General features: G+C 33.2%; 1 pseudogene; it reads left to right on the top strand.

Moving 5' to 3' along the window:
* The first annotated feature begins 24,268 nt into the window (after positions 1-24,268).
* On the top strand, positions 24,269-58,221 carry LOC149535437 (CBL-interacting protein kinase 33 pseudogene; annotated as a pseudogene).
* The last annotated feature ends 13,868 nt before the right edge of the window (positions 58,222-72,089 follow it).

The raw sequence follows: 72,089 nt of genomic DNA, 5'->3' as shown, positions 1-72,089 counted from the left end.
TCTTGATAGTTATCTTTTGTAGGTTTTTCTTTTCTATCTCTTTTTGGATTAGGATTTTTCCCACGTGGTTTTCCCTATTTTTCCATTTCATAATGATTTGGTTGTGATTGGGTAACTCATCAAGCCTTGTTGCTAGGACCCAAGTTTTCTTTCTGCATTATAGTTTCTTTTCTTTCTTCTACATTGTTTCTCATCAAAAAGGGAGGGGGGTGTTAGAGTAAAACATTAATTTAATTTAATTTATTAAATAATCTTTACTCTCTTCTTAGGATTTTCCATTATGCACTTGAATTTTAATTTAATAGCTAATTAGTAATTATTAAATAATTTTTTCCTCTTAGGGCTTCCCTTTTAGGTTTTTTGATCTCCTTCTATAAGGATTGATATTTTGTAAACATCTCTCATTCTTTCAGTGTGATAATATAATTTTTATATTCTTAGGAAAAAACCCTTTCCACTTCTTTTCTTTTTCTTCTTTATGATAGGTTCTTGCATGTAGGTATTCTCTGGGTATTGTGGATTTGTATTGCTCAAATCCTTCATGTATTGCATCATATATTATCTCTTGCATTTTCATCTTAGTTTACTCTCATTTATATTTCTCTTCACTTGAAAACTGTTGAATATTAACATCTCATTTCTCTTACTCCATTGCATATTCTACCTTATAGTGCACCTTGCAAGAGTCACTTACATCTTTGTTTATTTGAGAGCCACAAATATAATTTCTTATTTATTTCCCTTGTATGTTATAAGTAGGAAGCTATAAGATGTTTCTTGAGACTCCCTACTTCATTGGTCTCTATGTATAATGATTAATAAAAATGTAACTCATTTTTGGTATACAAGCTTGTTAGAAAGTAAATTCCACCAAGATAATTGATGGCTGAGGGGGGAGGGGTGAACTAGTTATCCAACTATTAAAATATTTATCAACCTTATTCATCCTTAATAGTGTTAATAATATAATAAAAAACCATAAGAAGATACACGTAAAAAACAAAACCAAATATGTTAACTAGGAAAACCCTTGATCATAGGGAAGAGAACGATGGGGATGGTACCCACAAAATGATGTAATAATATAGAAGTTCATTGTAAGAGGATGGACTCTATTAGGATTGAATGAAATACAATTAGTACATATTAGTCCCTGCTAAGAGACTTTAAATGCCTATTAGGAGATTATAAACCCTATTATGAGTTGTGGCAACTATGTTAGGAGTTGTGGAAGGTAGACTAACCCACCATTGAAACAACTTCAAGGGCAAGACCACTAAGCTCATAGTCCAATTGATCTATGTATTATTCCTTATAGAATGAATGAAATGAAACTGTTGGAAATATAAGAGTAACTAAGAGGGGAGGTGTGAATTAGTTACTAGTAAAATAAATTCTAGATCCCTTAGATGTTAGTAGATAACATAACCTTCACTAAAAATACTGATGCTCAGTAAAAACATAGACACTTGGTTTACACTAGTAAATGTTGTAACTTGACAAACACTGAAATAGAAATAATAACTTGGAAAATGAAAATCTTAAGATATTTTATGTGATTACCCTTATTTAAATTAGTTGCATACACATAAAAGAAATAGCATGAACACAAGTGACACCAAGATTTATCATGGAAACTTAATTTGGGAAAAACCACCAATTGTAACTAGTTACTGATTTTCACTCTTCTGAAGATAGCCATGTTAGGAGCCAACCTTGTTAAAGGTAACAAAACAAACTGCTAGGTGTGACCCTATTAGAGGATTTAATCACCTTGTTAGGATTGGTCTTGTGAGAGGTTTTTAGACACTTTAAACTAGAAATTCCATGTTGTTAGAAGATTTACAAGTAGCTATTAAGCCAACTCTGTTAAGAGATTTAGATAACTGTTACAATGGTTAGAGAGTAACAATGACACAACCTATTTTTTGATGCAACTAAATTTTTTATTATAGATCTCAATTCTAGCTTGTATACTTGATCCTTTATAATCAAATGTATATTTTCAGCTTAAAAAGGATATTTTGCTTATCATTCTAATTCTCTTCCTCTACACATCTTTAAATATTCTATTACTTGAAAAAATTCAATCCACAATTTGACCTTATATTTATATCTTACACATTGTCAACTTAGCTTGAATACAACTTAGAATACTTAATATTCATCTCCTTAGTCTGCTAGAACCAACAAAAAAATCAATTGAACTCATTATTCCAAAATAAGAAAATCCTTTGTTAGCTGACCTTGCTCGGTAGACACTAACTCATAAATGACTTTCCTATGTTAACCAAGTGAACTCGGTTAACACTACATATTTAAAAAAGTCCTTTGGTAACCGAGTGAGCTCAGTTAACACTAGTTCCATCCAACTTTTCCTTCATTGACCAAGTGAGCTTGGTTAACACTCAACTTTTGCAACCTTCTCTTTGTCACCCAAGTGAGCTTGGTAGACACTATCTTCAGAACTCAAAAAACTCTAGAATGGTCACTAGACATAGGAAACTATCTTAATCACCTGAATGAGCTTGACATACACTAACTAGCAATGATATGACATTTTGTCTAACTTCAAATACAATAGAAAATTAACTAATTGTTTTCAACAATCTCCCTCTTTGGCATTCATGGAAACACATGTCATAATATAATGAAATTTTAAAGAAAGAATAAAGTAAGGAATATATCATTTGTTTCATTTTTATTCTCATCCATGAGAACTCCCTCTATTAGTGTGATCTCCCTCTGCCTTCAATTTCACCCTCTATCAGCAAAACTCTTTCTTGAACAACTTGTTTTGATAGGAAACTCTCCCTTTATGATATCAGACCAAGTTCATTTTCTCTCTCTAACATCTTTGAACAAAAATAATAAATTTTTGAAATGTATACTCTACCTCTTTAGAAAATTTCTAAGATATGACAATAAACTATACCCCTTTGACATGTCATGCCAAATACAATATTCATAGAATATCAGTGTACCTTATGTACTGATTCATATGCAATTTGCTTTGCATCAACTAACTTACCTTCAACATGCTTTGGTTGATGCATCACTAAACTTAATTTAGTGAGATTTAGATAGGGGAACAATCCCTAACTTACCTCTTAATTACAAAAATGCAACTTAGTGAATATGTCTACAACTTGTTCTTTACTATTCACATATTCCAATCTTACCCCTTTATCTTGTACCAATTCTCTCAAAAAATGATATTTTATAGCAACGTTCTTGGTTTTGGTATGCATCATAGGATTCTTTGATATATTAGTTGCACTAATGTCATCATAGAATATAACCACTAGATCCTTTCTCTCTATCTTCATAACTACCAATAGTTACATCAACCAAAAAACATGGGAACAATTAACTACTCCTGCCACATATTTTGCTTCTATTGTAGATTGGGAAATACAATTTTTCTTCTTACTTGCCCAAGACACTAGTCTTTTACCAAGAAAGAATTCTTCACCACTAATGCTTTCTATCATCAACACTGCCTGCCCAATCAAGATCTATGAAAGCTATCAAATTTAGATTGCCTCCTTTCTTGTACCATAATCCATAGTCTTTAGTGCACTTCAAACACCTCATGAATCTCTTGATTTCAATCATTTTATTTTCTTTGAAATTAGCTGAGAATCTTTCCACCATACCAAATACTAATGTAATATCAGGCCTTCTATGCACTACATATTACAATTTTACAATCATTGATCTATATATGGTTTGATCTACTTCTTTTTAGTCATCATTTTGGAAAGCTCATGTCTAGTAGACATAGGTGTTACAATTGGTCTTTAATCTTCCATTCCAAACTTCTTTAGTATCTCCTTGATATATTTCGATTGACTAATATAGATACCATCTTTCTTCTGTTGGATCTATATCCAACAAAGAGTTTTATCTCTCCAAACATGGACATCTCAAATTCTTTACTTATCTCTTCTAAAAATGCCTTGCATAAATCATCATTTCCTATTAATAAAGTGTAATCCACAAAGATTTCAGCCAATACAATTTTCTTTTCTGTTCTTTCTTTGATGTACACAATGTTGTTATCATTTGTTCTTTGAAAACCAATCTTTATCAAGTAGTTATAAAGTCTTTGATATTAAGCTATGGGATCTTGCCTGAGACCATACAAATCTTTTTATAATTGACAAACCATGTTCTTTTTACTAGGATCCAAAAAACCTTTAGATTGTTCTATGGAAACTTCCCCTTCAAGAATTCCATTGAAGAATGTGGATTTTGCATCCATTTGATAAACATTAAATTTTTTATGTGAAAAATAAGAAAATAAAGTTCTAAAACCTTGTAATCTATCAATAGGAGCCAAAGTTTCACCATAATCAAAAAATTCTTCTTTAGATTAACCTTTGCATATGAACCTTGCTCTATTTCTAGAAACTTCTCCATCTTCATTCAACTTATTGCTGAAAACCCACTTTGTTCCAATTACATTTTTATCCTTGGGTCTAGGAAAGAGAGTCCAACTCTTATTCCTCTCTATTTTTTCTATTTCTTAATTCAGAGCTTCAATCCAACTTTTATTATCCAAAGCATCTTTCACTGATCTAGGTTCAAACTTGGCAAGAAAACATGTACCCTTCAATTTCTTTCTTATCATTGTCTCATTTGACTTGTCTCCAATAATCTGATCAGGTGTATGGTTCCTTTGGACATCTCTTTCTAACTTAAGTACCTTGGATTTTTAATTTGTTCCACTAACCTCACCATGATCTTCTATATTAAGCTCAGGTCCCACTATCTATGACTCGGGTCCATTAGACTTGGTTTACTCTAGGAAGCTCTTGGTAACTTCTCACTATGACTTGGGTCCTTCATACTATGACTTGGGTTGCACTAGTTGCAACTCAGTAGCTTTTGGAGATTTTGGGGACTTGGGAGGTTAATTTTATTGGCTTCCAACTTGATTTGGAAATGTATCAAGTTCATAGTAGAAAAAATTTCTATAATCTTTAGGCTCTTTATTACTATCTTTCTCACTCTTTTTTGCAAACTCATCAATTCTTACATGCCCACTTTGTATGATCTTATGAGTTGATAAATTCAAATATTTGTATGCTTCACTTCTGTAGGAGTATCCTAGGAATATGCCTTAATCATCTTTGACATCAAATTTCCATTTCCTAGATTCCTTCAAGATATAACATTTTCTACCAAATACTTTTAAGTAACTTGTATTAGGTTTGTATCCATACCATAGTTCATAAGGACTTTGATTTGGGTCTTTCTTTAGTTGTACTTTGTTCAAGGTATGCACTGCAGTACTAATTACTTCCTTCTAGTATTTGATTGTAACACTTTTTTCATTCATTAAAGTTCTTGCACAATCTATGATGGATCTATTCCTTCTTTCATCTATACCATTTTGCTATGGTGTACCAGGGGTTGATACTTGTCTCTTAATTCCTCTTTCAATGCAAAAGTCATTGAAATCATTGGAAACGAGTTCACTAGCTTTTTCTGAGATCTCAAATACCTCATCTTCTTTCTAGTTTATTTTTCTACTCTTTCTAGATACCACTTAAATTGTGAAACGCTTTAGAATTTTCTTTTAGATACATTAAAATCATTAATCTAGAATAATCATCAACAAATAGAATAAAATACTTATCTCCATTATAGTTCTCTATTTCAATAGGTCCACATAAGTCTATATGAACTAGCTCAAAGATTTCTTTAGAATGATAGTCCCTGCTTTTGAAACTTGTGTTTCCTATCTTACCAGTTTGATAGTTTTTGTATAGGCCCATATTAGGTTTCCTTAGACTAGGAATACCTCTTTCTCTATTCTTGTTTATTATCTTGATTAGATTATCAAAATTCACATGACATAACCTTTTATGCCACAACTGGCTTTCTTTTACTTGAGCAATAAAATATGAACTTTCACTAAGATCTAGGTAGAATTGGTTATCTTTCATTTATTTTCCAGACCTAACCAAATTTCCTTTTCCATCTAGTAGCTTGGTCTTCCCATTTAGGAATTATACCTTGAATCCAATGTTATTCAACTATGCTACACTCATTATATTATGCTTTAGTCCTTCAACCCAATAATAATTATTACATCTAAGTTCATTGGTTAGTGAGATACAACCTTTTTGCCTCTTTGTGGCATGGCTTATTGTTTCCAAATATCACACTTCCACCATCATAATGTTCCATATGTTCAAACTTTTTCTTATCATCAGTCACATCATGTGAGAAGCCACTATCAATAATCCATGTATCATTTTTTCTAACATGAAAGATAAGTGTCATTTTATCTCCTTCATCATGAGAATCATCTTTTACAATAATATATACCATTTCATCATCTTCATTACTATCTGAATCTTTAGCCATAAAAAAAGATTTCTTACCATTGTCCTTGTAGTCCTTGAAGTTCTTGGAATCTTTCTTGCCTTTGTACTTGGTGTGCTTCTCTTCATCTTTGTCTTCTCTCTTTGGACATCTTACAACAATGTGTACAACTTCTTCATGAGAGAAATAGATTAAAGGGATCTTACATTTATATGTTCCTTTGCCTTTGGGATATCTTCTTGCAAGAAATACTTTAATGGCTTCAAGATCACTATCAGAACTATCTTCCTCTTCACTTTTAGATTGTTTTCTTTTAGACCTTTTAGCTTTCTTCTTGAGTGATAACTTAGCCTCAAATGAAAACTCAAGATTTCTAGAACTAGGAGTATAATTATCATAGATATCTGGTTCAAATGCAATCAATCTTCCAACTAGAGCATCCAAAGTTATCTTGTTATCTAGATCACATCTCATATGTTGAATATAGGACACTCTAATTGCATAGATAGGAAGAAGGGTTCTGTGTACCTTTCTTACCACTATTACATCTTTAATTGTTCCTATAGAGGCTTGGGTAGCATTGACAATGGCTTTGATTCTCTCAATATATTTTGCAATGTTTTCATCCTCTCTCATTTTCATCTGATCAAACTGGCCTCTAAAGCTTTCTTCTTTTTCTCTTTTACATTATCATATCCTCTATAGATATCATTTCTAGTTTGGTCCACATGTCATGAGAAGTATCACATCCTTTGACCTCATCAAACTCGACATAGTTGAGAGTTGATGCAATGCTAATCATCATGATGTTATGATTTTTCTTTTCAGCAATTTTTTCTATAGTCAATGTTTCAATAGGATCCTTATAAGATTTTTCCAAGTCTTTCAAACTATAATATTTTATGGTTGTCAAATGCAACTTCATTATATTTTTGGTCATGCCTAGAAGTTACCTTTGTTTAGCTTGGAAATTTATCTCCTATAAGTAATCTTGATCTTTAGCTTAGGTCCTTGAAACCTTTCTTGCCAAGCACCAAAAATCTTTGTTACCAATTTTTGGAAATATAAGAGGAGTAACTAAGAGGGGAGGGGCAACTCAGTCACCACTAAAATAACCCTAGATCCCTTAGATGTCAATACATAATATAACCTTCACTAAAAATATTGATGCATAGTAAACACATAGGCAGTTGGTTTACACAAGTAAATGCTATAACTTGACAAAGACTAAAACATAAACAATAACTTGGAAAATGCAAACCTTGAGATAATTTCCATGATTAACCTTATTTAACTTAGTTTCATACATATAACATAAATAAAATGAACATAAGTGACACCAAGATTTAATGTGGAAACTCAATTTGGGGAAAACCACCAATTGCAACTAGTTACTAATTCTTACTCTTCTAAAGTGAGCCCTATTAGGAACCAACACTATTAATGTTATAAAGCGCACTACTAGGTTTGACCCTATTAGAGGATGTCATCACCTTGTTAGGAGTCACCTTGTTAAAGGTCATTCGATACTTTAATCTAGAAATGTCACCTTGTTAGAGGATTTACAAATAGCTATTAAGCCAACTCTATTAAGAGATTTAGATCACTACTACAATGGTTAAAGAGTAACAATTAGATGAATTGATTTTTGGGTGAACCCATAATAGTGGGTTACACTTTTTTGGAGGAAGAAATTCCACCAAAATCATGCAATGACCAATTTTTGTTTTCTTAGTTTTGATAGAAACTATTTAGTTTCTATTAAAAAAAACTATGCTTCAAGTTTCGATAGAAAATTTTGGTGCCACATAGTTTCAATAGAAACTAAATTGATAGTTTTTATCGAAACTATCTATATAGTTTCTATCAAAACTACCAAGCCCAGATAGGGTTTTTTAATCTTGGTCCCAAGCTAGCTAGTTTCAAGTGAAAGTAGATATTTAAGTTTCAAGCGGAATTATAAAAATAATTGGAAACTTCAAATATTGTCAATGCAACCCCACATGTCATTTTTGAGAGCAGTGCTACAATTTCAATCAGAAGCACATAGAGAGGCATCTGAAACTATTAGACTTAGAAAAAGGTATGATTTTTTGGTTTTTTAACCCATTTTATATGGTTTTAGTTAACTTTTATATATTTTTGTATGTATGTATATATATATGTATATGTATATGCACATGTCTATATATATATATATATATATATAATACAATTGAATTTCTAGTTATAGATCTTAATTCTAGCTTCTATACTTAATCCTTTCTATCTTTGTAGCTCAACAAGGATATTCTTCTTATCCTTCTCATTCACTTCCTCTAAGCATCTTCAAATCTTCTATTACTTGCACACATTCAATCCTAAACTTGACCTTGTATTTATATCTTACACATTGTCTAGTCAGCTTGAAAACAAATTAGAATACTTGGTATTCATCTCCTCAGTTGGCTAGAACCAACAATCAAATCAATTGAACTCAATATGCCAAAATAATAAAATCCTTTGTTAATTGACACTAATTGGTAGAAACTAACTTAGAAACAATTTTCTTGTGTTAACCAAGTGAACTTAGTTAACACTACATATTCACAAAGTTCCTTTGGTAAAGGAGTGAGTTGAGTTACCACTGGTTCCATCCAACTTTTCCTTCATTAACTAAGTGAGATCAGTTATGTTGGGCAGTCATTTCATGAGGTCCACAACAGGAACCCATTGCACATTTCCTCTCTTGATAAGCTAATCTTTTGGGATCAACTCCAAGGTTAGTAATTGTCTTGTGACGTACCAAAATCTACTCAATTGAGGATAAATGTGATTGTTCATGATGACACCTTTGTTGGTTCTAATTATAATCTTGGAATGAAATAAATCTATTTGTTGTCTCAAAATAACACACAAAAGAACAATATTTTTATATTTTTTAGTTTTTAATGAATGTAGTTCTAACAGTGCAACTAAAGTGAGTTCCTATTGTAACAAGGGGTTAGCAAAGAAAATAATGAAACTAAAAGAAAATAACATGAAATTGAAATAACTTAAAATTAAAATCCTAATGGACATAAGCTATAGAATAAAACATGCCACTAGTTAAACTTTCAAAAAAGTTTGTAGGAAATCAATGAAAATAGGAGCAGTGCTTCCTAGAATCCACTGATGCAATTTTCGATGAGAAACTTTAACAATTGTATGATATTTCACCTTTCATCAAATTGCAAGACTGTAAAAAGTGCGCTCATGCAAGACAAAAGGTTATGCAGATAGAATTTGGTGATTTCTTCTTGAGCTTGATATGTCAGTGGAATTCATAAATCTATAGCAAACACCAGAACTAAAAGATAACACAACCAGAAACAATGCAATAAACCTTTGGCTCAATCACAATTCCATGAACAAAATTTACAAAAATAATGTCACATTTAGGAAAGAATGACTACACTCCAAATGCAAGCACCAAAAGCATAATTTTATTGCATACTAATGGTGGCCCTTTTACATTTTACAATGGGGTATTTATAATAAATCATCTCCTCAATTTGTGTTGAGAGTGAGAGATATCTTTATGCAATAAAATGCTTTTAAAACATTAAAAAAAACCAAATATATACCGATTAACAATTAATCTGGTGCTTAGAGGGACTCCATGGATATTTTATTGATTAATTGGATCCATGAGCCCTTTACATGTCAAAAATAGAGAAAAAATGAGAGAGAAAATAGGAGGAAGCCTTTGGTTGAAGTAGGAGAGTTTGGAGGTGCCAAAAATAGAAGTTGGTCCTTTCCTAGGCATGTTTCAATGTTAAACTAGAGTCAGAGTGTGTTCTTGATGCATGGAAAATGCTATTTTTGGAACAAGTAGTTAACTATTCACACACCTCTAAATTGTAGAGCTATGGACTTGCATACCTATGGACCTACACACCTACAAAGTTGTGGACCTTGACAGGGTAAAAAATCTCAAAATTTTACAGAGTGTCAAAACTAAAATTTTGGCATCTAGGTTTTGTTGTTCTTCATCCCAAAGCTATGTTTAGATGTTTGTCCTTGAATTTCTCTATCACCTCAAGAATTTTAGCCACATATAGAAGATCTAAAGCCTCATACTTGTCTTTTACCTTCTATCTATAATTGTCTACCTCAATCTAGGTGTCAAAAAAATCCTTGAGTTTGGTATCCAATTCTAACAAGGCTTCTTCTGTCCTAAAAGCTTGTCGGATGTCCTCATCATTAGCAACCTCCACAAAAATTTTCTAGAAATTCTCCACTACTATCTCTATAGGTAAAAATCTCTCTCATTCCTCATCTTCAAAAATATCCAAGCATGCATCACTGTACTGTCACTCTGCTTCCAAAATTCACTCTCAGGCTTGGTCTTTAAGATAGTTGATCTCCTCGTGTAATGTCTCCATTATTTTATTGCTATCTATTATTTTCTCTATCTAATCATCGATCATATCCAATTCTTCTTTGGTATATACATCAATCAAAACCTGATATCTTTTTCCTTTTATGGCTTGTAGAGTTTACAAATCCTTACTCCAAGCACATACCTCATTAATGATACTGAAGTCCTACTTCAAAATTGTTATGATCTTATTTACGTTTTCCTACATAGCATGCAGTAACTTCAAATTTCCTATGATGATAGTAACACCTTTCTCCTCAAAATTTTCTCCCCACTCTTGAAAAGCCTTCAAAAATGGATCAAGTTGTATACGTCCCCCTTCTCTAAGTACAGTGTTTAAAGTTTGCTCAGGGTGTTTAGGATCTAGAGGACCAACTACTTCAACTAGATATCCCTTTAGGATCTCAAATTGCCTTCAAAGTGCATGGAGTTCAATCTCCTATTGTTCCATGTACTTGAGGACCTCTTTAACTCCCATAGTCATCATTTGTTGATTTGAATCCCATGTAGGTTTTCCCAACTTAACATCCTTCAATTCATAATCTTTGAGACTAAGGCCTTCCTCATCTGTACCTTCAGGAGGGAGAGCCACTTGTGAAAATAAACCTTGGTTTTGTGTGGTAGTGACAAACAACAATGGTGCTACCTCATCTGATGGATACCAAGGTCTATTGCATTGATATTGGTTGTGTGATCTTTTAGTTCTGGTGCTAATTCTTGCCTGAATGTGTCATTGATTTGTGAATTTTGTTCATGAGATTGTGATTGAGCCAAAGATTTATTGCATTTTTTTTGGTTGTGTGATCTTTTAGTTATGGGTTTTGCTACAAATTTATGAATTCCATTGACGTATCAAGCTCAAGAAGAAATCACCAAATTGTGCCTACATGATTCTTTGTCTCGCATGAGCACACTTTCCATGGCCTTGTGATTTGATGAAGAATGAAACATCATTAAGCTATTGGTTTCCTACCAAATTCTTTAAAAGTTTAACTTGCAGGGTGTTGTTTTCTATAGCTTATGTCCATTAGGTTTTCAATTTCATGTTATTTTCTTTCAATTTCATCTTTAATAGGGTCAAAAATCTCAAAATTATACTGAGTGTCAAAATTGAAATTCTGGCATCTGGGTTTTGTTCCTCTTCATCCCAAAGCTATGTTTGGATGTTTGCCTTTGAATATCTCTATCACCTTAGCAATTTTAGCCACATATAGAATATCTAAAGCCTAATAATTTTCTTTTACATTCTATTTTTAATTGTCTACATCAATCTGGGTGTCAAAAAAATCCCCAAGTTTGGTATCCAATTCTAACAAGGCTTCTTCGGTCCTAAAGGCTTGTCAGATGTGCTCATCATCAACAACCTCCACAAAAATCTTCTTAAAATTCTCCACTACTACCTCTACAAGTAAAAACCTCTCTCATTCCTCATCTTCCAAAATATCCAAGCCTGCATCATTGTAGTGTCTCTCTACTTCCAAAATTTTCTCTCGAGCTTGGTCCTTGAGCCGATGGATCTCCTCGTGTAATGTCTCCATTATTTTATTGGTATCCACTATTTTCTCTATCCAATCATTAATCATGTTGAATTCTTCCCTGGTATATGTGTCACTCAAAACCAAATATCTTTGGCCCTTTATGGCTGGTAGAGTCTACAAATCCTTACTCTAGGCATGTACCTCATCCATGATACTGAAGTCATACTTCAAAATTGCTATGATCTTATTTATGCTTTCCTGTGTAGCATTTAGTAACTTCAAATTCCCTATAATGATGGTAACACTTTTCTCCTAAAAAATTTCTTTCCACTCTTGACAAGCCTTCAAAAATGGATCGAGTTGTCTACCTCCCCTTCTCTAAGTATAGTGTTCAAAGTCTGTTCAAGGTGTTTAGGATGCAGAGGACCAACTACTTTGGCTAGATATCCCTTTAGGATCTCAACTTGCCTTTGAAGTGCTTGGAGTTCAATCTCCTCATGGTCCATGTACTTGAGGACCTCTTTGACTCCCATAGTCTTCATTTGTCAGGCTAAATCCTATGTAGGCCTTCCCAACATAACATCATTTAACTCATAATCTTTGAGGATAAGGGCTTTTGCATCCATGCCTTTAGGAGGGAGAGCCACTTGTGAAAATAAATATTGGTCTCGTATGGTGGTGAAAAACACCAATGGCACTACATCATGTGATGGAGACTCAGGTTTGTTCAAGATCTTCGCAATATCAAAAATGCCTTCCTCTAAAGCATGAAATTGAGGCTTATTACTCCTCATTATCTCCATTTGAATCCATCTAGGGATGCATCCTACTGAGGACCTAGCTTTTTTTGATGAAGTGGTGTGTTCTACTACTTCTATCTCTTTGTCACTCCTGCTAGGAGTTGTATCCTATTGGGAGGGCTCTTTTTCTATAGCCCCAGTCTTAGTAGACCCTACAGCTTGAACCTCAGTGTCTTAGGAAAGTGGTTGAGAATATTCCACCATTTTTCCTTCTAAAACTTCATCGATCACCATTTGTTCTAGTCTCTCCTCTGATAATGGTTCCTTTTGAGTATGCTCTTCCTCTAAACTATGAGGTGGAGGAGTCACTAAGCCCCATATCTCATGATGGAGATAGAGGAGTAAGATCAAGACCCTATGTATCTGGTAGCATTTGCATCCATTCTTCTTGTTGAGGTTCACTTGTAGGGGTGTCCCTAATCTTATCCTCGATCAACTCTATACCTACAAGAATGAAATCAAAATCTAACATTAAGAAAATATCATCTCTTTATTCACTCCGCTCATCCACCCACTATTGTACTTCATCTTCCAAAGAATAGAGCTCGAAAGGTTCTACATGAGTGGATGGTGGGGTACCCATGCCACTCTTTCTCCTTTGCAACTCTGAGGCTATAGCTAGTTGAGTTCTTCCCTATAGGGGCACTTGTTCCTCTTCCTCTTCTAATTCTTCTTCTTCCTGCTCTTTGTCTCCCTCCAAAATACTTTTGGGAATAGATGGATTAAGCACTAATCTTCTACTACTCCTTTTCCTTTTCTTCATCTAAATCTTAATTCTTTTCTTATGTTTCTTAGAGGTAGAAGGAGAAGCTATCTCATCTTGCATAGGAGGAATGGAGACTTGTGGAATCTCTCCCTCTTCTGGTTGGCTAGACACAATGGGAGGCAACTGTAGTTCATCCTAGACTTGGGTAACTCCAGTATCATGGGACCCTTTTGGACTCTATTCCTACTACTATGGAGGCACCTATTTTTCTTGAATCCTCTAAGGAGAGGTCCTCTTTCTTTTGTTCTTTCCCTTCCTTTTAGGAGGGTGATAATATCCAACTAGGCCATCAAGCTAGTACACTATCTCTGGACTAATAGGAGACGGGGTTGCAAAGGTAGAAATTGTGACTTTCCTTCCTTTACCTCTTTCTAGGTGAGTATGTGCATGGAATATTATAGTATTAGGAATTGGATGAAGTGGAAAAGGTTTATTGATCCAATCCTTCATCATTTTGATAACATGCCTTGCTCGATAAATAATATCATCAGCCTCCTCCCTATCAACCTTAGCATTCATAATGGGTCTTTCACCAATTTAGTCTACATTGAACAAGGGGTCTAGTAATTCCTTAGAATCCTATTGCTTTATCTCCTCTGAGATGTTCAACTAGAGAGCCTTTTCTGCTAGATACAAAGTCATCCTATAATAGTCCCTAATGCAGACATTGTAGTCATTTGTGGCATTCATCTAGTGATCTTCAATAGCATCCTCATGATGGAAGTCTCTTCCTGCTAGACTCTCCACTTTCTTGACATTATCAAAACATGGTTGGGGAGAGTTGTATTCTTTAAGAGTATAGTTCTCCCACTCCCACTCAAAGGACAAAATAGCATACTTCTCTTGACCTGATATGGTCCAATGACTAATGGCCATGCACAACAAAGTCTTTGTTGCCTCTTTATGTTCTCATAGGCTGACTCAATTTGCCAAGAAATTTTCAATAGTACCAATTTGTCACTTGGGTATCTTGGGAGTTTCTTAGGATTGATGGATGCACTAGCTACTCAAAGATGTGTGAATGTCTTGAACTGGATGAAGTAGGCTCCAAGTACTATGATCTGTGCTTTGGCTTCATCAGATAACCTATTCCCATAGTCTCCCTCAATGAATCAAATGATTGCAAAAATGAATGCATCATTCATGATTTTGTATTCCTCACTCTGTCCTAAGAGGATCTTCTTCTCTAGTTGAGGGTAGACTATGTATGGCCAAGAAAAGAGATCCTATGTACTACCTCTCCTATTCAAATTGGGATAGTTTTTTTCCCTTGCTGCAAGTAGGTATTTCATGTAAGAAGTCATGTAAAACTTCTTCTTGTCCTTCAACATCCTCAATTTCTCACACAAGTTCTGACTTAGTGTGGTGGCCTAGTCCAATGGTAGCTTGGCCTATCTTATAGTCTCAATGAAGTTGAACATGAAGGTATTGAGGTGGCTCACTGTGGGTAAGCCCATGACTCTGCTCAGAAGAATGATAGAATATCCATTGTACTCCTTCATGTATCCCTGAGTCATATCCACTTTTCCAGTTATCCTTTTGTGAGGAGGCTTCTCAATGAGGTATGAGGATTGTATTATGTCAATGGCCTCTTGTTGATGCTCCCTGTACCACCTTTCAATTGTTTCATATGAAATTCAAATGAATTGGTTTTCTTTAGGATGATGAAAGACCCTCTCAATGTTGTTGGGTCATAGATCAAACACCACTTCTCTAGTGACACTCTTGACTACTCTTTCATTAGGAACAAAATTCTATGATTAGGCCATGATTAAATCAACCGATTATACTAACACAAGGTGTGACATTGTGTTCACCAATCTAGAACAGATCAATGTGGACATCATGGCTGACCTCTTTCTTGGCTTATTAAAATCCTCAGTAATTCTCATAAGTCTGTGTGTCCCAGGTTGCTATCTTGGATTTCTACATGGTCATCATGGAATCTCAACTTTGAGGGTACACCTTGGAATTTGAATATGATAGGTTTGGGTGCTACTCTGGATGTGGACACCATTTGATTGCTTGCACATTGTGAGAGAAACGAGATCATTAGTCCAAAAAAAAAACATAAAAGCTAATGAATTAGAATAAGCATAACAAAAATGTCCCCTTTAGGCATTTTATTTTATTTTTTAAAATTTTAAATTTTTTTATTTATTTTTGAAATTTTAGATTTTTTCATTATATATCTATATATATATATATATATATATATATATATATATATATTTTAATAAATTTTCAACAAAATAAATTAAATTAAAAAATATGTGTGGGGCGCATGTCATAAAGGTTAGCCGGCAGCACAAAGGCATGCAACGTGATGGCACGTAGCATTGAGGGCACAACTAGGGTTTCAAGTGAGCGTAGCCAACTAGTGGCACATGGGAACAAAGGCATAATGTGCCATGCGCAATAGAGATGCTGTCATGAAGGGCACCACGGCCGTGGGTGCAAAATAAAAGAGTGCCACCTCGCTCATGTCGCGGGTGCAAGCGCAAAACCAAAGAGACATTGCTACAATCTTGCTACACTTGGTGTGGGTAGAATCCAAAAGATGTCATCATGTTTGGTATGAGCACAAAACAAAAGGTGCCACCGCACTTGGCATGGGTGCAAAACAAAAGGTGCCACAGTGCTTGGCGTGGGCATAATACAAAAGGTGCTATTGTGCTTATGGGTTACCCTAGTGTGAGGCACAAAAAAACACCAAACTTGTTGTCTTCAATAAAAATTATGGTGTGCAAAGTGTTTGGAGGGGGTTTTATAACCCTTCCCTATGCCAAGTCAAGTGTGCAAAATGCCTTAGCATGCACACACCGGTGCACGGTGTGCACTCTGCCCGCTCGCGTGAGGATGTGCATGATCTTTTTTTTTTAATTCTTTTTTATGTTTTTCAAATTTTCCACTTTTTTTGTGTTTTCTTTCAAATTTTCCAATGTTTTTGTGTTTTTTCAAATTTTCCAATATTTTTGTGTTTTTTCAATTTTCGACCACTCTAACACTTTTAGCTCTAACAATTCTCTCCTGACTCTCAAACTATGAGTCCAGGAGTCAAAAAAAAGTAGGGGGTCCCCATTTGTAGTGAGAAATGGGGCATGTGTTGTGAATACCACAAATAATAGCCCCAAAAAAAGGAAGAAATGACCAAGGCATTTCTTCATCAGCAAACATTTCTCCAATGTGTCAAACACTAACCAAACTTTGAACATCTCAAGTGTCTTTTGAATGACTTTACAATCAAAATCTTGAAACTTGAAACCTTCAAAATTAGTGTGTTCATTGTGTATTCATTCCTTTTGATGCCTTAGGATGCCATTTGTCAAAGTTTTTTGACAACTTAAAAAAAAATTCCATTCCTCCCAGCCCATTCATTGAGAATCTCCATGAAGGCTTTTTCATCAATCAATTGCTTGACTGAATGAGAGAATCAATTTGAGGGCTCTTGGTGGGATGCCACATTCTTCTAGCTTGTTGAATAATTTCTCCATGTCTTTCAAAATCTTACTTTTGATGAAGCAATATTTTGAATACAAGATACTTTGTTTTAAGAACATATCTTTTTCCATTTCAGATCTTTAGAATCCTTCAGTCTTAACACCGTATTTTCTTTCATTTTATTTCTTTATTTCTTTTTTATCTTCTATATCCTGACTATGCTTAGACTGTGTAGTCAAGACATTGGTGTCATTTCTTGGATTCGATCTCTTTTGAACATCCCTTGCATTCCTCTTTTAGAACTCTTTTAGAAACTCTCATGTGAATCAATGATCTTAGCAACCTTTTGAGGAGACCCCTCCTATTTGAACTAGTTGAAGTTTGGATCATCTCTTTTCATCTTTAACTTCAATTCAACAACACCCAAAATTATCAAATTTTAAAATTTTTAAAGTGTTGAGAACTTGTTGGTCTAGAGTTCTGATTTCCTGACTAAAAATCCCTTATTTCAACAAGAAATGTCCATTTCTTAGATGGTATTAAACACACAATCTTCCAAATATTTTGACAAAGAAATACTTCTTCCTAAAATTGGAACCAAAGAGTAGTTAGTAAAATCTTGAGAGAAAATCTCAAATACACCTTACCCACTAGGATTGACACAACTTTGAAAGGAAACATATGACTGAAAGAAAACACACAACATGAAAGCAAACACACTTGCAAAAATAAACACACTTGCAGGAATGAAAATCTAAGCTAAATGTAGAAATAAAATCTAACTAACATTTTTATTTATTTTTGTCTTTTAGGCTTAAAAATACTGCTTCAGAAACTACCCATTTATAGGTAAGGAAAGAAATTCCCCCTATAAGGAACTGAGCCTAAAAATGTTTTGTCCAAGAATTTTTGCAATCTAATAAGGGCCTATCCACAAGCGTTGGAACTTGGTGTGGCTGGCCAACTTTTCTTTCACCTTATCCTAGAGTAGAATAAGGTCATAAATCCTAAATGATTTAACCGTGGCTCTCTTATCAAACCACCTTTTAACAATAGCTTGATGTTTAGCCATATGCTCCAATGCAACTATCTATTTCTTGTCCATCTCTAAAAGATTCATCAATATAATTTTTACTTTGTCAGTATCTTTAGCATACCCACTCATGAATCTCAAAACAAGAATCCTAAGATTATGTGAGAACACTAGTTCTTGTTTGTAGACAAGAAAATAGAGAGAAGTTCCCAAAGTGTTTTTGACTCTTACTCAATCTATCCATAAGGCATATTTGAGTTGCGTATGCCAATCCCTAGGATTCTCTTTCAACAATCATCTTATAACTATGATCAAGTTCTTGTTTGTAGATTCTGCTACCCAATTTCCTTGCAGGTAGTAATTTGAAGAGAACTTGATAATGAATTTATTTTCAAATGCCCATTGGTTCAAGAATGTAGATGCTAAAGTAGACCCATTATCACACACAAGGTTGAATGACATTCCAAACCTGGTAACAATATGTTCTTCCAAAAAGTTTGTCACTACCTTAGCAGTGTAATTTCTAAATGTTTCTACTTCCATCCATTGTGTGCAATAATCTGTAGTTGTGACAATAAATGCATGTCGAGTTGATGATGGTTGGTTGACAAGACTAATGAAATCCAACCCCCACTTTGCAAAGGGGTGTATCTTGTACATAGGCTGTAAGGGCATTGTTAGATTCCTTTCTTTGTTGGCACTAGTTTGATAGATATGAAAAGAGTGTACATGCTTGAAAGTGTCTGTGAATATCGAGGGCCAAAAATAATCTAATATTAGAATTATGTGGGTTGTTGCTTCTACTAAACCATGTCTTATACCATACTTATCATGAAAGTGTCCCAAGACTTCCTTTTCTTCCTCATGGCCTAAACATTTCAGATAAATCCCTTCATAGTTTCTCTTGTATAACTTTTTTCATATAGCATGTAGGACTCACATTTTAATTTAATTCCTTTATGTTTTGAACTATTCATCCACTTTGGGAATTGGTCTTGTAGAAGATAATAAATAATTTCTTGATACCAAACATCTATCACCACACCCTAATTAATGTCAACTTGTGATACAACCATCTTCTTCTGATCATCCTCATTTGTTTCATCATCAAACTTAAATTCCTTTTCATTTCCATCCTAGTTATTAGCTATCATCTTTAACAACCCTTGACCTCTGACTAATCTCATAGATTGAATTCTTGAAGTATAGCCATCCACTTTTCTCTTCTTTCACTAAGTTCATTCTATATCAAAAGCATCTTTACTATTGGATTAGGTACAATTGCATACACCTTACTTCTCAGTATGTAATGAAGAAACTTCTTTACTACCTTGATTAATGCAAAGGATTATTTATCAAGGTTTGAATAATACAACTTTGCATTCTTCAAAGGAAAACTCATAAAATAAATTGTTCTTTCATCTCCCTTTTCCATTTTTTGTGTCAAGATCCCTACACAAGAGTGTTTAGAAGCAAAGAAATAGATCTTGAAAGAAAATTCATAATCAGGACTCACCAAAACTAGAGCCATTGAAATAGCAACATTGATATCTTCAAATGACATTTTTATCTCTAGAACCAACTCTATCTTAGCCTCCTTTTTGAGTAAGTCATTAAGGGGATGAACTATCTCTAAAAATCCACTTATGAATTTTTGCACGAAATTTAACTTTTCAAAGAAAGACTTCAATTCATTTTGATTGTGTGGAGGTTCTAAGTTTAGAATAGATTCAACTCTATTCGGATCAATGGAGATTCTAGCTTCAAAAATAACATGTCCCAAGAGCTCCCCTTTAGTAATGCCAAATGAACATTTCTTGGGATTGAGAGATATGTCATATTCACAACATCTATTGAATACTTGTCTTAGATCAGCAATGTCGCTACTTCAATCTTTTGAAAAGATAGTCAAGTCATCCATGTAGATGACTATACATCTATTAATCAATCCTTTGAAAGCCTCATCCATCACTTGTTGAAATGTAGCTCTCGCATTAATAAATCCAAAGGGAATTCTTCTATAGGAAAAAGTTCCCCACTTGGTTGTGAAAGTCGTCTTTAGTTGATCTTCTTCATCGACCATCACCTAATTATTTCTTGAATATCCATCTAGGAAAGACATAATTTTTGAACCATTTACAACTTGTAGAACCTCATCAAGTGAGGTAGAGGATAATTGTCTTTCTGAGATGCTAGATTCAAGTTATGAAAGTCAACACAAAGATGAATCTCTCCAATCTTTTTCTAGATTGGAACTAGAGTTTCCACCCATGTGGGATGGAGGATAGGAAATATGATCTTATCATCTAGTAGTTTCTTTACTTCTTTCATGATCAGTGGTTCAATGAGAGGATTTACTGGTCTCTATCTTTGTTGGAATGGTTTGGCGTCAGGTTTTTGTGGGATGTCATGTGTGATAATCTTAGGATCATAAGTCTTAAGCTCTTCATAGCTCTAAGCAATGACATCCTTATAATCAGTGAGTAATTTGAACATGTCATCCCTTTCTTGTGAGTTGCATGCTTTTCCTATCTGTACCATTTTTGGTTCTTCATCAGTACCCAAATTGTATGAGTCACATTCTTTGATTCCCTTTTCTTGAGTTTCCCCTCTATTGAGTGTCGTTTCATTATGATCAAAGATACATTAAAGTTCAACCATTCCCTTTGGAATAGTGTTGGTCTTTAGATTAAGAATACCATCTTCATCTTCAAGCCCATCATCTTCAGGTATTTCATCTGGTGTATCATCAATTTATTGTCCTTCAAAATGGCGACTGCACATGATAAACACAAGTATATGTTGATCATCTTGAAAGACCTGAAAGTTTGTGATATTGTCAGGAATGGATGGAACAAAAAAAAATTTCTTCTCCTCTACTAATGTTCTTCATCCCTCCTTAATTTGGGGAGTTGTGCAGGGTACTAAGAAAATGCTTGGAGAAGGGTGCTCGTGGAAAATTGGCAATGGGTCTAGGGTGAGTTTTTGGGAAGATGTCTAGCTTAAGGATCACCCCCTGATCGAAGATGTTCAAGATCTAAATCAAGTTGACTTATGCAAGAAGAGATATGGCACTCTTGTTAGTCATTATTGGCAGAATGATGCATGGGTTAACTTGAAGGACATTGGTCAAAGTTTCTATCACATCCAATTATCTCTTAATGTTGTTTCTCTTCACCCTTCTTTTGACGATGAGATTATTTGGTATGCTGATCCTAGTGGGCAATAAAAGGTTTCTTCACTCTTTGCTTCTAAGGAGAAGGAAAATCATCCCTTGTGGTCTTAGGCTTGGATTAAGGGTCTCATTCCTAAAATTAATTTCTTCTTTTGGGTCCTGCTTCAAAATAAAATTCTGACCCTTGATAACTTGCAGAAAAGAGGTATAAATTTGGTGAATAGGTGTATTTTATGTAAGAATGGTTTTGAAGATAGAGACCACCTATTTCTGAACTATTCTTATTCCCAGATGGTTTGGACTGAGATCCTAATGTATTGGAACTTGACTTGGGTTCATCATAACAATGTGGAATCTTCTTTTAAAAGCTGGAAATGCCCGTCTAACAATTCTAATGTTCAATTTCTATGGAAAATTACTTTGCCTCATCTCTGCTGGGGTATTTGGAAAGAAAGGAATAATAGAATTTTTAGAAACAGAGAGGTCCCTGGATGGGTGCTTGGTCAGAATATTATTAGAGCTTGTAAGGAGAATTTTAGATCTCTGAAAATATCTGATCAAACCTTTCCTATTGATAATCCTATGTTTCCTGGAAACCCTAAGACTCAAATTGATAACCCAAGATTGAATGTCACTTGGAGTTCCCCTTCGAATGGTTGGATTAATGGAAACTTTGATGGTGTTTCTAAGGGAAATTTGGGGAGTGCGGGTTGTGGAGGTGTATTGAGAGATCATATGGGAATAGTTAAAGATGCTATAGCTATCCCTATAGGTCAGACTAATAGTCACATTGCTGAAGCTACGGTGACCCTTTATACTATGAAAATTATAGTGGATTTGGGATGTCCAAAATTATGGTTGGAAGGTGACTCTTTAAATATTATTAATATCCTTAATAATAAAAGTGCTATCTCATGGTCGATAGAGACCACTATCAAGGAGATTAAATACCTTTTTCAAAAATTTGAAAAATTTTTCATATCTCATACCTTTTAGGAGGCCAATGGTGCTGCTGATTGTAATTGCCAACTATGTTGTCCTAACAGGTAAAATGGTGAGGTGGACCGATGAATTAAATAATCAAGTTGATCTCAAAGCAATTATTCATTATGAAGCTATTCATGCGAAGGTGGGTAAGATTTGAAAAGATTGGAAAGTCAATGATTTTGTGGAGTGATCAAATTACTGCCAAATTTTCATTCCCTATGAAGTACACTCAAATGAATGCGACGTGGTGTTCGCACATTTCTCTAAACAAAGGTGTCTATTTTGGTGGGAAGAAAAATAGTTTTCTTTCTAACCCTCTCCTTCTATGCATCTGGTTTTTCTGGTTTGAATGTGTTTATTGTTCTCTACTGATGGGGGGCGAACCATGCAAACAAGAACCAAAAAATTGTGAGGCATGGAAGGCTTGCAAGGATGTTTGGAAAATTTTTCAGAAAGGAAAAGTGACTCGTTACATGGAGCGACTCAATGGTTTTAAGCCACACATCACTACGGCCTTCTTTAAGAACTAGTCCAATGACAAAGTCACTCTCCATGGTGTGACTATGAAACTTACGGAGGAGTTTATTGCTAAGATCACGGGGCTTCCTATAGTGGGCATAAAATTCACTAAGCAAACTAGTATTTCAAATGCAGCCTACAAATTTTTTTCGAAAACAGAAGAAGAGGAGAAGCTTCTGGAAAAGAATGGTGATTTCTTTGATGCGAACTAGATAAAGGAGATCTGGAGGGATGTTCTTTGCTGCATCTGTGAGTATTTCATACTTGATGGAAGAAATAAAAGAATTCATAAATGTCTTTTTATTTTTTTAAATCATTTCAGATATAAAGATAGAATATCTTTCCCCTTCTTTTTGCAGTTTTCTTTACTTAATAGTTTAGAAGCCCATAAGAAAAAGGAATCTAGACCCATTCTTCATAAAGGTCTGATCCTTCTTATTGAGGGATATTGTAAAAATAAGCACATTGCCTCTACTCCCTCTAAGGACAAGAAGAAAGAGCCCATTAAGAGTAAGAAGGGTGACCCTATTAAAGGTAAAGAAAATGCCCTAAATTTGAAACCCTCTGCCTCTCAAGTTCTTGAAGATGAGGAGTCTGAGATTGATAATTCAGAAAGTTGTGAGAATTAGAAACCTGAGGATGAGGATGATACTAAAACTGGAGAGTTAAGTTCTAATTTGGACGGGTATCTGAAGACTAAAGATAATAATGAAAAAGGAAAAGAGGAAAACAATAGTGAAGGTAACTTTGAACATAGTAAATCTAATAATTAGGGCAACCAAGTTATTTCTAGTGGGGGTAATAAAGTGGAAGATAACACTATTGGGAATCCTGTTGAGAAGAATAAGGAGGACCATATGGCTATTACTGCTTCTCCTATTAAGGGGATAGAGGAAGAAAAAAGGAAGGACTCTGCTCATCCTGAGGACTATGCCGAGGGTCGAAAGGAGGATCAAACAGAAATGGAGCATATCAATGACAATGTCTGCTCCCCCCCTCACGAGACTACTGAAGATGATTGTGGCATTATGCAGAGGGATACCATGCTTACCTTCCTACATTCTGCTAAGGAGAAAGCCAACACTAGTCTCAAGGTTGATTCCTGGATCTACAATGAAATAATGGGTTTGAAGAAAAAGGTGGAAATTTTGCAACATAACCTGGATACTATCAATGCTAAACTTAGTCATATGGAAGGACAGATGGGAGAAATCCCTAACAAACTTAACAACTATGAGCAGAACCTCACTATGTTAATCAAGGAGAGTAGCACTAAGATGGAATAGGTCACCTCGAGTATTTGGGTAGCTGCTGCTAGCCTGGGCAAAATGGCAAATGAAGATATCATTTCGACTGAGGGTCCTAGCAAAAGAACTAGGCAGAGCTCGAGGAAGAGTGCTATGAAAGTTTCTGCTACTATGGATGATGTTTCCATTCAAGAGACTACTGCTATTGGTAAGGAAGTAGCTAAATTGATCCTAGAGCTGTAATAGTGGAACTAGGGTGGGTTCTCTGGTTTGGTGCCTATCTGGTATTGGTCGCTGGTTGGGGACTCTGGTCTTGGTTTCTAGTTTTTTTATAGTTTAGACTATTTGTGGTTCCAGGTCCCTGTAAAACTTGGGTTAGTTTGTTTTTGGACTTTTCTAGTGGTTTCAGGTCTTTGTAAAAACCTGATTTTGATACTGTTCTTCAGTTTGTTGCTAGTTTTTTCCTGGTTGGGTTGTCTTGCTTTATCTTTCTATTTTTTCTTAAAGGGTTTCGGGGTCCCTTCAAAACTTTCTTTTACCATAATCTAAAACAACAAATTCCATTGAAAATATTTTCAACTTGGTTCTTTCAACTGGTTGCAAAGCACTTGCTAAGATGGTGAGAGCATCTTCTACCATGTTCTTTCTTCTTGGAATGGATTGGATGTTTAAGGCTTCAAAGTCATCCAATATATCCCATACCCTTTTTTTGTAAGCAAGTAATCTTTTATCATTGCAAGAGTATATGGATTTTACTTGTCATATAACCAATTGAGAGTCTCCTTTGATTTTGAGAGTTGTGACTCCTTTCTCAAGTGCAAAGAGAAGTCCTCAAATTAATGCTTTGTATTTTGCAACATTGTTAGTACACCTAAACTATAATCGATATGCAGCATAGAAAGACCTACCTTTTGGGTTGACCAATTTGATACCTACACTAGTCCTCATTTTGCACCTAGAACAATCAAAGTGGAGTGTCCAAATTGCATTTTCCTTAGGTTTTCTAACTTTATGCTTATTTGTCCTTAACTTCTCTTTCACTTGAGCCTTTAATGACTATTTGTTAGGAACCCATTGTAACATAGGAAGTGTGTGTTTTTCTTGTTTATCTTGAATTTCCCCTATCAATTCTTTAATTTCCTCAACTTTAGGTCCAGGATGAATGACTATTGAAGTCCACCCTTTACCTTTTACATATCATCTTCTTCTTTGAACTTTAATCATCCCATGAGGTGGAGAAGAAAAACCTCTACCATCTAAAGAGGTATCACTATATGACACATTTAGATCTTCACTTTCCTCTTTGATCTTTTCAATAAGGTTGGATGAGTTCACTAAATTTTGGCTTTCTATGAATTTAGCTATTGAGGTGTTTTTTTCATTGATTTCCATTATGTATGTCAGTACCTTTGCTACTTCTTCTTGACATGATGAACATTTGAATTTAGAGTGACTAAATTTATGTAACCAAAAAAATTTTGGAAGGAGGAGGATGCTGGGATTAGCTTCCTCTCCTAAACATTATAAATTAGTTACCATACTATCTATGAACTATGTCATGGTTTCACTTTTGAGTACTAGCACCTTAGGTTCTTTATTTTGATCTTGAGATGTATTGGTTGGAATCATATCCAATACCATCACTTTGTATGAACCCAAATCTGATTGTAAGAATGCTATATCATTCAGAGCATTGTAATTTGTAATCATTGTTTTCAATTTAGGCTCAACATCTATCTTGATTTGATTTTTCAATCCTTTCCATGGCAACCACAACTGAGTGAAGTCTATAGAAAACCATCCTCTTAGACATTTCATCCATTCTTTGCTTAAAAGAAACCCATATGTTTCTAGGATATCCACTATATGTATGTCAATAAAATCCTAAATCTAAGGGTCAACTATTAGCTATATATGCACATCTTTCAATACACCAATGACTTTTAACTCTGTTTTATCCAACGATATCACAACTCGATTAGAGGGTTGAGGACTAACTGCTAGCATCTGAGCTATTGATAATGGCATTATGTTACATGAAGCTTCTAAATCAATAAGGCAATTGTGAAGATTCTTCCCATGTATCCTAATGCTAAGAAAATATTTGGGTACCTCAACTTTGTCTTTGAACATAGTGGGCATTGCTTCTATAGCATTCACTTGTTGAGATACTGCCTTTTCAAAAACAATATTGGTATTATGGAAAACCTTTGTATGATCCAATGTCTTCATGAGCACTTCTCTTTGTTTTGGGCAATTCTATAACATTTCAAACATGGACATATTGGCCTTAGTCTTTTCAAAATCCTCTACCACATTGTACCTTTCAGTGGACCAAGTGGGATTCCTCAGTATAGTTGGTACATTAACTAGGTTTTGATTTTGTTGTCCTCCATACATGGGTCTTATTGGTGGAAAATTGTTACTTGCTCTTGGATTAGGTGGGGTTGGTTGTAAACCTAGAGGAATCCCATTTGTTAAGGGATCCTTTTTGTTTCTAAGATTGTACATATTTTGATTGTTATTGCAAAAAGAAAACATCTCATCATGTTGAATATCAGGTTCCTAAATAAATAGGAATGCGAATTCCTCACTCGTTGGTTGTTCCACTTGTCTATTATGTACAGAATTGTAGGATTCCAATAGCATAGCATTGAATTGTATAGGAGGAGGATTGTCATTTACTTGTGAATTTTGATTCATCTCTTGATTGTCATTATAGTAAGAACCATCATTGTTAAGCACATTTTGTCTATCATCATACTGATTGATATAAACATACTGAACATTGTTGTTATTATTATCAGTAGGAATGCTTCCATTATTTGGTTAGGTGTTCCATTGTCAATTCTACCTTTGGAAGCCATTGTTGCAATCAGGAAGATTGAAGTTGTTTCCTCCACTATTGTTTCCATCATTGTTATTGTTTCTGTTGAAGTTCCTATTGTAATTCTAACCAAAATTTTTGTCGTAGGGGCTAGTGTTGTTTCTTTGGAAGTTGTTATTTTGTCCTTGTGACAATCTAAGATGTGTGAATTCATTATTTATTTGTGACATAGTCTTCTTCATGTGACCAACTTCTGAAATAAGGTTATTGTCTACTTCCATGGGAATTGTAGCCTTCTATTTAAAGAAAGCTATTTTTGGTGGCTCATACCTTGGATATGTTATCACATGATTTTTTGGAGTGGGTGCCTATTGTAATGGAACTGGATTCATAGGTATGAATTGGCTAGGCACCATGGCTACTCCCACTAGGTATGTTGGTATTGTAGTGACTGCTTGCATTGGAAGCATCATTCCTCTCCCATTAGGATTGGCTTACTTCATAAACATGATTGCCTCTGTGAAGACTTTACCCAATGCGTGAACATTTTCTGTAGGAAGTCTTCTCACAAAAATCACAGTAAGATGATCCATAGCATTTAGATAAATCTAAATAGTAGCTTCAACTGGTATAGGCTAAGGCATTTCAAACTTGTGGTAAGCCATATGAAAGCGATGGTTGAAGCAAGAAACTATCTCAGTTGGGTCCCTTTTGATTGATATGAATTGTTGATGTATCCCAATTGGGTTGTTGAATGTTTTGAATTGTTCTAAGAACAATTTTTTGAAGATGTCCCAATCTCCAACACATCTAGGTGGAAAATTGACATACCAATTGAAGGAAATTTCCCCAAAAGAGTAGGGGAATAAATTAAGAACCACATCCTCATTAGAAACCTACTTGTAGTTGAAAATTTCTTTGAATACCTTGACATGATCTTCAATAATTTGAGTCTCACCATAGATGAATTTGGGGTAAAACTTCTCAGGATTCTTAGGGAGGTCATGGAGTGCACCTCTCAAGCTTATTAGTGAGTCTACAACATTTGTGAAAAGGCCATTGGAAGGTATGGTAGACCTAATGGTGGTTCTTGAGGAGTAGCTATTGAAACATGTGGTGGTCCACCAAGTGGTTGGAGTGGAGGCAGAGTTGAAGAAGATGATGAAAGTTTGAATAGAAATGGTTGAACTCAAGATGTTCCCTTGTCACTATGTGGTTTGCAGAAGTGGGTAAGCTCAAGAAACTTGTGTGCACTTGGCATATACCTTAATGCTCACTAAAATGGGAATTTTGGATCAATATCCTCTAGCTTGCATCAATCTTCGGAAAAGTGCACCTATTCAGAAGTACACTTTCTCACCTCTCTGAATTTTGTGCACCATAGAGTTTTGCACACCTTTGCACCTGCAAAGTTATGGATCCACATACCTGCATAGTTGTGGACCTATGAACCTACATCCTATGAAGCTATGGAGCTATGGACCTAAATTTCTTGAAAAACATAGAAATTCTTTTGAGCTTATGTGAAGCGCAAATTTTTGTAGAATTGAATTTTTTTGAAACTTTGACAAATTTTCTTCCTTTTTGGGAGTCTAAAGGGGCCCTTCTTCTAGGGCCACTTCTATTGGGCAATCATTTTACATGTGGTCAATGACACAAATTCATTGTACAATTCCTCTCTTGAAAAGCTAATCTTTAGGGATCAACTCCAAGGTTTAGTATTTTTCTTGCGATGTACCAAAATCTACTTAGTTGAAGATAAATGTGATTGTTGATGAGGAGGCCTTTGTTGGTTTTCATTATAATCTTGGAATGAAATAAATCTATTTTCTATCTCAAAATAACACACAAAAGAACAATATTGTTGTATTTTCTAGTTTTTCAATGAATGTAGTTCTAACAGTGCAACTAAAATGAGTTCCTATTCTAACAAGGGGTTAGCAATGCAAATAATGGAGCTGAAATAAAATAACACAAAATTGAAAGAAAGTAATGAGAAATTGAAAACATAATAGACATAAGCCATAGAAAAAAACATGCTATGAGTTAAATTTTCAAAGAAATTGGTAGGAAAATAATAAAATCAGGAGGAACACTTCCTAGAATCCACTGATGCAGTCATTGATGGGAAATTTTCATTATTTATAAAATTGCAAGGCCATGGAAAGTGCACTCATGCAAGACAAAAAATTATGTAGGCACAATTTGGTAATTTCTTCTTGAGCTTGATACATTAGCAGAATTCTTAAATCTGTAACAAACACCAGAACTAAAAGATCACACAACCAGAAACAATGCAATAAACCTTTGGCTCAATCACAATCTCATGAACAAAATTCAAAAAACAATGACACATTCAGGAAATAATCACTACACTCCAAATGAGAGCACCAAAAGAATATTTTTATTGCATAATAATGATGACCTTTTTTATATTTTACAATGGGGTATTTATAGGAAATCATCTCCTCAATTTGTGTTGAGAGTGAGAGATATCTTTATGCAATAAAATGCTTTTAAAACATTAAAACAAACTAAATATATACAAACTAACAATTAATCTGTTGCTTAGAGGGACTCCATCAATATTTTATTGATTAATTAGATACATGAGTCCTTTACATGTCAAAAATAGATAAAACATGAGAGAGAAGGTAGGAGGAAGCCTTTAGTCAAAGTCAGAGTGTCTGGAGGTGCCAAAAATAGAAGTTAGTCCTTTAATAGGTGTGTGTCGAAGTTAAACTACCATCAAAATTTGTTTTGGATGCATGGAAAGTGCTATTTTTTGAACAAGCAGTTAATTGTCAGTGCACCTCTAAATTATAGAGCTATAGACCTATGTACCTGAGGATCTATGTACCTATGGAGCTGCGAAGCTATGGACCTTAATAGGGTCAAAAAATCTCAAAATTTTACTTGGTGTCAAAACTAAAATTCTAGCATATGAGTTTTGTTCTTCTTCATCCCAAAGCTATGTTTGGATGTTTGCCCTTGAATTTCTCTATCACATCAGCAATTTTAGTCACATCTAAAAGATCTAAAGCATCATACTTGTCTTTTACCTTCTATCTATAATTGTCTACCTCAATCTAGGTATCAACAAAATCCCTGAGTTTGGTATCCAATTCTAACAAGGCTTCTTCTATCCTAAAGGCTTGTCGGATATGCTCATCATCAGAAACCTCCACAAAAATCTTATAGAAATTCTTCACTACTACTTTTATAGGTAACAACCTCTCTCATTCCTCATCTTAAAAAATATCCAAGCATGGATAACTATAGTGTCTCTTTTCTAACAAAATTCACTCTCAAGCTTGGTCCTTGAGCCAATGGATCTCCTCGTGTAATGTTTCCATTACTTTATTATTATCTACTATTTTCTCTATCCAATCATCAATCATGTCTAATTATTTTTTGGTATATACATCAATCAAAAATCAATATCTTTGGCTCTTTATGGCTTGTAGAGTCTACAAATCCGTACTCTAGGCACATACCTCATCCATGATACTGAAGTCCTTCAAAATTGCTACAATCTTATTTATGTTTTCTTGCGTAGCATGCAGTAACTTAAATTTCCCTATGATGATGGTATCAAATTTCTCCTCAAAAATTTCTTGTGACTCTTGACAAACCTTCAAAAATGGATCAAGTTGTATACCTCCCCCTTCTCTAAGTATAGTGTTCAAGGTATGCTCAGGTTGTTTAGGATCCAGAGGACCAACTACTTCTGCTAGATATCCCTTTAGGATCTCAACCTAACTTCAAAGTTCTTGGAGTTCAATCTCCTCTTGTTCCATGTACTTGAGGACCTCTTTGACTCCCATAGTCATCATTTGTCAGGCTGAATCTTGTGTATGCCTTCCCAACATAACATCATTTAGCTCATAATCTTTGAAGCTAAGGCCTTCTGCATCTGTGCCTTCAGAAGGGAGAGCCACTTGTGCAAATAAATCCTAGTTCTATATGGCGGTGACAAACATCAATGGCACTACCTCATGTGATGAAGACTCAAGTTTGTTTAAGATCTCTGCAATATCTTAAATGTCTTCCTATAAAGTACATAATTGAGGCTTAGTACTCCTCATTATCTTCTTTTGAATCCATCTAGGGATGTTTCCTACTAAGGACCTAGCTGTTTATGATGAAGGGGTGTGTTCTACTACTTCCTTACCTTTGTCACTCTGTAGTGCACCAATATTATAGTCAAAGGAACCAGCAAATATAATTATATTTTTCTTTTTCAATGAAAGCATTTTTAAATTATTTTATTTGTTAGATTTATTTTCCTTGATCTACAATATTGATGTACATTACTACAATACATTTAACTAACTTCACTAACCACTTTAGTTCCTTCCAACCAGAACATTATTTGAAATTCTAACAAAATGTCTTTATAACCAAACGTATCAATTTCAAATGGAGACACACATTTTCTCTTAGAATCATTTTAGAAACAAAAACATAACAACTTTACTCATTTCTATATACTATAGGATAGTGCATGATATATAAATTTCTTTAATCACTGAATGTAGCAACATATCAACAAGTACAGTCCACTTATACAATTTTCCAGCTTACAAGCTGTCATAAAACACAAGATTGGGAGTTACCCAAGGGTGACTCTCCCTAATACAATAAAAATTCACTTGGAAGTATGTTTTTGCTGCACGTGAAAATAAGACAACATCCTTCTTCTCTTCAAGTCTTCAATCCATAGATCACAACATGCAATACAACACACACAAACAAGCCCATGGTACTCTCCTCCCAACATTAGGCCTTTTAAAGGCCACCCCCAAGCAGGGAGAACCTTGACTAGGTGGACATACATTACTAACAACCATTTACAACACAATGCTCACATTACAAAACTATTCACACATTTTATAGTTGACAAATAAAACCACAAAAATTCCCAACCAAGGTAGACCACTTAGGATCACATGTAGATCCATCTCAAGGGGTAAGGGTGGAAAATGAATGTTGAGGAGACTCCACCTGCAACTATGCCTTCATTAGGCTATACACTTTATACACATGCCTTCACGAGGCAACCCAACACCACATACATGCCCTCACATGGCATCTTTACAATACTTATAACTCCAGCAAGGTGGCATATGGGGCCCATAACACCCATATGGCATCCCTCTCCTACTCTAGGAGAGACTCTCACCCAACACATTCCCTATGCACCCCTTACCCTCACAAGGATCTCTTTCCCTCCCAAGAGATGAGACTCACGTTGTCACACCCAAAATAGAAAACTGCAACAAGAACATATGAATTCACAACACAAAGTAAATCACAATACACACATACACCAAAACTGAAACATGATCCCTCAACCTCACACAACACAACATTACAACACACCATATTACAACTACATTACAGAAAACTCACATGCATAACATAGTAAAAATAATCTACTTAACAACAAACTTTCATAGCAAGGGTACATAAGGTTACCAACCTGGTTTCCAAGCAAATTTGAGCTCCCTCTCTTTTTTACCAGCAATCCTCCTCCTAAGCTATCTTCTTCTCCTTGTTTATTTTTTCTTTTCCAAAATTTACCCCACTTAGATTCTTTTTCCAGATCTATCCAAAAATTCTCCCCCCAAGAACTCTCCAACCAACTCTCTCTAAAGAATGTTTTCTTTTGATGCTTAAGTTTACAAATTCGGCCAACTTGGGAATCCACAATTTTGGGGTGCTCTTTTCAATGCCTAGGGAAGCTTATAATACTTAAAAATGCCCCTACCCCCTAGGTATATCATATGGGCTTTAAAATAAGACCTCAAACTACCCCTAGGGATGGTGTAAACCTCCTAGAAATTCACAAAAGGTGTGCATTCGACCTAGCATGGAAAGAATCCCTCTTGGACCCATAAATACACCTAGGGAAAAGAAATCCTACCAAACCACTCCTTGGTTAACTCAACCACCTACCATCCCACTAAGCATGCTACAAAGGAGAACATGTGTCAAGTGACACCACAATACACACAACACACTTGGCAAGCCATCAAGAAAAACAAATTTACTTTTATAGAATCACAATAATACACACAAATTGGTTTTACAAATAAAATACAAGGGTAAAAAGGTTATACCCTCCTTAGGGTTAACCTTGGTTTTTTTTTCCAAACACCTAGCAAGGTTCTCCATAAATCCATGGGCTTCTTTCCTACACACTTATTGCAAATATCAGTAGTCCAAGAATAAGGTGATAAAATGATAATGTAAATATAAATCACATAGATTCTATCATCAATGAATAACATAACTAATATGAAATATGTATTTCCATTCATATCACATTACACACTCCACATTTGTAGCAATTCTCTAATCTAGATAGTAAAACATTATGATCATTTATTCTTACAGAAAATTATGGAATTAATCTACCTTAAGCAATGCATCAAATATAATATGAGTATACAATTCTAGTTTATTCAAATGATACATGAATTCTTAATGTTACTCTAGATATGCTAAGACATGATAATCTAGCACCATATAGAGACCACAATTCAAAAATCAAACATTCACTTGACTATAACATAAGCTTTAATCATGACATATGGATCATCAAGAAGGTAAGTAAGCATATCCGAATAACATCATAAAAACTACTTAGAATATTAGTGTCCTAGTAACATCATAAGGAATCATCATATAGCCTAATGATATAGGTATCAATGTCCCAATAACATAACATGAAATCAAATAGTCTAAGGATCAAAATATCAATGTCCATAGGGGGTAATAATGTGTCATCTAGAGTCTAACTATCAAATTCCAAAAGAAACAAAATGTCAATAGTGCTATGATGGTCGGGGCAGGACATGACACACTCCTACTGGGATTTTTATCCAATTGGGAGGGCTCTTCTTTTGTAGCCTCAGTCTTAGTAGACCCTATAGCCTGAATCTTGGTGTCTTGGGAAAGTGGTTGAGAATATTCCACCATTTGTCCTTCTGACACTTCACTAGTCACCATTTGTTCAAGTCTCTCCTCTAATAATGGTTCCTTTTGAACATGCTCTACCTCTGAAATTTGAGGTGGAGGAGTCACCAAGCCCTATTCTACCACCATAACTCATGGTGGAGATAAAGAAGTAAGATCAGGACCCTGTGTATTTGGTGGCATTTGCGTCTAGTCTTCTTATTGAGGTTCACCTATAGGGGTGTCCCTAATCTTATCCCTGATCAACTCTATACCTATGGGCATGAAATTAAAAATTGACATTGAGAAAACATCATCGCTTTCTTCACTCTAATCATCCACCCACTATTGTACTTTATCTTTCAAAGAAGAGAGCTCTCAAGGTTTTGCTTGAGTGAATGGTGGGATACCTATGGCACTCTTTCTCCTTTGCAACTCTATGGCTCTAGCTAGCCAAGTTCTTCCCTATAGGGCCACTTTTTCCTCTTCCTCTTTTGATTCTTCTTATTCCTCCTCTTCATCTCCCTCTAGAATACTTTCAAGAATAGATGGATTAGGCACTAATCTTCTACTATTCCTTTGCCTCTTCATCATCCAAATCTTAATTCTTTTCTTATGTTTCTTGGAGGTAGAAGGAGAAGCTGGCTCATCTTGCATAGGAGGAATGGAGACTTGGAGACTACTCTTTCATCAGGAACAAAATGTTATAATAGAGCCATGATTAACTTAGCTGATTGTACTAACATGGGGTGTGATGCTATGTTCACCAATCTAGAATAGAACAATGTATACATCATGGCTAACCTCTCTATTGGCTTATTGCAAATCCTTAGGAAATCTCCTAAGTCTATGTGTCCCAGGTTGGTATCTCAAATTTTTGCATGGTCATCATGGAATCTTAACTTTGAGGGTACACCTTGGAATTTGAATGCAATAGGTTTGGGTGCTACTCTCAATGTGGATGCCATTTGATTACCTGCACATTGTGAGAAAAAAGTGATCATTAGTCCAAAAAAAAAAAAACATAAAAGCTAATGAATTATAATGGGCATAAAAAAAAGTCCCCTTTGGGCATTTTATTTCTTTTCATTTTTTTATTTTATCCCCTTTTATTTTATTTTATTTTTATTTTTTATTTTTTCAAATTTTATAACTTTTTATTTATTTTTGAAACTTTACAATATATATATATATATATAATTATTTTCAACAAAATATATTAAATTAAAAAAATGTGTAGGGCATGTGATGCAAAGGTCGGCCCGTGGTGCAAAGGTGCGTAGTGCGATGGCACGCAACACTAAGGCATGGAACTAGAATTTTAATTGAGCACAACCAACTAGTGGTGCATGGTCATGAAGGTGTAATGTGTTGTGTGCAATAGAGATGTGGACGCAAATGGCACCATGGCCATAGGCACAAAACAAAAGAATGTCGTCATGCTCATGCCATAGGGGCAGGCGCAAAACCAAAGAGGCGTCATTGTGATCTTGCCATGCTTGGCACAAGCACAATTCAAAAGACCTCGTCGTGCTTGGTGCAGGCATACAATAATAGGCACCGCTACGCTTGGCATGGGTGCAATACAAAAGGCACCACTGCACTTGTGTCTTATCTTAGCACGAGAGTTGAACAAACACTAAACTTGTTGTCTTCAATAAAAGTTATGGTGCATGAAGTGTTGGGGGGGTTTGTAACCCTTCCTCACATTAGGCTGGGTGTGTAGCATGCCTCAACATACACACTGGTGTGTGGCATAGACTCCACCCGTGCACATGCGCATGCACATGATTTTTTTTTGAACTTTTTTATGTTTTTCAAATTTTCCAATGTTTTTGTGTTTTTTTCAAATTTTCCAATGTTTTTGTGTTTTTTCAAATTTTCCAATGTTTTTGTGTTTTTTCAATTTGTGATGACTCTAACAATTTTAACTCTAACAATTCTCTCCCAACTCTCAAACCATGAGTTTGAAGTCAAAAAAAAGTAAGGGGTCCCCATTCCTAGTGAGGAATGGGGCATGTATTGTGAATACCACAATAGGTTAATAGTCAACTTCTACAATCTTCTTTTTGTTGCCTAAGTGAGCTTAGTAGACACTATCTTCTAAACTTGAAAAACTCTAGAATGCTCAGAAGACATAGTAAATTGTCTTCATCACCCAAGTTATCTCAGCATACACTAACTAGCAATGATATGATATTTTGTGTAACATCAAAGACAATAACAATTCACCACTCATTTTCAATAGAAATAACTTGAACTCCTCTGTGCTCTTAACCAAACCACACTTCTTCAAATCTCAATATAGGATCTTCAAACTCACATCCCTTGGATCACTTACATGTATTCACCAACTTTGCATAACACTTTCTCACATACCTCAACTAGTTCCATTTTCCAACAACCTAGTTTTATTCTAAATTTTCTACTTCTTCTTTGTTAAGATTCAATTCTTATATTAATACTATATCTGATTCAAATAATCCTAAACTATGATTGAGTAAGTGTCTTTTTTTTATGGACATTTAGGCCCCCACCATTCAATTTTTTTAGTTCCATGGCTCCATGGGAAAGAACTTTCCCTTCCCTACATTTGTAAGAACATTAATCTCTTTCTGGTTTTTAACTAGTCATGTAGCTATAATAGAATTCACTCTTTTTATTCACACATTTTATCATAAGGAAAATATCCTTCCTTTATACCATATCCTCAAAATAATTCCTTGAGTAAGGCTTGAGCTTTTCCAATTAATTATAATAGGAACTCATTAAGATATTACAACCTATTACATGTTTTGGCAATTAGAAAATATTGTTGGCTTATAGTCTTTACAACTTCTCAAATGTGCAACCTATATGTTGATAAAAATTATTGAGTTGTATCTTGTCATTGATGTTACACTAATGTTATACTCTAACCAAGTACTACTAGTTGGAACTGAGTTCAAAAGACTCACATATCATCTGAGCATAAGCTTAGCAAAAGTAAAGTTTAGGGAGTTTAGTGTAAACTAACTTAGGTTGGATACCAAAGGATTTCAGTGTAAACCATGTTAGGTTAGTTACCATAGGAGTTTAGTGTAAGCTGAGTTAGGTTGGTTACCAAGGAAATTAGTGGTTACCGAGTGACCCAGTTTTCAATCTTAGCCAACCCACTACAAATTAGTTGTATTTATTAGTTGGTTTATACAAGCTAACTTAGTAGATGCTATTAGTTTATTTGAAAGGATATTCAAGATGACTTGATGTTGGATTTTATATATATGAAAAGTCAAGTTGTGGATTGAAATATGATAAAGTGAAGAAGAAGATAAGATTTGAATAGACAAGGATATATGATTTGGAGAAGAGTATCCAAGGAGCTGCAAAGAATATTTTGATCAAGGAGGATCTAGAGGATAATTCATAATAGTGATTTGATTCTATGATTTAGTTTACTTTTTCAATTAGGTTAATCATTTTTACTCTATAACAATTGTAGTAGTGGAGAAATATCTTAATAGATTTGACTTAATAGTCATTTTATAAATCCTCTAACTAGGTGAAATTTCTAGATTGAAGTTTCTTAAGACCTCTAAAAAGGCCACTCCTAATAGGGTGATTCAAACCCTTTAGCAAGATCATGCCTAAAAATGTGTTTTGTAACCTTTATCAAGGTTAGATCCTAACAAGGCTCATTTTAGAAGAGTGACAAGTTGTAAGTAGTTACATTGGCAATTTTCCCAAATTGGGTTTCCACATGAAAACTTGGGGTCTCATAAGCTCATATTATTTTCTTATTTGTTATCTTTTTAAAACTAAGACTAAAGGTTGATATGCATCATTATCTTAAGGTTTCTTTGTTAAAGAAGTTAATATGAATATTTAGGTCTAAGAGAGTGAGGAAGTTTGTATTCATATCTAAGGGATTTGGAATTGTTTTAGTGGTAATTAATTCACCCCTCCCCTCTCAATCACTCCTTAGATATTTCCAACAACTGGTATCAATGCTCTTGGAATGTATAGGAAAGGTTTTAAGGACCTAAGCTAAAGATCAAGGGTTCCTAAGTTGAACAAAGATAAGTTCAAAGAATAGAAGGGTCTCATGAAGTTGAATTTGGGAAACATTGGAGATACATGCCCAAAATTCCTAGAGAACCAATATGTGTCACCTCTTGACCCTTTGACTATGGATCAAATAGTAGGTAAAAAGAATCACAACACAATAAAAGTTGACATTTCTTCTACTCTCAATTATGCTAAACTCGGCGAAGTCAAAGATTATCTTATTTCTCATGAAATGTGGAACAAACTGCAAAAGATCTATGGAGGATATGAAAATGAAAGGAGAGCCAAAGAAAAAAGTTTAAGAGGTCAAACTGATCACATGAAAATGAGAGAAGATAAAAGCATTGTAAAATACATTGAGATAATTAAACCAAGTGTGAGTGCAATTAGAGCTTCAAGAGGAAAATTTGGAGATGCAGCAATAGTTGGAAAGGTATTAAAACTCTTCTTCTTATTTATGAAATTAATTCAAAAGATGGGATGTGATCCAAAAAGTGATATAACTTTGCATGCACTAGCTAGAATATTAACATCTTTTGAGTTAGATAGCTTTGATAACTATCTTCCTAAACCTTAGAACATAGAATCAACATTCAAATGTAGTCTAAAAATTGGTAGAAAGGGATGAAACTCAAATGGAAAATATTCTAACGGTAAATAAGAAGAAGAATCTAATGATAACCTTGAAGCCAATGAAGCCCTACTTGCAAGAAGGTTTTGAAAAAGCAAATGTAAATATAAAGGAAAAATTTCATTGATTTTTTTTTCTTCTAAAGAAGTTGTCACATTGTTGCAAGGTGTCCAGACAAGGAAAATAAAGATGAAAAAAATATAGCAAGTTCGAAGGCAAGAAATATTTCAAAAGCTACAAAGACTACAAAGATAAAGGTAAGAAATCTTGTTATATTGCTAAAGATTCTTATAGTGATGATGGAGATGAAATGGTGTATACTTCTATTAAATATGAATTAGATGATTAGGATAATGAAAAGATGGCATTTATTTCTCATGTTAACAAGAATGACACATAGATAATAGATAGTAGGTGTTCTCATCACATGACTAATGCTAAAACTAAGTTTGAACATTTGTAGGACTATGATGGTGGAAGTGTTAAATTTTGAAATAATGAACCATTCTATGTGAAGGAAAAAGGTTGCATTGCATTGACTAATGGAATCAAATGTGATAATGCCTACTAGTTTGAAAGAGTGAGACACAATCTTGTAAGTGTGGCACAATTGAAGAATATTGGATTCAAGGTAGAATTCATGAATGGGAAGGCTAGGCTTCTAGATGGTAAAGGAAACCTAGCTAGTATTGCCAATCAGACAAAAGGTAATCTATTCTATCTATCTCTAACTGATAGTTCATGCTTCTTGGCACATGTAGAGGAAATTTGACTATGGGTATGTGTAGGATTTTGGTGGGCCAAAAAGTGGTAATCTACACAATATGTAGTTCTGAAATGCCTCAAAGCATCTCAAAATCTATTCCATTTTTTTCCCACCCATCCTTATACTAAAAAAAATATGTAATACCTTTATAAGGCCTACTATATCTTTATATACCAGCCTTGTATGGTAAACATTAAAAACATCCTAAAAATGTATTTTTTGGCCTGTTCTTATGTGTTTTTTACTTCAAACATGTAGCTAATGACTTTTTTTCACCAAAATTTAATAACATGAAAAGGGTTTCTTAAGAATGTTCTTAGATTTCCATAAATGTAAGGTTTGATAACTAATGAGTTCAGTAAGTAATTATTACTTATTTTCTAATGGAGTTACGTGTAAAGTGTTGATTGACACACTAGTTGAAAAAAAAACTATAACTTTCAAATGTCACAACATTTTGAAATCCAAAAGATGCATCACATTCTATGCTTCTTGTACTATAAGGAAAAAAAATTAAAAAAAATTGCAGAGTTTTGAATTAGTTAAAGTGGATAGATGTGAGAGTTTTTTAATTCCAAAAATACTAAAGTATAAAATTAATAATTACTTATTTATTTAGAATTTAAAAACACAAAAATATGTGTCACATTCAAGCTTGAGTCTATTTCTTCTATTTAGAATATTATTAAAAAAATATTACCATTTAATTTTGATTAAGGTGGTCAGACATGCATCTACTTCTTATTTTTGTCCTAAATTTTTTTACTATTGCATTAAAAATCAAAATTTTGACCAATCAATTTTTATTTTATTTCAAATAAGGCTCAGTCCAATAGTTTGGAAACTAAATTCAATTTCCTATAGATTCTTTTCTCTCAAATATTTGTTATAAACTTTATAACATGTAGAAATTTACACATCAAGTTGAAATAACCTTGGTTTACTGATATTTTATTACCAGTTAAGAGCATAGTTTGGTTGACCATGATCTTGTGCATACCCTTATGCATAAAGGGATGTGTCATGAAAGCATTTATAATCTAGTTACTATAAGCGAGAATAGAAGAGTAAGAGGTATTCCAAATTTGAAAAAACCTAAAATGGCCATATGAAAACAATGTCTAATTTGAAAAATAGGTAAATCTAACTTCAAAAGTAAGAATTTCAATATTGAAGAAGTCTTGAAACTCACTCATACGGATATTTGTGGACCATTAGGTACAAAGAGCTACACCAGAGACAAATTCTTCATTTTCTTTGTTGATGATTATTCTAGGATGATGACAATAATGTACTTGAAGGATATATTTGAAGCTTTTCAAAAATTCAAGTGGTATTTGGCTAGAGTTGAGAAAGAAATAGGTAAGAAGTTAAAATCCTTAAGATCAGACAAAGGAGGAGAATTCATCTCTAATGAATTCTATAATGAGAGAGGAATCAAAAGATAGGTATCTACACCTAATACACCTCTGCAGAATGGCATAGCAAAAAGGAGAAATAGATCCATCATGGATTGTACAAGAACATTGAAGATATAGAAAAATGTTGCAACCAAATGCTAGAAGGAAGCAATCAACACATTGGTTCACACCTTGAATAAAGTCTAGTGAAAGAAAGGTACAAATCAAAATCCTTATGAATTATTGCATGGCTATAAACCTAATGTCTATTATTTGAGACTATTTGGAAGCAAATGTTATATCCTAAAAGAGACAAGAAAAGGAAAGTTTAATGTGAAAAGTGATGAAGGCACTTTATTAGCATACTCCAACAAGAGAAAAGCATATAAATGTTTGAATTTTGCTACTCATAAGATTACATAAAGTGCACATGTAAAAATTGAAGAGTTTTTAGAGAAGAATGAAGAAAAAAGAAGCAAGGAACCTAAGGATTATAGAAACTATGTTTGCTTTGAGCCTAATACTTTACCCAATGTTCAGTATATTACCCCAACCAAGTGACCCAAGTCTAGAGTGTTAACCAAGGTACATCTAGTCTGAACTGAGTTTCATCTAGTGTAACTCAAGTTGGAGATAGTTCAAACCAAGTCTCAGAAAGAGGAACCCAAGTCACAATCTATAGGAATCAAGTCTCAGATAGTATAAATGGAGCATAATTTGGAAATTCATAGAACCTTTGAGCATGGTGAACCAAGTGAGTCCAATCCAGAATCTAGAAGTAATATACCCATACTTTCTAGATATATCAAAAGGTATCATGAACCTAAAAAAATAATTGGTGATGAGATCAAAGGAACAATGACAAGGAACAAACTAAAAGGTACATGTTTTCTTACTGAAATTGAACCTAGAGCTGTTAATGATGCATTCAATAATAAAGGTTGGATAGAGGCAATGAAGGAAGAGATTGAGAAAATTGAAAGGAACAATACTTGGAATCTTCTTCCTAGACCTAAAGACAATAATATAATTGGTACAAAGTGGGAATTTAGAAACAAGTTGAATGAAAATGGTGATGTATCAAGGAATAAGGCAAGGCTAGTGTGCAAAGGATATATTCAAGAAGAAGGCATAGACTATGAAGAAATATTTTCTCTTGTTGGTAGACTTGAAGGAGTCAGAAAAATTCTTGCATATGTTGCATTTAAAGGATTCAAAGCATATCGAATGGATGTAAAATTAGATTTCTTGAATGGAATTCTAGAAGAGAAAGTCTACATTGATCAGCCTAAAGGTTTCCTTGGTCCAAATAAAAGAGACATGGTCTATAAGTTACACAAAGTTTTATATGGTTTGAAAAAAACTCCTAGAGCATGGTATCAGAGACTTCATGGATATTTGGTCAAGATTGGTTTTCAAAGAACCAATGATAATGACATTCTATATATTAAAGAGGGACAATAGAATAAGATTTTGTTAGAAGAATTATTTGTAGATGATATCCTATTTACAGGTAATGATGACTTATGCAAGTCATTATTTAAAAAAATGAGGAAAAAATTTGAAATGTCAATCTACAATTCTTTTCTATTTTATGAGTTCATCAAATGAAGGATGGCTTTTACATTTCTCAGTCAAAATATATTAAGGAGATATTGAAGACCTTTGGAATAAAAGATTCCAAACTAGTTGGAACAACTGTCTACTCAACATAAGCTATCCAAGAATGATGATTCAAAAGAGGTAAATCAGACTACTTGTGAAGCCTCACCTAGACTGTCATGGTATAGATGACATATTTGAATTATGATACTTAAAATTCAATGTTCTAATACACTTTTGAGACTATAAGGTCATGTCATTTTAATATCTACATTAGGACCTAATTGATATAATTAATGATTCCATTTCATGTTCTAAATTATTTCAATTGATTTAATAGAAACTAAACTTGTAGAAATTCTTGAAATGTTAGATTATAATGTTAGTGTTAAAGGATAGATTTTGTCATACAATAGAACCTAATATTGTGAATGGGATGATCAAACACATATGGATGCAACTTTGTGACATGATAGAATTAGATTATGATGTGATGTGAAATGTTAATTTGATTATGTTAATTTATGATATGCAGATAAATGTTAATTAGATTATGATGATTTGTGATATGCAGATTTTGACATTCTAACATTTTGAATTATTAGGAAAGAAATTTAATTGAATTATGTTAATAAGATTATGTAACATTTGAAATTATATGAATTTATGATATATATATTTATATGGCCTCCTTGGACTACTAATGCTCAAGTTTAATGTGTAGGAAGTGGAACCATGGAAATTTTGGGGGAAGTAAGATCCAAACCTATGTGAATACAGTTTAACCAAGGAAAATATTTGGAATATTTGAAAGCTTTGTTGTGATGTATTTTATTTCATAAATGTAAGTTTTCCTATATGTGCAAATGTTTAATCATAAAGATGCATTAGGGACATGTCATGGTGATGTGAAATGTGATTTTATGTGTCACTTAACACTTGTGGATTTTGATTGTAATGAAATGTCACTTAGGGTTTTGGTCAAGGTGGCATTTTACCCTAAAACTAATTACCTTGTTAATAAGTAAGTAAACCCATTTTTCAAGGCGTGGGATGGGTCACAATCAAAGAAAATTCGAATTTAGACATGACTAGGGTTTTGAGGGGTCATTATGTGGTCCCAGAGTGACTTTTATGTGAAAATGAGCTACCCATGTTATAGTATAACATGTTAGGGACTTAATTTTGACCATGATAGTGACTAGACAACCTAGGGGGCCCCTTTGCCCATGCATTCTCCAACCAATTCGAAATCTAAGCTGTCACATGTGTTCTCTTCCATGTTCACACTAAGTAAAATATAGAAAATTTAGAGGAGACAAGCTTGTAAGAGGGAGTGGCTTAGTTTTTTTGCTAAATTAGTTAGTGGTGTCATGCCCAAACTACGAGGCAAAAGCACAATTTTTTTTTTTTTTTCTTTTAATGAATAACTAAGATGCTCTAGGTTCGATAAAATTAATACTCTCGTTATTAAGCTGATATCGACCAAGTTATGTTATTTCATTTCTTATACAACATTTGTGAAATTTATTTAAATAACAATATAAATGAGTTTGTTTTAAATTAATTTGAGTATATCAAATCAAGAACTAATTAAAAGAATTTACACATCCACCCATACATAAATATATATACTTTATTTAGTTTTACTCAAATTTCAATTTTAATTTTAACCCATAATGCTATTTAGAATAAAACATTTATGAAGATATTAACAATGTAAATTACAATTAAATCTAACTAGTTGATAAAGAAATCAGTTTAACATTTTCTATTAGTCTAACATATACTCACGTAATCAAACAAGATAATAGCTCACAATAAATTTACTAAAACTTTTAAATGTATAAAATTTACTACTAAATATTTAATAAAATTTTAAAACCAATACTTAAAACAATTAACAATAAATCAAACATATTTAATAATTAACTAAAATTATTAATAATTAACAAATAACAAAACAATAACTGACTTAAAACTTTAATAAATGAAACTAATTATACTATCAAATTAAAATTTCATTTTAAACTAACTATTTAAAATTATTAATAAATAACAATACATATATATATATATAACTAAACTAAACTAACACCTAACACTACCCCTACACCCATACTCTCCCTACACCCCACCCTATCCCTAGCTCTTCCTAGGCCTGCGTGTTGTCCCTCCATGTTGACCCTGCATCAGCATTGTCCCCCCCCCCCCCCCCAACCCATCTTGTCAAGGGTGAGGACCAAGGGGCTGCCCAAATAGAAAATGCAAGCCCCAATTTAAAAAAAAAAAAAAAAAACAAACATTGCCCACTTTGCTAAGTCCACCATAAATGAAAAAGCAAGTGAGTGCTCAAAACAGATGGAGATGGGACATGGGGGCAGGGTGATGTCACCTCCCCATGTACATTTTGTTGACTTAGTTTTAAATTTTGCAACATAAGTCTTTTTCAAACCTCCTCTAAAAGCTGTGTCCAACAAGGGGATATGGGGAAGCATTAAACCCATAAAGTTTTATAGGTAAGATTATAGATATTTAGGATATTCAAGCATTATTTCATTAGTTAGTAGTAATTATTTTATTGTTTAATATTTTATTTTATTTTTCTTTTGAATTTAAATTTGAAATAAAGGATTATTGAAAGAATATTCTTTGTAACCAAAGGAGAAAATTTTAAACTCTTTCCCATACAAAAACTAGAGAGTTTTTACTCTCTTGGAACTTTTTTTTTTTTGAAATTTTTTCTGAGTATAGAATTACAAGGCTATATATATATACATATATATATACATACATATATATACATATATATATACATATGTATATATATATATATATATATATATATATGTATATATGTATATATATACATATATATATACATATATATATATATATGTATATATATATGTATATATATACATATATACATATGTATATATATATGTATATATATATATGTATATATATATGTATATATATATATGTATATATGTATATATATACATATATATATACATATATATATACATATATATATACATACATATATATATACATATATATATATATACATACATATATACATATATATATGTATATACATACATATATACATATATATATCAACCTTAGCCATTATTTTCTTTCCTTAACATAATTTTCATTTTGAACATATAAGGAAATCTGAAAATTTTTCTCAATAAAACCATCATCATATCATCTTATTTTTGATGTGCAACCATCTAACTAAAAATTACGATTAAATCACATAATAAGAAATTATACCCAATCACCATTTTTATTGGCAAACCTGATTCAAAGGCTTAGCCGAGAAAGAACTAGGAAGAAAACCCGACATCGTTGCCATTACAACAAAGTTGAAATACAAATTACATAGGATTTCAATCCTGAATTACAACAATCTAATTTAATTTCTTTCATGATCCTCATCAAGGGTTCCATACCAATTTCTGCAACACATTTTATATGAATCATGGAGGAAATAGAATTCGATCAAGTGACAACAACCATGACCAAGAGACAATCAAAATACATATTCATACAAAGTTTTCACAATAGGATTCACAATGAATCAACACTAGGGAAATGTGGATTCTTCCAACAGGAGAAGTCAAGCACAACACCAAAATAGATGCCCAATTAGAGCTATAAACCAAGAACTTTCGTTCTTCCATTTTAACATGCCATAGTCATATGAGGTTTGTGCTAATAAGTAGGGGCCCATAACACCCTACCCTCTCTCACTCTTCTCATCCTGAGAAGAGACTCTACACTAGTTGGAGTCCAACTAAAAAGACCTTTCCCAAAATTGGTCACTTCTGCCCTATCCAAGGGTGAGTAATACCAAAACACCCATGCAAGAACATCTCAAAATTCAAACATAAACATGAAAGGAAAACATTCAAAAAGCATGGTTTTCAAACCTTCCCAACATACCCACATACATACAAGCATTCAAAAAACAACAAGGTAGCATAAGAATGAAACAAACATGAAAAACTAAACAAGGGAGATGAGAATTCCTACCTTCACAAAGAGGTAATGGAAAATGAACAAGTTTGAGTAGAGCTTTTCCCTTCCTTGCTTCAATCTTCCAAGACTCCTCTCTAAATGTAGAGATTGGGTAACAATCTCCACTACTCCAAGAAGGTCCTCTAAATAAGCTTCAAACTTAACCACCAAAAGGATCAATAACTTCTCCCACCCACCTAAAAATCTAGAAGCTTCGAACTCAACCCATACTATGGTTAACCACTAAGTGGAGGTGAGGTGAGACAACTCATGGTAGCCATAGTCAATTTTCGCACAAAGGAAAAAAGAGACTTTTTCAGTGACCTCAAAAGCCAATAAAAAGGGCTTAGGGGTTGGAAAAGACCCCCAACCCATAACCATACCCCTTGGGTATAAATATTTCATATTTTAAAGCCTTAGGAATAGGTTTGGAACCAAACAAAAGCTAGGAAATACTTAGGACCATCTAACAACTCTAGAAATGCAGATTAAGCACTAATTTGGATTAGGGTGAGTAAACTTGATTAAGAACCAAATTAGCAAAAAGACACTAACTTAATCCATCTTAGGTCCAAAGGTTACACAGCTAACCCTAGCTAGCATGTTGATGAACATAAACAATTCACGAGTGTCAAGCCACACTAAAAAAAAAAGTTACGAACAATAACATTTACTAATCACATAAGGATACATACATACATCTCAATTTAGTTACGAACAACAAGGTTTCCAAAATTGGCACATATGGATCAGTTCTATTCCTCCATCGAGTTTCTCGGCTAAATATCCTACACACTCATTGCACACATCAGTAGCCCTGTAAAATCACATGTACATGTGTACATACATATTAGAAATTCACATAAATTGAAACAAACATCAATCAGGGTTTCTTTCATCCTACTTATATCCTTAATCATAAAGATTCCAAAATCAATGTGTTAATCCTACATTTTACTTAATTCATCAACTTACATATTCTTAAAACCTTAAATGATGAACATCAAATATCTGGAAGTGACATCACACAGCATGAAATAATATAATATGTTCTAAGCATTAGATAATGTCTCGACATCTCAAGTTGTGAGTATCAAAATAATAGTGTAACAACTAAGGCTACGAAGGGTCGAGGTGAGGCCTCACAAGTGGGAAGGCCTTATTAGAGAGTCTTGGAGAAACCAGTGGGGTGTTCACCCACTCTCTAAGTTTAGAGATAGTTAGGGTTTGGAGGAGGACTAAGGGAGCTCTACAAAAAAATCATTGCCTTAGCTTGGACCAAGGTTGGTGTTTCAAACCATGTGCATTTTCTTTCTTTTAGTATTGCATAATTAATCTACAAGCATGGAGTATTTCTTATAGGATCATGCATTGTATTGTGAATATTTAGATGGTAGATTTTGGTATTGTGTTGTGCCATTATGAATCTTTGGATTATGTTGTGGTAGTGTGATTTTTTATTGTGCTTCATGAAATTTCTCGATTTTTTCTTTCTTGAATCTCCTTGTTTTGGAATTGAATGTCTAGCGTTGTTATGTGTGTGAGGGCTTCACTCACCCTTTGGGAAGGGAAGAGAAGTCTAGGGTGAAGGGCTTGGTTGGACTTGAAATATAGTTGAAAACCTTGGAGTATGGGCTCCATTTTATGCCATATTCATTCATATCTTGATGTGGGGGTGATAAGATAAAAATGGTGTAGAAAGGAAGTTAATGGAGTATGGGCATGAGGGAATCTTTAGCTATTGGAAATATGTTTGTAGGATATTTGTGAAAGCCCCGAAAGGGCATGGAAATTATTTATTGTAGATATATGATGATATGACAAGTCTCCTTTTTGAAAGCACACCTTCACCCTATGTTCAATGGTTCCAATAGTGAATCAATGTGCAAGTCGTGGGAGCAATTGTTTTGTGTTATGGGTAAAAGTACAAAGTTGTGTCCCCTTTCATGCTGACTTATTAGAATGATTGAATTTGAGTATTTCTATCTAAAAATTAATTTTATTCATACATATGATCTAGATAAATTCATTCTAGCTATGTTATATATGGTCTCACACTTTTCCAGTTAGAAATGTCTATCGAATGCATGTTTTATACTAGTTTGCATCCAATTACTAAAGAAATAAAATTATTTTAGAAAAGTGGCATTTCAATAACTCTTACTATTTTTTATGATCTACTTTTTTAATAATATATAAATACTATTTTATAGAACTTGGAGTTAATATTATTCTCATATAGATTTTATAGTGTTTTAATTAGATATCATATATTGTAATTTAAAAAGTCTACAAGCACATATTTTAACACTCTAAAAGATGTTGGTTTTGAGAAAGAAAAAAATATTATATCATATTAAAAAATAAAAAATTAAATATTGTTCTAGAGGAGAGAGTCCTCTTCTAGAATGTATAAATTTTCTCCTAGTTAGAATAGATTTGTTTTGAAAAATGTTGTGGTAGATGAAAACTATTGATTTAAGGTAAATTGAAATTTGAATAACTATAAAAGAGAAAATACATATCAAAAGATGATTTAAAAAAAACTATTCTAGCTATATATCTTATCTATAACATAGTCTGAGATCAAAGGGAAATAAGTTTATTTTCATATAGTTTTATGGTGGGAACCAGACCCCTAATTTTTAGCATATTTTAGTAGCTAAAAAATTATCTATAAAAATAGGAGAATATATCAATTCTTATTCCAAATAATTATTAAAAATTATAATCCTAAAATTCATCCATTTCTACACATTTCATTAGTTTACTTCATTTTCAAATTAAAAATAATAATACCAATTTGATGTCATTGAATGTGAATAGTTATACTTTTGTTTGCCTTTTCCTTTAGAAAAGGTTGATACAGGTTTGTGCTTTTACCCTTATGTGATACTTTTTTATGCATTGGAAAGTGTTGTGTGTGTGTGTGTGTGAAGCCCAAAATACAGGGTAAAAACACACATACAATTTTTTATTTTATTTAAAGATTAATAACACCACTATGTTTGATAAGTTTGTTTTCACAAGTTAAAGTATAGGTATAGTGTAAGATAGATACAAGTTCTCCTGACAATTTCCTAACATTACATTTAGTTTATAATCATCATCCTTGAATAAATCGTTAAATTAAACTTTCATTATTAAATTGATTAATTAAACTAAACAATCCAATTTCAATTAACCAAAAGATATAATACATTATACTTTTATATACTTTTAAAATAATATACTCACAAAACAAAAGTATACCGAACTCATTAGTAAAGATAATTTACAACTAATTTAAAACCTATTAACATTAATCATTAAAACTTCAATTAAGGAAAATATTAGTTAACTGTATAATTAATTGATTCAAATGACCATTAAAACAATATAAATCTAAATATTCAAAATGTTGAATAAAAAGAACTCACCAACTAAAATAATAACTAACATACAATTAAATAAATTTTATTTAAACTTTATTCTAATAACAATTTTGTTTAAATCTATAATCTATTTAAAATAAAACATTCCTAATATTAGCATTATAACTAAAATTAAACACAATTAAATAATAAAAATAAAACATAATAATATTATATACTAATCTAACATTTACTACAACTAACAATTTCTAACTTTCAAACCTTTATTAATCTAAACATACTTAAAATAAAATAACACCTACTACAAATTTAAAGAAAGACAACTATAATTGCTAACATTTAAATATATACAAATTAAATTACATAACATAACTATCTAAATTTTAAAACTTTATTTTAAAATATTAACTAACCTAAACCCTTAACTATCCTAACCACCCCACTAACTCCCTACATCCCTTAACTCCCCCTAACACTATCCTACTAACCCACATCACACCCCCTAACCTTAAGCGCTTTAAAATCACCTACACAAGCTTTTAAGCTGTCAACCCCACCATACCAATCCTAGTCACCACAAGTGGAATCCCACTCTCCCAAGTGCAAGACCAAGTGGGTCGCGTGGCCCAAAGGATATTAGACTTGTATGCCAGCCAATGGATACAATAAAGGTAAGGGTGCTAGTCAAATCAAGAGGTGGCCAACATTTATAATGAAATCATTTTAATTTTTTTAAAACAAATTTACTCCCAACTCCCTCCTTACTCCATCTAGTTATCATTCTTCTCCCCACATGGGTGTACTACCCAAGACCACTGCTTGGAAAAGGGACGTGAACGAGTTTATGGGTGGCCCATAAATCAAGGATGATGTTGCCCCTTTCTCCATGCAAACACAATAACTCCCCACCTTAATGCATCTAGCCTCAACCACATGGAGGGTGCATTGGGCAAGATCAGTTTATTTACTATGCCTGTAGTCACATATGTCTATGCCTACTCTTGGAATAGGAGTTAAGTTTAAAATTTAGTTAGGTGATTTTAACTTTGAAAGGGTAGGATAGGATTTTTTTATTATATGTATTAACAATTGTTTTTTTTCTTTCTATTTAAATATTTAATATTAAATATGTTCAAAAGAAATAATAAAAGAATCTTTGAGATTCTCTATTCCAAAGAGGGGGCTAATTCATTTTTCCCCATACAAACTCTAGAGAGCATTTTTGCTCTTGGGAGGGTATTTTTTTTCAAGTCCATATTTTTTCTAAGTATGGATTTTTGAAACAATTTTTTTAAATTTTTATAAGGGAGGTATATATATTTTTTTCAATTTGGATTTATGTAAACCATATTTATTTAATCAAGGGAAATATTATTTATTTACTTTTCTCTAGCATCGATTTATAATCATCGAGTTTAATAATTTATTAAACAATAATGTAAGGTTATTTTGTCTCTTAAAAATCATTAAAATAAATTGAAGTCCCAATCATAACATGAAATTTTCTTTAACCTATTTTGAATCTTGAATTGCATAATTGTTTATCATCATTTGATCTAATTAATCCAAATCAAATGAATATGATTACAAAACATAAGTATGTCATAGAAAGAGTGAAACATCATGTTATACATTTTTTGATACACACATACATATAACTGAATAACAAGAAGAAACTCATATGAAGGAATATTACTCTTTTTTTATTGAACTACCTAATTCAAAGGCTCCACTAGAAAAGAACAGGAAGAAAACTTGACATCATTTCTATTTCAACAATAAGTTTAAATATAACATTTTTACATCGGATTTCTATCTTGAGGAGAAATCTCCTAAGATAACTGAATTTCAATAACAATTCTAAATTTCCTTCTTGGCTCCACAATAAGGAAACCGTTACCAAGTTTGCAACACATCATGGTGATTATGGATAGAATGAAAATTGACCAAGATACAATCAAACTTAACATGAAGACAACTTCAAAAATTCACTCCTATCCAAGTTTATACAATAGGTTTGACATTGAACCAGACTAGGGAGAAGGCGGATTTTTCCAACAGGAGACATTAGCCACAACACCATAACAAGTGCCCTTTTGGAGTTATGAACTCGAGAACTTATGTTCTTCCATTTCTTAAATTCCAAGACTCAAAACATGGCTTGTGCTGATGAGCAGGAGCCAATAATACCATACTCTCTTTCCCTCTCCTCATCCTGAGAAGAGACTCTACACTATTGGAGTCCAACTAAAGACCTCCTCCTATACATGGCCACTTCTCCCCTATCTGAGGGTGAGTAATGCCGATACAACCCCTACAATCCCTTCAAAAATCAAAGAAAAATACAAAGGGAAAACATTTAATAAAACCCCATTTCAATCCCTTCCAAACATATTCAACAAATGCACGAACATACATTTGCAAATCGAATGACTTAAGAATGAAACACAACATGGACTAAAAAAGCTTGAAGGGTTCCTACCTTCACAATATGGTTATGGTAATGGAACAATTTGAGATGAGATTCCCTTCATTCTCCTTCTCCTTCAATCCCAAATTGCTCTATAAAACTAGAGGTTGGGTGAACACTCATTCTTTCTTAAATTTGCGTCTGAATAAGATACTAACTCAACCAACTCCAAAATGCAATAACTCCCCCACTTGTCTAAAAGTTCTAGAGTCTTCTAACTGAACTAGTCATAAGGCTAACCTTAAGGTGGAGTTAAAGTTATCCAACTCATGATGAAAACATTCAATTTTCACAATAAAGCAAGAATGGGATTTTTGCGTGACCATAAAAGTCAGAAAAAGGGGCTAGGGGGTTGGAAAATGACCCCAACCCATATCCATACCCTAATAATTTTTCATGATTTTTGGCTCCTAGGACTAATAAGGGACCTAACAAAATTTTTGGAAATTTTAGGACTTTTTAACAACCTTCAAAAATGCATATTACTAACTAATCCTAATCAAGGTAATTAGTCTTGACCACTATCTGATTAGAAAAAAGGTCACTAACCTAGTCCAACTTAGATCTTTAGGTTACTTGGTTAACCCTAACTATAATGCTAGAATGCATATACAATTCATGAGTGTCAAGTGACACTGAAAAATCACTACTACAAAACATTAACACTTAAAGATTACAAAATGATACATTCATTCAATCCACGATATAAATAAAATACGAACAATGGGGTTTGTGTCTTTTAATAGAAAACCTTGGTTTCCACAATTGGTACATAGGGTTTAGTTCAATTTCTCCATTTGATTTTTTGGCTAAAATATCCTTCACACTCATTACACACATCAGTAGCTCAAGAAAACCACATGCATAAATATAAAACTTATCAGAGAAATCACATAAATTAAAACATCCATCTTTCAAATAACTAGTTGTTTATCTCATTTTTACTCATATTTTTAATCATTAAAATTGCATAATCGAAGTGCTAATTCTACATTCACTTTCTACACTACTTCAACAATATACATGTTCGTAAAACATTACATAACATAATTAAACATCTAAAAGTAAAACATCACACAACATAAGATAAAATAATAATGTTCAATGTATCTGATAGTGTCTCAACATATCAAGTCATGAGTATCAAAATAATAATATATCAACTATGCTATGATGGGTTGAGGTGAGGCCTCATAGTGTATCCCATTTGGACTTGATTCTCCTACTCGGTGGGTGGCTTCATAGAAACCTAGGATGGGAGGTGAGCCTCCATGGTTCTTGCTTGAAATATTGTGTAGGTTTTTTGCTCTTGGATCCAAGGAGAACTAGGGTTGATCCCTTGTCTTTTGTAGCAAAAAGGATGTACCTTTGTGAAATGTGGGAGGAAACTTCCTCCATGTCTTGGAGCCATGTATTTTTACAATAATAGCTCTACTATTGTTTGGTAAAGCCCAATTCCCATTTTTTCTTGAAGTATTATTTTGTTGAAAAGAAGATGTCCATTGTGTACATTATTTTGAGGAAAATGGATGCATGAAAAAAGAAGAAGATGGGAACATATGTATTTGATATTGCAATGCAAGATATAATAATATGATTGTAGGTGTAATGAAGAAAAAGAAATGTTTCTTTTGCTATCATATCTGTTATAATAGAAAATAAAGAGGTTCCTTTAATAGACATAGAGGTTTTCTCTTAAGAGATGTATAGGTGGATCATTGAATAAATTTAAGGGAATGGTTTTCAAAAGATTTATTTTTGCAATGAAACTACAATGTGCATCCATTCAATCATAATAATCACTTAAATAATAGGATGAAGGAATCCATTAATGTTAGAAATCCGATTGAAAATGTCATTGTTGAAGATCAAAGAGGGAGATTTTTATAAAAAGAATGTTTTTCAATCATTGTTTTGTCATTGATGTCAAACTTTCTATTTGTAGGAATGACAATTACTTATAAGATTCAAGCACTATCACTTATTTGATTGATGAAGAGGATTTGATCAATAAGATGTAACAAGAGCACCTAAGGGAAAGGTTGAGTAATGATGTTGTAATGAAGTGCAATGAACAGTTAAGATAGTGGTTAAACGATGTATTGATAACATACTTGAAGATATAGAGGCTGGTCACACTTAGAAACATTGGAGGAATAAGTTGTAATAAGGTTGACTACAAAGGTTAAACTAAGTTTATTAGTGGGTGCTAAGAAAGCTAGTTAAAGCCAAGAAAATTTTCAGTTGGAGCTGAGAAAATGTAAAATCTAGTGTGTGTCAAGTGAAGTTCAAGTGCCGAGCAAAGTAACAGGTGTCGAGCATCAGAAAATCTTACTAGGTGCTGAGTGAACTTTAGGTGCTAAGCATCATAAAATATTAGTAGGTGCCAAGTGAACTTCAAGTTTTGAGCATCCAAAAATATTAGTAGGTGTCAAGTAATACAGTATGTGTTGAACACTAGTATTTCAATAGTGCCAAGCTGTGGCATTATTGGAAATGTCAAAGATTCGCCAAATCTGAGCTGACAAAGTTGTTACGTTGAATCTTTCAAATTAGTTGGAGGATAAGGATGATGAGTTGGTGGCATAGAATTTTATGTAAACCATTTTTGGCTAATTTAAAAGAATTATTTAAGAAGTTTCTAGAAGAAACATAATGTGGGTTAGATTCAATGAACCCTACCTAATCCATTTGAATTGAAATTAAAGAAGGGAAGAATTGAGTGGGAAAAGAAACTCCAAGAATTCTATTTAAGGAGTCATAGACCAAGAAGAAAGAGCTACTAGAGTGCCGAATTTTGAAGTGGCTAAAAGGGTTTCAAAGGAGAAGACATCTAGGAGAAGGAAGAATAGAGCACAGAGACTCTGCTTCGATGAGAAATCAAGAAGAGATGGTTGCATTGGTACATTGAGCATGCAAACTCAAGGAGACTAGGCTTTAAAGGAGGGAAAGTTGATAGAGTTGTAGAGATTGAAGGCCAGGCAATGTGAAGAGCTGAAGAGTGATTTGAGATCTACAAGATAAGTTGTATGTTGTAATCAGGTTAAAGAATTTCTAATACTCTCTAGCAATTGTATTAGATATAAAAATCCTATGGACTTAGGTTGGTTTAATAGACATTTGTAAATCCTTTAATAGGGTGGCATTCCAAGTGAATGTTCTAAAGTCCTCTAACTAGGGCCACTTCTAATAGGGTCGATAAATCCTTTAACTAGATCACATTTAACAGTGTGTTATTGAGTTGCATGTTATTGGTGGTTTTTCCCAAATCCGGTTTCTACGTAAATCACTATATTATGTGTTGATCCTTTTATGTGTTGTTCTTGCATGTTGATTTATAGTAACTTGTTGAATAGGAAAGTTAAATTTTGGATGAATACATACCAAAGAAAATATGTTTCATATTTCAAGTAATTTCAATATATTTTGACTAGTTTTTGAATTACTCAAAGTTGATCATTTATTGTTGTTGTGCTAATGCATATTGTTCATAATTTTAGGAGGCCCTATTTGATTCATTATAATTTTGATCTAGTTGACTAAAATGATAAAATTCCTTTTGTGTTACATTATAGAGGTCAAAGACCTACAATGTTTCAATTTTGAGTCTATGATGAATCTATTTGATGAGTTTTCAAATGCGATTCTGAATGCAATTTATAATCTTTTATTGGTGTCAAGGAAGGTAGATGGATTGGTACCCCTATTTGTGATGTCATAACTCAAAATCCATAATAAATGAGATCAAATGGATTGTACTATTTAATTCTAGTTTGAAAATAATTTAAGTTTACCAATTTTCAAATCTTGACAAATCCATCTACACACTTTCCCAAGTCCATTCCATTGGCAAAAAATACTTTTCTTCCACTGTTTCTAGTTAATAAATTTTGAGTAGCCAATTTTAACCGTTTGATAAATGCGTCCTATTATTTTTCACGATCCCAAATTCTAGATTTATGTTTTCCTCATGACAATGAACCAATGCCCTAGTTTTCATGCCCCCAAGTGTCACTTTTCCCTATTTTAAAAGCCAAATCTGAATGTGTTTTATACTTTTCTAACATGTTTTCTTGCAGGCAATTCTAAAAAGGAAACTTTGATACTCAATATCTTTTGACTGGGAACTCTTCAAGAGAAGAGACTTGAAAGGGTGCAAGTATGTGAAATAGAGAATTAGTGTGCCTACTTTTAGACCTACTCAGGTGTTTGGATTAGTTTTTAAAGCCAGTCAAAGGACCTCTTGGCACAATGTTGATAGTTGGTAAAAGGAGTTAAAATGATTTTGATTGATATTTCAGTGATACAATAAGAATTAAATCTGATTATAATCAATTTAGGATGCTCATTAGATCATTTTGGAATATCAGTTATTCGAAAATGAAATTTTTTTTAGCTGAACCCATTTTTGGGCCCAACTAAATTTACCAGATTATCAAAGGGGTGAAATCTTCTAGGTTAGGAGAGTGATCTAATAGGCACTTATCATCAAGAATAATAACTTCCTACGAATATTGTTCAAATATGGTCAAGTATTATAAAAGGAATTTCAACATCTTTTTAGATCAAAAAGGAGTATGGGTGAAATTTGATTTCAATCTAGTGAATATAGTTTTAAGGGGTAATGACTTTCTTTTCAAAGTGTTTCCAGAAGAAAAAAAAAAGTGAAATCATACTCATCTTGGAAATTTATTTGTGATGATGCCAAGTAAATCATACTCAAGGATGCAATGAATACATATTGCCTTTATACAGAACATTTCCAAGCTAATGTTTGTAAGGGAAGACATTCATACTTTTCTATCACCCAATGATTTATTCTTTGCAAAATTTGATAGTCATAGATGATGTAGATGGATAAATCCATTTGGAGAAAATGGACTACCAACAGTTGATGATTATGAAAGATGAAACCCATCTCTTTTTCCTTAACACACTACCATTTTTTTTTTTAAATGCAAGGGTCCATATCATTCATTGCTCCATATTAGTTTCAAAATTTTAAAGAAAAATTCTAAATACATAAGGTGTGGTAAAAGAAGAATGAAGTAGGGGAGCTGTCTCAATTTAGAACAATCTATAAGGGAGTCTAGTGGAAGTTGTAGCCCAAAGATTGGAGGTGGTTTTTAGAATATGCAGTGATACTAGAAATGGAAGAATGAAGGAAGATGAAGCAAGGAGATACTTCCTACAACCTATTAATCCTATTGATTATTGCCATAGTAGAGGTGTTTATCATAGAGATTTGAAGCCAAAAAATTTGCTTATGGACACATATGGGAATTTGAAAATATCTGGCTTTTTCCTTAATGCATTGTCTCAGCAAGTTAGGGATAATGGTCTACTTCACACCACTTGTGGAACACCCAACAACATTGCCCTTGAAGTCATCAATGATAGGGGATATGATGGGGCAACAACAAACTTATGGTCATGTGGTATTATCCTATTTGTTTTCATGGCAGTAAATTTTCCTTTTGATGATTAAAATCTCATGAAATTATATAAAAATATTTATTTGGTTTTCTACAAGTGTGAATAAATTTATCACAAGGATTTTAGATCCTAATCCTAAGACATGAATTGCAATACTTGAGATTTTGGAAAATGAATGGTTTAAGAAAGGTTATAAGCTGCCTAAGTTTAAAGAGGAAGAGGATTTAAATCTGGATGATATCGATGCCATTTTCAATTAGTTGGAAGAACATCTCATGATAGAGAAAAACAAAAAACCATCAATGGCAATGAATGCATTTGAAATTATCTCCATGTCACACAGGCTCAATCTTGGTAATCTATTTAACAAGAAGATGGGCATGGTTAAGTGAGAAATAAGGTTTACATAAATGCTCTACAAATGAGATAGTATCAAAACTTGAGGAAGCTGCAAGCCAAAGGGGACTTAGTTGGTCTATGTAAGGAAGGTAGATGCAAAGGACACCTTCCTAGTTGGAGTGAGGAGCCACAATTTTTTTTTAAAAAAAAATTGTGAATGTAGGCCTGACATTGAGAAAAGAAGGAAAAAATAGAGTGTAAACAAAAGATGTATAAGGGGTCTTTGTCCCACATCACTCAAAATATGGCCTTTCAAGTTTTTTAAATATATGAACATACAATAGGCTTGTTGTCTTTAAGAAAATGTCTTTCAAAAGGCAGTAGTTACTTGGAGGAGCCCACTATGGCCATGTGGAAGAAAACTCAATGATTTTGACTGGATAGAGGAGCTTACTAGAAAAAATGCCTAATTCTAATGGTTGCCATGTCACCACCAAAAAATGGGAGGGTTTCACTGGTAGAGACATGGCGACCTCCCAAAAATCTTATAAACTAGTAAAAATTGTGGGACCCACCAGTGGTCAAGGGGCCAATCATTTTTTGACACATGGCACACATATGCTGCCTGGATGGACTTCTAAGATCAAATACAAAGGTTTTAATATTTTATTCAAAAAAAACAAAAAATGAAAGTGGGTATTCATATAAAAGAATCAAAATTATAATTTTAAAAACCTATAGTTTGTGTAAGAATTTTCCTTAGGGAAAAATTCACCCAAGAACTAAGAACTCAAACACAAGCACAACTGTAGACCAAAAATGGATATGATCAATTAATCAAAGTATGTCCTCATACATTGCTCTATTCAATACGTACAAACAGACTAGGAGTTCCTATATATAAAGGCCTCTCAAGAAGCACCTTGAATGTCTCTAGAAGGAATCAGAAGATTAGATAAGCATCATGACAACTAAGTACATGCCTTATCCATCATTCTAGATGAGTGGATAAGAATGACAAGGTTGTAAACACCATGTACTCAATTAGTGTGCTAACTCGTATGTTGTAGACAACATGTGCATAAAAGAGGTGCAAGCTCCTTTGTTGTCAACATAACAACTCACAAGAGTATGCATACTCCTAGGTGGCTAATAAATAAAAAATATGTATTTACCTAAGTAAACTTAAGTGTAAATAGTAAATACTTATTTACACGAACACCCCCTCTTATGTGCAACTCAGGGGAATGACCTCAGGGTAAAAGCACAAACCTGTGTCACCTTTTATAAAGAAAAGTGATATCAGAATGTGACAGTTCAACATTAATAACAAAAAAAATGGTATTTGTGTTTAAAATATGAAGATGATGTAAACTGATGAAATGTGTAGAATTGTATGAATTTTATGCCTATAATTTTTATAATTTTTTTGACTAAGAATTTATTCATTTTATTTTATTTTGAAGTCCCTTTTTTAACTATAAAAAATATAGAATGTAGTTCCCGTCAAACAACTATATGCAAATCATCTTTTTTTGTTCTAATTTGAAAATATTTTATAGATGACATGTATAGCTAGTGAACAAAAAAAGAAATAATTATTTTTGATGTATATTTTCTTTGTTATAAGTACTCAAGTTCGATCTTGTCAAGATCCAACAGTTTTTTCCTCCTGTCAAAACTTCTCTATCAAATCTATACCTTCTTGAAAAAAATTACATATTCGTGAAGAGGATTCTCTCCTCTAGTGATAAATATAATTTTTTTATTTTTTTGATATGATTTACTATTTTTTTTTACTTTTTGAGAGAGCATCTTCTGAAATGTTGAAACATCGACTTATAATATTTTGAGATTATAATATATTATAACTAATCAAAACACTCAAAAATTTATATAATGATGATATCGAATCTAAGATCTATAAAAGGGTATTTTTAGTTTTTGAAAAAAATTGAGTTTTGATAGAGAAATGAGATTTGACCAAAACAGGTTTTTGTATCACAAACGGTGACACAGATCTGTGCTTTTACCCCTCAAGCTTAAAAAAATCTAGGATGCAATGTAGGATGGGTCCTAGCTACTACGCCATGTTAGGTACCCATGTACATAATGATATGAAAATCTCTCACAAAGCAAAGAAAGAGGGAAAAACTCATGGGAAAAATCCTCCCCCAATAAAAATAGGATGCATGGATGGATGGAGAAATCAAGACCCCCCCCCCCCCCCTTCATTATGACATACATCTAGTATATAGAAGAGAAAAATGGAGAAGGACAAATCTCCCTAAGAGGAACCCCCCCCCCCCCGCCCCAAAAAAGGGAGAAGAAAGAGACAAGGTAGTCCCCCTCCCTAAAGGTAGTGTGCCGATCAGTGAGAAATTATCTAATGTAGAAGCTAATCCATGACCTTTAAATGATGTTCCTCCTCTTTGGAAGAAACAAATCCAAGGGTAAAAAGGAGATGCATCCCCTAGATGGAGAAAGAATCTTGATGATGTATGGTATCTCTAAAACTTGTTCAAGTGTCCCTATGCCAATATTGATGGTGGCTCCCTCTAATAGTACTGGGAAGAAGTGCAGATCAAAAAAGGAGTGATGTAGAACCCATTTTAAGAAACCAACAATCTTCTCAAATGACAAAGGGACCTCCAAAATTTGTTGTACATAAGTATCCACAATCATGCCAACCAGTAAAGATTGATCATGTAGAGAATGGACGTGAAGGTCAAAGTGGGCCCTCACAATAACTTTAGAAGGATCATCCTCAAAAAAGAGAAGTGATAGATCATCAAAGAAGTCCTCCAAATTTTCTATGTGTGACTCCATCAATAGACTTGAAATGTCAATGAAGAATTCATCACCTAAGGTTGGAACTAGAAGATAAAGTGTACCTTGCCAATTTACCACTTTACCACTTGCCAATTTAGAGTCTATTTCTAAAAGTAGTATTTCTTTCCATAGAACCTATAATCTAATTGCAAATCTAGAAAGTAGACAAAAAAAAATGCACTTTCAAAAAAACTAGAACTTGATTATGTGTCTAGATGAGCCCATACTAGGCATTTGAAGTGGCAAAATTTGGAATTTTCAAGTTGTAGAAAAATTCAAGAATAGAGATGTAAAACTTCTTGCACCAATATGTAGATCATGAAATCCTATGCTAAAATAAAAAAAATTGCTTGCAAAAAGGAGTCTATATGAGGGAGATATCATTGTTTGAAAATCACCCCTATTATTATTTTTCCTGAATCGCTGTCATGCCTCCAAAATTCAAATGGCTCTAGATTTGGCCTCAAATGTCTAGTTTGTATGAGAAAAATCCAATCTGGGGTTTTTTTGACTTTTTGAATGTGATACAAATATCTGATTTGCACCAGCAAGCACAAATCTTCATCAGCAAAAAATCTCTCCTATGGCTCGATGGCCAATTTTTTTTTCTAGAAAATAATGTAGATCTAAAAAAATGGCAAAGATGTAGATGAAAAAAATGCAGATCTAAAAATTAAATGTACAAATCTAAAATGATCATACTGAAATTGCAAATTGGGCCTTCAGGTGCCAGTTTGCAAAAAAGAATTTCCTCATGATCAACTATGGCCCAGGGTAGGCAACATTATAGCTGATTTTCTATGAATTAGTTTTCTAGATGCAATGGTGAGGTCAGATCTAGCTCTAGACACTCACAATCTCTACAATACTCTAGATTTAGATTGAGGTGTTGAAGCAAGAGTGGTCTCGAATGGCTATGTGATGGAAAAATCTCCAAGCTCTAATACAATGTAAGAATTTTTCTTAGGGAAAAATTCACCTAGGATCTAAGAACTCAAACACAAGCACAACTATAGACCAAAAATGGATATGATCAATTAATTAGAGTATGTCCTCATACATTGCTTTGTTTAGTATGTACAACACACTAGTAGTGTCTATATAAAGGCCTCTTAGGAAGCACCTAGAATGTCTCTAGAAGGAACTAGGAGATAAGATAAACATCATGAAAACTAAGAACATGCCTTATCCATCATTCTAGATGAGTGAATAAGAATGACAAGGTTGTAGACACTATGTTCTTAATTAGTGTGCTAACTCTTGTGTTGTATACACCATATGCATAAAAGAGGTGTGAACTCCTATGATGTCAACATAACAACTCACAAGAAGACACATACTCCTAGGATGCTAATAAATAAAAAAATGCATTAACCTAAGTAAACTTAAGTAAGTATAAATAGTAAATACTTATTTACATCAACAGTTTGTGCTATAGTGTTTTTTGAAAACTTTCTAATTTTATTCTTTTAAACAACTCATTCTATAGCCTATGGCTAGTTTTTCAAATGGCTGCTAGAGTGGTGAGATCGAACCAAAATATGGACTCAAATATACCATTGGAATTAGTAAGAGATGAGCTATCCATTTCTAGATCTAGTTTTTACATAGGTGGTCACTAGTGCATGCTATAGGGGGTTTTGTATTTCCAGTGGGATGTTTAGTTGTAGGCAATGATTTCATCAATGTACTTACAAAATTTAGTTATGATATACTTGATATGTTTGGTTGGTTTAGTATGTTCAAAATTTGGTGGACAATGATGCATTTTGCCTCTAGTATTTCACAATTTGCATACTTTTTGATGGAACTTTTTAGAGATTTTTGTCTTTTGCAATCAGTTATGTTTTTCCATCAAGTGCTAAAGATATTTTATTCTTTTAGGAGGAAAAATGAGTCAGGATTTGATTTACCATTTGTTGGTAGAGATTAAAGAGAGGTTTTAACTTCTTGAGGAAGTTTTCCTAGTGGATACATGGTGGTTGTAGAGAAAATTCAGGAATTTATTCCTACTATATCTTTCTTTCTCTCATTCATTGAAGGTTTTTGGCAATTTTCTCTATGAGACTAGTAGAGTTCTAGTTTTTACTATGAGACCAGGTGGTTGGTTGGTTTTACTTCTTATCTATTGAGCAGAGCTCTAGTAGTGAAGGCCACACATCCATTCTTATGTAGGTTTCTAGTTTCATCTCATGTATTATTTCACTGAGATAATGAAAATTGATGATAGATCATGTAATGTATCCTAAATTTCATTCAATGTTACCAGTTAATGCATTCTATCTTTCCAAGGATGAATACAAAAGGGGATTTATAATGAATTATCTGTGTTCTCTTATTTTGTCTCCAAATTCTTCGTGTGCTATTAACTTTGTGATTGAATGAATAAGGTTCATTCAATTTATGATAGCTTGGATGAATTATGTGCCAAATTTACTGTTGCTTTTAATTCAAGGAGTTAAGTAAATGCTTCCATGATTTGATAGGGTTTTTGGGTGTATGGTAGGGATGCTAGTAAGAATGGAGTTTGGGGATTTTAGTTGATAAACTTAATTTTAAGGCAATCAAGTTATGCCATCCTATTAGTAACAACTTTATGTTGCAATGGATAAGGCACTGATCACTAAATAATATGCAAGCTAAGATGAAGGTCATTTGCACAAATCTTCTTAATCAAATCAATTCAATTTTTCACATTTTGTAGTGGGTTGAAAGGAATTAGCTCTTACTTAGCTTATGGGTTCATAGGTTATGATTTGTAGCTATTTGATTTCTATGTTATTGCATGTGTATCACAAGATATAAGTGTTTCATTTTTTGTTAATAGGTTTAGATTTTATGTTTTTACACTAGTGCCATATATTAGAACCTCAAGGTTAATCCACCTAGGTTTTGCAAAGCCTGAAATGAAGGAGTTATGGCTTATAGTTGGCCCAAGATTTGCAATCAAGTGCATCCATTATAGGAATTTTCTAGACTTATATGTATTGGTTTGGCTTCTTGGTTATTTTTAAATCTATTAAATCAAGAGCTAACAAGAAGAAAAAAGAAGAAATAAACATATTAAACAAGTATAGGATAAGTAGGTAGACACAAGTCTACCTAATATTAATTTAGTCAAGCCAAGTCAAGAAATAATATTTTTGAATTAAACCTATTTGCTACAACTATTAGAAACTAGAACATATGGAGAATATGTGTAGAAGTAAAGAATGAAATATTTTCTTAAAAACATCTTTCCATAGATATTTATATATCTATGATAAATATGTAAATAGAATAAGATATTTCTAAATAAGAACATCAAACACCTCAAAGGAATAAAACTTCATGGGCTATTACTATACATGCAACATATTTGGTCATAATGTTGAATATTATAGGAATAGAATGACATAGATAAACAAACCAAGAAACATGCTATACAAGAAGTACATGCAGGATTACAATTAAAAAAAAATCTAGAAGATCAATGGGAGTAAGTTGGAGTGAAAATTAAATCTAGAAGAGTGGTAACATGTAATTCATCTCCTATGGCTTCTACTCATGTGCTTGGGTTCAGCTTCAACTCTAGCTCCTACACCTAGCTTTGACTTTGGTTCATACATCTAGCTCTGGCTCTCACATTTTCCTTTAGCTCTTGTGGTCACTTTGGCTTCTAATCTTGTGTCTAGCTTTATGGCAGTCACTTTGACTTTTTTTTTTTGTGTTAGGTCTTCTCTTGATTTTGGTGTTGTTTCCCCTTGTGGTAAGGCAACCTCCTATGCTAATGTTGTTACCTTTGAGTTTAGTTTGCATGGTGCTGCCTCTTCTATTGGTCTCTCTTCTAGGTCTTTTTGTCCCCAAGAGGCTTCACCTATGAGTGTTTCTAATCCTGTAAAGGTTGTTTTAGATCAAGAAATTGTTGATAAAAACTATAGTATGATAGAGGCATTCTCTTCCTTAGCTGCTATCTTTCATTTTCAGGGGTTCTAGCCCTCCATTTCTGACTTTCATGCTTGGATCCCCAAGCATTGAAAACCAATTTTAGATTATAGTGTTCATATTTTCTCGGCTGCTAAAGGTGTCATGCCCAAAATATTGGGGCAAAATCACACCAATTTTTTTTTTTTTTTTAAAACCATAATAATTAATTCCTCTTTTAAAATTTGATCACACTACTAAGATTGATATATTTATTTGACCATGATAGTGTATAGTCATAATGAGAAACAAGTATGTGATCTCCTAATGATGTCCTATCATTTCCATAAAAGTTTATCACAATGAGAAGAAAATATCACTAAATTTGAACATTCGTAATTACTTTGATTTTGACATTTGTTTCATTATTACTCTTATTTTAAAGTAATCCATCATAATAAAATGAATAAGTCAAATTACCTTAAATTCGCAATATTAAACAACTATCCAACACTTAAAATTTGATCTAATAATCTGACTTAATTTTTTAATTTTTTTTTAAATATTATTTTATTTTCAACATTTACTAAAAACATTTTAACATACAATCATACTAACTTTCTATTTAAGAACAATACAATTACTTATAATAAATCTCAATCAGTTTTAAGACGGAGTTAAAACATGCTAACTAACTTATCTTAGACATCATATTAACCAATAATGATATTTCTTTCCTAAAACATAAAACTTTACTAAAATACTAAATTAACTTTATAATCTTTCCCAACAATCTTAATATCAGAAGGTGAGGTCTGCTCAAATAGATTTAATACATTTATTATTATCCATTAAAACATTAAGTAATCAAAATATTAATAATCAATATACCTGAATTTTTCTAATGACAATCTAAAATAATTATAACTCTAATTATTTAGAAATCTCATGATCATAGAACTATCTATCTAAAAATAACAACTAGCATGAAATGAAATAAACTTCATTAAATCAACACAAACAAAACATCTAACCACCAAAACTCGACTTGGTTTCAACTGACATACTAATGCCATCGTTGCTCTAATGTTAAATAATAATTTAATTAATACAACAAACTATTATTCTGACATTGTCAAATTTGTAGTAGATTTAAATTAAGACCTTTGAAATTTAATCTAATTAATATCCTAAAACTAAATAATAACATATCAATTTTGTAAAATTAAAACTAACTAAAACAACTAAACCTAGGTACAACAATGAATTTTTAATTAACACTTTATTTAAAAAACTAACATTAAAAAACAAGTATATAAAAAAAAATCTTAAAATAAAACTAAACTAATTCAAACCATATATAATACTTAAATTTTAAACAAATCTAAACATTCAAAACAATATACTAATTCAACAACTCTACTACCACTTTAATATAACTATTCCTAAACTAATGAAGAGTGACACCACTTTATAATAAAGTGTTAACTAATACTAACTACACCCTAAAGAATACCAAATTTCTAATTTAACAATTACAAATTAAAATTTATACTTCACAAATTAATTTTAACGCAAAATTACATTAAGCACAACCTTTAACAATAAGTTCTAAAATCTATGAAATTTTAACACAATTTAATACTTTACTAACTTAAACTAAAGTTTAAAATACATAAACGAAATTACCTAAAACATACAATAACTAACCTAGCAACATGATAAAATCTACTAACATCTAAGATCTACTGTCCCAACCTCACTAAAATTATATATAAAAAAATCCATCCCACTACAATCTACCCATCTCACCCATCTCCTCACGCTCTCCCAAGTTGCCACATAGGCCAAGGTCTGAAAAAAAAATGTAGGGCAAGAGCAGTGATCATAGCCCAAGGTAATTCCATGTATACTTGGGGCAAGGTGGAGTGCTAAAAGTCAAACTAATATGAATTTCCAAACCTAATTTAAACCTGCACACTACCTATTTGCCCCTCCAACCCACTGCCATGTCAGACACACATGGGATACGTGAGGGCAATCCTTTTCTAGTCAACGCTTGCCAAGGAGATCAATGCATGAGGACAAAATTTAATGCTAAATTCTCTTGTCCAATAAAGTGGCAAGGTTAAGATATTATTCAACAAAGGCTTTAAGCCTTATACTCTAATTCCCTCCAAGATATAAGTCTGATGCGTAGGGGCGAGAACAACTTGCTCCATACTAAAATCCTTTGCCTCAAATTTGAAAGGTCAGCTGACTCGATAGATCTCAAGGGGGTACGAGCTCTACTTAAGGTCAGTCGAAGGCATGTCAAGATGTCAAAAATGGAGGGAGTGAGATAGAGTTTATGAGCTTAAATTTTTTTGGAAAGAATATGATAGACTAGGAGTTAAGACATAAAGTTAAGTAGTTAGGTTCCATAGTGTATATATAGGATAATCCTCTCTTTAAAATTATTATTTTATATATATTTCTATTGTTTAGATATTTCCTTTCTCTATTTTATCTTTGAAATTTTCAAACTAAAAGAATATGAATAGAGAATATTCTCTATTGTCAAAGGGGAATAATTATTCTCCCCATACAAAGTCTAGAGAGCTTTTCGGCACTGGGGAGTTTTTTTTTTTTGCAAGCCTTATTTTTTTTAAGTGTCTTTTTTTCTTTGTTTTCAACTATTTCTTTTTCTTTGTCATACATTTTAATGCAAGGTGGTGTATGCTATCTTATTACCTTTTAATTGAATTGCCAAAATGCCAAGTTAACTACGAAATCGAATAATGTGTATTAACAATAATACAGGATATTTTTTTATTTCCAATTAAGCACATATTGAATGGAGAATTTCAACGAAATTTATAGTATTCCTTCTGTAGCAGGATTGCACATGAAAATGCATAATTGGTCATCATCAGTCTATCTACTCATCAATGCACATATGTGAGAACTGCAATAACATAGGTACAATCCAAGAAAAAATACTCAATCTTTTCTCTTCTATTAATCAACTTGGTTCAAAGCTCTATCAAGAAAGAACTAGTAAGAAAACCTGACATCATTTCTAATAGATCAAAATTTAAATATGTTTTTACATAATGTTAAAATTCAAATAAATTGTCTTCTAGGTCCTTCATAAGAGATCCTTTCCAATAAGTTTAATGCATCGAGGGTATCATGTCACTAATACATTTGGTACCAAATTGCAATGATAGTGCCATTGCAATTTGGTACCAAATGTATTAGTGTGTAGAAGCTGAGATCGAACTCAGAGACCAATCAAACATGTCATGAAAAAAATCAAGCATGCATTCCCATCCCAATTTACACAATAGGTTCAACATAGAACCAAACTAGGGAGAAGGTGAATTTTCCCAATAGGAGACGTCAACCACAATACCATAACATAGCCCTTTCGAGACTAAAATATCAAGAACTTTCATACTTAACCAAATGCCCTTTCAAGGCCAAGAAAACTAAGATTTTCATTCCTTCACTTCTTCAAATTTCACAATTTCAAAACATGGTATTTGATGACAAGTAGGGGCCCATAACACCCTACCATCTTTCTCTCTTCTCATCATGAGAAGAGACTCTACACTATTAGGGTCCAACTAAAGCCCTTCCCCCATACATGGCCACTTCTTCCCTATCAAAGGGTGAGTAATGCCAAAAAAACCCACAAAGATCTCTTCAAAAATAAACTAAAACATGAAGGAAAAGCATTCAAGAAAGCATGTTTCAATCCCTCCCAAACATACCCAACATACATACAAGCATACCAAAGAAAAACACAATAACATAAGCATGAGCCAAGCATGAACAACAGGGATGAAGAACTCCTACCTCCACAATAAGGTTATGGTAACATGAAAAAGTTTGAGATGAGCTCTTCCTTCCTTCCTTCAATCTTCAAAACTTCTCTCTAAAACTAGAGATTGGGCAAGACCAAAACTTCTCAAAAAATGCCTCTAAATATGATCCTAACTCAACTAGACATTAGGTAAACCTTGTGGTGGAGTTAACGTCACCAACTCAAGAAGGAAGCAATCAATTTTCGCACTTAAGAAAAAATGGACTTTTTGAGTAACCATAAAAGTCAACCAAAGGGGCTAAGGGGCTGGAAAATGTCCCCAACCCATACCCATACCCCTTAGGTACTTAGATTTAATGATTTTAGGCTTTTAGGATAAATTAGAGATGTATCAAAAGCTAGGAATATTTTAGGATTTACTAACAACCCTCAAAATGGAGATAACTCACTAATCCTAATTAGGGGTGATTAACCTTGATTACTCATTGATTAGCAAAAAGGTCACTAACCTAGTCCGACTTAGATCTTTAGGTTACACGGTTAATCCTAACTATCATTTAGAAATCCATATACAATTCACGAGTGTCAAGTGACACTAAGGAACCACTATTACGAAACATTAACATTTCAATATTATAGATTGATACATTCATTCACTCCATGACACAAATAAAATACGAACAATGGGGTTTGTATCTTTCATCAGATTCAACCCTAGTTTCCACAATCGGTACATAGGGTTTAGTTTCATTTGTCCAGTACATTTCTCGACTAAAATATCTGTACACTCATTGGACACATTAGTAGCACAAGAAAATCACATGCATATATGTATATAATGTATCAGGGAAATTACATAAATTAAAACATCCAGTTTTCAAATAAATTAACTGTTTATTTCATTTCTACTCACATTTAATCATCAGAAATCACCAAATCAATAGAATATAACTTACCCATTAATTTAGATTAAAATACTAGAATAATCATCATTAGGCATGCATATACCTAATCATCATAACAACACCAATCAAATAATATTGAACTATCTGAAGCATAACACTTAATCATCAGAATACCAAAATCAACACCCTTATCATCAGGTGAAAATGTCTCATATCATCATTAGTGAAATTTCAATGTTTAAACAATTTAGTTAATGTAGTAGTTCTCGAAACACTAAGTATTACATAGGGATGTATCAACTACTCTCAATCTCATTAAGATATTCATAACATAAAACATATTCTTCATATCCATTCAATTCTCCTCTAATAGATTTAATAGGGAAATTCATATTAATAAGTACATTTGATGAGGAACCTTACATCCTCCTCCACTAGCCTTTGACTTCCTCTCGAAAGTCGCACAACTAAAAAAAAATGTTCATCTTATGCTAGACCTTGTCTAGACTTGTTCCAAAATTTACTCTTATTTAAATAAAGATTAATCATCTACATACATACACAGGGATCGTAACCTATTTGTCTGATTACCATTTTAAAAGGGAAGCTCAATCCAAAACTCTAACGTGGTTACATTTTCCAAGGTCAATTATTTCTTAAAACTTATTGGTCATATAAAACAACATTCAAAACTCTTATAAAATACTTGTAAAGTCTCTAATAATAATAACAAAACAACGTATTCCATATTCCACACACCCACTCATAGGGGTAATATTTGTACAAGACTCCCTCAATAAGGTTTTCAAATTAATCAACTTATTTCTTACTTATGGTTAAATACTTTCCCTTAGGGTTTTCCATGATGCATCGATACTTGACGGGGTACTCGATGAGTCCATCACTACACATGTACCATTCCATCAAGGAATCCTTTTGATTAACCTATAACCCTAGCCAATATAAGTTGGGGTACAATTTCCATTACTCAAAATAGTCTATGGATAACATTAGTCCTATACTCAAAGTCCTAGGAGAGGGTGGCAACATGAACACTCTCACTAATAACCTGAAACCCTAATGTTAAACATCCACTTAATCATCAGAAATTCCCTTTTGGTGGACCCATCATATGTCACTTGCCAAAAAAGTTAAAAGAAAGTGCATCACATCTTAAATCCAACATCAAGGATGAAACATCGAACGCAAAAGTCTAAAATCAATGAAATAAAGAGTGGCCACAATAGTAAAATTTTAACCAAGAATTAGAGACATAACCAAGAGGCAAAATAAAATCATCAATAATATATTTAGCTAAATAGCCGCACATCACACTGCCAACAAAAGGAAGAACATTAAGAGTACCAAAATTTAAAATTAGCCCAATAAGAACATAATTCCATCCACTTACAAAATTTACACTACTGACATAATGCGGCTATGCCAGGGTTACTAAGGAACATGAGGGATCTTAGGTCTTCCAAATACATTACAGGGATCAAAATTGCAATAGGATTGGGGTCTAACAACCATGTCACTCAAACTCAAATTGATCTCACATACCAACTACATACTTATCTTCATCGGCATCGCCCTATGATTAGGGCTTACTACACAAAGGGGGTTTTCCTTTAATAGAACTCACTCAAAAGTGCAAATATGAGGATACAAAAAATGAGTCTCCATCAATCCTCTTGTTGGTATATTGATTTCCTTTTGAAGATTCTAACATGCGAGGACCTTGGTGTCAATAGAGTTACACTCTGAGTTGTAATTACAAAACCAAATCTCTTATCCTCCATTCACTATAATCTCATGTATTAGGGCACATACACATAATCTTTCTTAAGTCAATTTTACCACAATATACCAACTAAATTTGTGTTATCAATCTTACCAAAATGGCATGGCCCTCTTTACATACATATCTACATATCACTATTAGTGCTATTCAAATGCTACATGAGTTCTAATTATCATCTACGAATGCAATGAATGCTATTGTTCTTATCAACACTTTTTACTTCACATTTTCCTAGTCATAAGTGACTTATGAATTCATCCTTAGGTTGTAGGTTTGCAACTACTCCAATGTATGGCCACTATTAGGATGTCATCAATGTTTATTACTTCACTCTCACAACTATCACCTTGCTGTCGATATAGGTCATCACCATCATTCTTAACATGCTTTGTGGCTTATAATCCACTTGTTACATACCCTTGATACCTAACCCTTTAGTTTTTTTTAGGTTGATGACCACATCATGACTTTACTTTCTCTAAATTGAAGGGTTATAATTGATCCAATAATTTCAGTACTACAGTCTACGTGAATTTACTTAATAGTTAAAAATTTAGTATTAGTCATGCTTACTCATTAAGCCTACTAATCATGACTAGACTTACATAACCCTAACTCAAAAGTTTGTATCTTCTATCTTTCTAGTTCAATGTTATATGTTACCTACTTACCACCATTAAAATTTCATTTCTTAGCACTTTTTTGAGATAGATTCACTCTCCGATTTGTTTATCTATTCAGAGCTTCAACTTGAAAG

This window comes from Cupressus sempervirens, chromosome 10, assembly GCF_028749045.1.
Source record: "Cupressus sempervirens isolate cs-2001-9-10 chromosome 10, ASM2874904v1, whole genome shotgun sequence".
In the NCBI taxonomy this organism is placed as follows: Eukaryota; Viridiplantae; Streptophyta; class Pinopsida; order Cupressales; family Cupressaceae; genus Cupressus; species Cupressus sempervirens.
This window is presented reverse-complemented; position numbering and strand designations above follow the sequence as displayed.